This window comes from Giraffa tippelskirchi, chromosome X (assembly GCF_054371585.1).
Source record: "Giraffa tippelskirchi isolate mGirTip1 chromosome X, T2T-mGirTip1v1.2.pri, whole genome shotgun sequence".
Classification (NCBI taxonomy): Eukaryota; Metazoa; Chordata; class Mammalia; order Artiodactyla; family Giraffidae; genus Giraffa; species Giraffa tippelskirchi.
In genome coordinates this window covers 38,763,916-38,835,820 of record NC_137289.1, presented here as the reverse complement: position 1 = coordinate 38,835,820, position 71,905 = coordinate 38,763,916, and the positions used below count along the sequence as shown (strand labels likewise).

Sequence of the window (71,905 nt, the reverse complement as noted above, 5' to 3'; positions counted from 1 at the left end):
ACCAGGCTTCTAGGAGAAATTGCTGATTATAGGGCTCAGAGAAGAAATATAGAAGAGGAGTCTGGGGCATCTTATGGTATCAAAACGGAAGTGAAAAAAAAAAAAAGCCCCACAGTAATGGGGTTATGTCAAAGTAGACAGGAATGAGCTTCCAATGGCCAAAACTAGAACAGGATGAGCAACGGAATAAATTAAGTAAGTCATCCTTTGGGATTATACCCCAAAGTATAAAGCAACTATTCATAAAGCAATTTGGTGAGGTCTATCAAGACAGGCATCCATGATAGGGGACGTGGTACTATAGTGGGCCAGATGAGATGGTAGGGATGAAGAGGATATCCATGAAGACAAAGTAGCCTAGTATGGGGAGTCAGAACCCAAATAGGGTGAAACGCTAAGATCCACAAGAACAGGGAAAAGAGGTGTGTAGTATGAGATGTGATCACACCATTGGACTTATCTGTGTCATTAAGATCTTTTCTGTATAGATCTGTGTATTCTCGCCACCTCTTCTTAATATCTTCTGCTTCTCTTAGGTCCATTCCATTTATGTACTTTATTGTGCCTATCTTTGCATGGAATATTCCCTTGGTATCTCTAATTTTCTTCAAGAGATCTCTAGTCTTTCCCATTCTACTCTTTTCCTCTATTTCTTTTCCTTCATCACTGAGGAGGCTTAAACTCTTTGCTCTTCTTTGGAAGTCTGCATTCAGATGGCTATATCTTTCCTTTTCTCCTTTGCCTTTCATTTCTATTATTTGCCCAGTTATTGGTAGGCCTCCTCAGACAACCATTTTGCCTTTTTGCATTTCTTTCTCTTGGGGATGGTTTTGATCACGGCTTCCTGTGCACTATGACGAACCTCCGTCCATAGTCCTTCAGACACTCTCTCTATCAGATTTAATGCCTTGAATTTATCTGTCACTTCCACTATAAAATCCTAAGGGATTTGATGTAGGGCATACCTGAACCATCTCATGGTTTTCCCTACTTTCTTCAGCTTACGTCTGAATTTGGCAATCAGGAGTTGATGATCTGAGCCAGAGTCAGCTCTCAGTCTTCTTTTTGCTGACTGTATCCAGCTTCTCCATCTTCATCTGCAAGGAACATAATCGATCTGATTTTGGTATTGGCCATCTGGTGAGGTCCATGTGTAGTGTTGTTTCTGGTGTTGTTGGAAGAGGTTGTTTGCTATGACCAGTGCGTTCTCTTGGCAAAACTCTGTTAGCCTTTGCCCTGCTTTTCATTTTTTACTCCAAGGCCAAACTTGCCTGTTATGACAGGTATCTCTTGACTTCGTGCTTTTGCATTCCAGTCCCCTATGATGAACAGGACATCTTTTTTGGTTTTAGATCTAGAAGGTCTTGTAGCCCACCAAAGAACCATTCAACGTCAGCTTCTTCGGCATTATCGTTGGGGCATAGACTTGGAGTACTGTGATATTGAATGGTTTCCTTTGGAAACGAACAGAGATCTTTTTCTCATTTTTGAGATTGCACCCATCCCATCGGAGGCAAGTAGCCTAACCTATCCGTGCTTCTGTATCTCAGCCGTGTGATCTTAGGCAGGTTGCCTGACCGTTCTCTGCTTTCACTCCTGAGCTCTATGATCCTAGGCAAGATGCCTGTATGTGCTGTTCTTTCATATTTCAGCCGTGTGAGCTTAGATAAGTTGCCAAAACTCTCTGTGCTTCTGCATGTGAGCTGTGTGATGTTAGGCAAGATTGCTAACCTCTCTCCTTCCACTTCTGAACTATGTGAACTTAGGTAAGTTGTCTGATCTCTCTGTGTTTCCACTTCTGAGCTGTGTTCTTTGTCAAGTTGTCAGACCTCTCTGTGCTTATGTGCTTATGTCCTTATGAGCTATGTGACCCTAGGTAAGTTGCCCGACTTCACTGTTGTTCCGCATTGAAGCTCTGTGATTTTAGGCACGTTGCCTGACCTCTCTGTGCTTCTTCATATGAGCTGTGTGATCTTAGGCAAGTTGGCTGACCTCCCTGTGCTTCCACTTCTGACCCATGTGATCTCAGCACCCGGCCTGACTTCTCTGGTCTTAACATTAAGAGCTGTGTGATCTTGCACAAGTTGTCTGACCTCTCTGTGCTTCCACGTCTGAGGTCTTTGATCTTAGGGAAGTTGCCTAAACTCTCTGTTGGCTTCCCTGTCTATCAACAACTCCCGGAGCTTGCTCAAACTCCTGTACATCGACTCGTTGGTGCCATCAACCTACTCATCCTCTGTCATCACCTTGGCCTCCTGCAAACAAACGTTCCCAGCATTCACGTCTTTTCCAATGAGTCAGTTCTTCACATCAGGTGGCCAACGTATTGGAGCTTCAGCTCCAGCATCAGTCCTTCAAATGAATATTCAGGACTGATTTCTTTTATGATGGACTGATTTCATGTCCTTGAACTCAAGAGACTGTCAAGAGTCTTCTCCAATATTCCAGTTCAAAAGCATCATTTCTTCAGTGCTCAGCTCTCTTTACTGTCCAACTCTCACATCCATACATGAGCACTGGAAAAACCACAGCTTTGACTAGAGGAAAGTTTGTCAGCAAAGTAATGTCTCTGCTTTTTTCATATGCTGTCTAGATTGGTCAGTGCTTTTCTTCCTGCACGAAGCATCTTTTAATTTCCTGGATGCAGTCTTGTTTCCTTTTATTTTATTTTATTTTTTTGTTAGGTTTTACGTGTGTGTGTAGGGGGCTTCACAGGTGGGGCTAGTGGTAAAAAAAAACCCACCTGCCAGTGCAGGAGACAAGAGATGTGGGTTCGATCCCTGGGTTGCAAAGATCCCCTGGAGGAGGGCATGACAACCCACTCCAGTATTCCTGCCTGGTGAATCCCTGGACAAAGGAGTCTGACAGGCTATGGTCCACAGAGTCTCAAAGAGCTGGTTGTGACTGAAACGACATAGTACGCACAAATGTGTGTATGTATAGCGAGAACACAATTAGATATACTCTTAACAAATTTCGGGGCTTCTCAGGTGGCTCAGTGGTAAAGAATCCACCTGCCGTTGCAGTATATGCGGGTTTGATCCCTGCACCAGGAAGATCTCCTGGAGGAGGAAATGGCCACCCATGTAAACTCTAGAGCCTGGAAATTTTCCAGCTAGCATTCTTGCCTGGAAAAATCCCATGGACAGAGGAGCCTGGCAAGCCACAATCCATAGGGTCACAAAGAGTCCAATACGACTAAACAAGCAACAGATTTTGAATAATACTTTAAAAATCTTCCTTCATTGTGCATTTAATATCTGAAAGCTCTGTATTGATGTCCCCTATGGCATTACTGAAATTGGTAATTAGTGTCACTACTTGCTTTTTCTCTCTCTTTTTTTAATCAACCTGGTTGAAAGTTTATTATTTTGTTAATCTATTCAAGGTATCAACAATTGGTTTCATGGAGTTTTCTGGTACTACTGATTTTCGGGTTTCTATTTAATTGATTTCTGTTCAGATGTTTGTTAATCTTTTTTTTTTTTTTTTTGCTGGTTGTGGATTAAATTTTATTGTACTTTTCTAGCTTCTTCAGTAAGAAGGTTATTGGTCTTTGAACGATCATTGGCCTTTTTCCTTTTCTAATACAACGATTTAATGCTATAAATTTCCCTCTTTGAAGATTTGGTGTCACCTCATAAATTTTGATCTGTTGTATTTCCTATTTCTCCTTTGATCTTGGCATTAATTTGAAGTGGTTTTAATTTACAAATAGTTTGTGATTTTCTAGCTATCTTTCCACAGCTAATTTCTACTTTAATTCTCCTGTGGTCAGGGAATATACTTTGTATGATTTCAGTCCTTTTGAACTCATGACGTTTTTAAAATCGCATATCTCATGAACTTCCATATTCACTTTAGAAGAATATGTATTTGGTTGCTGTTGTTCTGTTGGTCTTTCCAGGTGGTGCAGTGGTAAAGAATCTGCATGCCAACGCAGGAGAGGCAAGAGACGCAGGTTCAGTCTCTGGGTCCGGAAGATCCCCTGGAGTAAGAAACGGCAACCCACGCCAGTATTTTTCCCTGGAAAATTCCACGGACAGAGAAGCCTGACAAGCCACGATCCATAGGGTCACAAAGAGTCCAATACGACTAACCATGCAACAGGCTACAGTCCGTGGGGTCTTAATGAGTTGGACACAAACGAGTGACTGAGCACATTCTATAAATATCAATTAGGTCAAGCTGGTTCATAGTATTATTCAAGTCTTCTATATATTTTCTCATTTTTTTGCTCTCTTATTGTATTAACGACTGGGAGTGAAAAGTTAAAGTTTCCAGCTGCAACTGTGGATTTGTCTGTTTCTCCTTTCCATTCTATCAGCTTTTGGCTCCTATATTTTTAAAATAGCCTACACATTCATGATTGTTACGTCTTCTCAATGAACTGAATTCTCTATCATTATGCACTGTCCTTCTTTATCTTCAGTAAAAGTCCTCATTCTGAAGTATAGCTTAATGGGATTAATTCAGCCTCTCCAGCTTTGATTTGATTTGGAATTTGAAGGTGTAAGTATTTCCACCCATTTAATTTTAAATTATTAACTTTTTTAGGGTGAGATCATTTTTGACCATACATAATGTGATCTGACCAACTAGGTCTTTAAGTATTTATCTGGCTTCATGGGCCTTCGCTGCTGCGTGCAGGCTTCTCTCTAGTTGCAGTGTATGGGCTTCTCTTGTTGCAGCACAAGGGCTTCGTTGCCTCGAGACATGTGGGATCTTTGCTCCTAGACCAGGGATCACACCTGTGTCACCTGCATTGGAAAGCAGATCCTTAACCACTGGACCACCAGAGGAGTCCCCCAAAGTAGGTCTTTTAGTTGACATGTGTAGGCAAGTTACAATTAGTGTGTACACAGTTCAGTTTTAAATCTCCCATCTGGATATGCTTTTCTTTATATCACATATGTTCTTTCAGTGACCAGTTGTCCATTTCTTCTCTTCGTTTAGATGGTTGTTTTCTTTAATTAGTCCATTCTATTGCCTCTATTGGCTTTCTAGCTATACATCTTATGAAAAATCTTTCTAGGGAATTCCCTGGCACTCCAAGGATTAGCTCTTGGTGCTTTCACTGCCATGGCTCCAGGTCCAGTCCTTGGTTAGGGAACTAAGATCCCACGAGCTGAGTGCACAGCCAAAATAATCTTTCTAGCGGTGGCTCTAGAGTTTACAATATGCATTTTATACTTCTTCCAATAAGCCCTCAATTAATACTATACCCAGTTCCTATCGAAGAACCTTAAAACTGTGTGTTTCCCTTTCCTTCCTGCTATTCTTTTCTTACATTTTATTTTTGCATATGTAACAAACACCACGGTACACTTAATATTTTTGCTTTCAATGATTATCATATGAGATTAACTACTTTTAAAATGTATATTTATAAAAAGTATTACTATTTCCAGTATGAGTCAATTCTTTGTACAGACCCACATGTTTTTCTATCCTTTTCCTTCTTCCTTAAGAACTTCATTAAAAGACTTTGTATGGCAGATCTGTTAGCAATGAATATTCTTAGATTTTTAGTTTGATAGTCATTGGTTTAAATATTTCCACTTCATCTTCACGTTTCAAACAGCATTTGCACTGATTAGACAATTCTGGGTGGTATAAATTCTGATGAGAATTCTGCTTTCTCAAATTTGTTCCTGTGTATGAAACGTGTCTTTTTGTTTCTCTTTCTGCCACTGCTGATGTCACATCAGAGTCGCTGCTGATGTTTGAGTCAATCTTTTCAGTAGTTGAGCTGGCCTTCAGTTGTTTTCTGTCTATAGACATTTTCGATGCAATACAGTTTTTTACTATACTCTAGACATGGAGAATTGTACCTTGTTGAGTTCTGGATTTTATGATAATAGTAATAGCAATAATAATAATTCCTTTCAGTAGTTTTGAGACCGAGCCTGTGATGCATTTCAGATGCTTAGAAGGAGATTTATCCTTTTCAGGCTTGCTTTCAATCATTGTTAGATTGGACCAGAGCAGTCACTAATCTAGGGCTAATTTGCCCCGCTACTGAGGTAATATCTTGCTGAGTAATGTGCAAGATACCTGCATATTATGAGTGTTTTCTTCCCTCTGGCAGGTAAGAAGAAGAACTATCTCCATCCCTCTGTGAACTCTGAGATCGCTCCACTCACTCCTTTTCGGTGGTTCTTTTCGTGGCCTTAGGTGCATTCTTCACACATATGAGCTGATCGGAATGGAGCAGGGGGCTCCCAGGGAACCCTGTACGAATATCGGTAGCGCTCGCTCCTGCTCTCTCTCTCTCTCTGCAGTCCTCCCTGCTAGGTGCAGCTCCCCTTTCTCTTGTCCTGTGTTCCAGGATTTCTAGCTGTGTTGGCCTCCCTGAATGCTGTACTCTGTTTCGTCAGATCTGGCAGAGTGCTGGCCTCTGGGTGGGTTCCCTCTTCCTGCACTAATGCTTGGAAACTTCTTCAGGAAGTAAGCCAGGGAAAATTGTAGTTCTCACCTCGTTTTCCCCCTTCTCTCAGGCATCAGCATCTTGCAGGTTCTACTATGTATGAGAACCATCACAAAATTTCAGTTACTTAAAGTGGGAGGATAAATACAAGCCTGTTAATTCCTCATGGGCTGAACCAATTCCTAAGTCAGTCTTGTTGTTTTCTAAAATGTATTTATTTATTTTAATTGGATAATTGTTTTTTTAAAAAGTTTATCTTTAATTGATGTCTTTACAATTTACATTTCTGTATCTATTTTGTAAAAGACATAATTTATTAGCACAATAGTAAACCTGTACCATAAATAGAGTGTCTGTGCACCGCAAGGAAAGATCCGCAACTCAATTTGGGGTGCACGGACTCGCTAGCTGTGCCACAGGCTCAGTGGTTGGAGCGAATTCGCATGCCCTGCACTGCAACGTGAATTCTTAACCATAGGACGACCAGGGAAGTCCCCTCAAGTCCATCTTAGTTAGTTATCGAATTCTGGGTTGAGAGGGTCAGTTATCTTTCCTTATGACGTGTCTGTGTTTGTGTGTCCTGCGATGAAATGGTTGAGGGAAACTCCCAAGGCGTTTACATGAGTGCAAAGACGTAACAACTTTGATGCAGTCCTGAAAATTACCTCTATTTATGATGCGGCGGAGGCTGTCACGAGGGTCTGGAGTCTGCCCCAACCCCATCTTCTCTATTGTACCTACACCAGAAGCGGATCAGCAGGGAACATTTACCGTGGCCATGTGCTGCTCTTCCCTACCCTCACATGAGCTGGGTTCCCTTATGCACACTAACTGCCTGGCCCTGGGCCATGTAAGTTTGAGAACCCTGTTCCTGGACATCTTCCAGAGGCCCTCACATACAAATGCTCTGTGCTACAGGTATTGTTTTCATCATATGACCTTGCTTTATATATTAATAGTTACTCAAATATTATCTGAGTACGGGGCTGGTGAGATTCCATTAGTATATCAGTACATGGACTACACAGGTCATCTCACTCCACGTTCTCTGCTCCCAGGACCTACCACTGGGGTTAGTTATCACTGCCTCCTTGTTCCTTTCAAACAGGTTTCTCTGTATTTAAACCACACACACACACACGGCTTTCACAAACACACACACACACACACACACACACACACAGGGCTTCCCTGGTAGCTCGGCTGGTAAAGAACCAGCCTGCAATGTAGGAGACCCCGGTTCGGACCTGGGTCAGGAAGAACCCTGAGAAGCAATAGGCTACCGACTCTGGTATTCTTGGGTTTCCCTGGTGGCTCAGATGCTAAAGAATTCACCTGCAATGCAGGAGACCTGAGCTTGGTCCCAGTGTTGGGAAGATCCCCTGGAGGGGGGCATGGCAACCCACTCCAGTATTCTTGCCTGAAGAATCCCCATGGACAGAGGAGCCTGGAGGGTTACAGTCCATGGGGTCGCAAAGAGGCAGACACGACTGAGCGACTAAGCACAGCAGAGCACACACACAGACAAATACACACACAGAGCAGGCCCCACTATGAGCATCTCCCATTTGCTTCCCCTCCCCACAACTATTAACAGCATCTCCTGAAGCAGTTCCATAGGATCAGTACACACTGGTCCCCTCATTGTGTTCCACGGCCAGTGCGTGCTGCATGCTCTACCATGAACCCCTCACCGTTAGTTTACCATCCAAAGATCATTGACAATTAATGGACATAAAGAGGTTTTGCACAATTATTTGCTACCACCTTCCTTCTACACACAGGTCTACGAATGTGGGTGTGTTGATTATACATTTTTAAAGTGGAGCTGCTGGATCAAGACTCAGTCGGTCACCAATCACCCAATGAGCACCTACTATGTGCTGGGCACTGGGGTGACTGACAAAACTGGACAGAAAATATCCTTCCTTCAGGGACAGGACAAGGATTTTGAAAGGAGTGTTCACTTTGATAGATGCTGCCACAGCGCTGTCCAATCTACAGTGCAGGAGAAGTCAAGCTTGCTTCCTACCTCCTCACATCATTCTCAGGGCGGACAGAGGGGAATCCCCTTTCTCAGATGTCCAGGAGGCCACTCCAACCCCCATTTTGCCCACGCCCGTCCCCTGCACATTAGCGTACACAGGCAGCAGTTTTTGGTTGTGGGGCTTGGAAGGCAAGGAATACTAGACCACTCTGCACAGCCCACGTGGAAAACGCAGGTTCAGGCTCTCGCGGGGTACAGCGACAGAGACCCCAGATCAGACCAGGGCTCACACAGGCACTGAGGCTGATGAGCAAGAGCTTGCAGTGGGGGCCTGGGGCCTGAGCACCGAAGGGCCAGTGGAACCCAGTTTCCAGGAGTGTTTGCTGCCCAGTCAACAGGCTGGAGAGGCTTCCCCAGTCAGTGGCTGCTTTAGCGAGGTCACTCTAGGAGTCAGCAGGCATCCTTGGGCGGGGCTCTGAGTTTCAGGTAATCATCCTTCTGAGTTGCAGTGTCCTAAGCACTTCTAAGGTGCCATCTCACTTCTTCTTCACTAGGTCCCTTGAAGAAAACCCTGTCACACCTGTGGGACCTTGAGTCTGGCTCTTTCTCTCACAGACCCTCACCCTTTCCCACCAGCCCTGAGGGAAGTGCCCTGGACTCCTGGTCTGGGTCTGGATATTCGCTGGATCTTGGAGAGATTTTCCGTTCCTCCCTCAGCAGGAATTTGTGACAGACCCCTGTGTGTGGGCAGGAGAGAGGTGTCCTGAAGAATGCAGGGAGTAGACAGGGTCCTCACGGGATCCTCTGAGGAAGGGGGGTGCCAGCTGAGAGGCCACAAATGGAGTGAGGGTGTCAATGAGGCCCTGGGAGTCGGGCTGGGGGAGGGGCTAAAGAGGCCCCTGAGGTGGGAGGGGAGGCCTCTTGGAAGATGAGGGGAGGGGTGGGAATTTGCGGAGAGAGAGGAGTTGTGGCAGCTGTCACCAGGAGAGGGACTCTGGAAGATGACAGATGATTAGAGGGATGTAAGGGAGTTGTCATAGGCACAGTGAGGGGAAACCCTCTCCGATCTCCAGAATTCAGTAGCCCACAGTGGGTGCTGAGAGAGACGACCAAGTCCCCGGGGCTTCTTCTCTGGATCTGGGATTCACTCTGAACCTCCCATGGGGCAGGATACAAAGTTACCATGACCAGAGGTGACCGGTGATGGGGGGAGGGTTAGGGCCTAAGTCAGGGACCCAGACATGGGAAATCAGTTTCAGAACCCCTCAGCTCTAAGGCACACCACACCCCTGGAGTGAAACTGCCTTCCTCAGAATGACATGCTGGTGAATGCAGACTGCAGGGGTTGCAAGACTTGCGGCCTCTCTCCCTTGGTGTTGACTTAACAGAGTCTCAGTGCCACTGCCCACACGGAAGTCCAGAGGGAAAGAATTGGGGCTCTGTGTCCCAGGGTGCAGCCTGTCGGCCCTGTGCGGAGGGGTGTGACGCCTCCGAGCTAAAGGGGAGCTGTTAGCTTGAGTAGTGTCTACTTAGAGAAAAACATACGGTGGAAGTGTTGGGAGTCTAAGTTGGATTCAGGGTCTTCTGGGGACTAGAACCCAGGACACAGCTACTCTGTTAGCTCTGAGGAACCTGCTCTGAGGAGGTAGCAGAGAAGTCAGTATGATTTTGGCTAGGAAATACATTCAGTCAAGTATGGATATTGGTGAAAGATTACTGTGAAACACAGAGATCAGATATCACAAGTTACCGCTTTTCATGCTTTTCTGTGTTTGGGAAGATGCAAGAATCTGGCGTCACTGAACCTTTTCCTGAGGTATCCGTGCAACGAAATAAAGGCCAGCTGGTCCAAAGCATAGTGTGCCTCATCCTGTTTTTCACTCTGAATTCCTTCAGGATGCAGTGTCATTCAGCAACCACAGAGGTTACAACCTCACCCGATAGAACTGGCTGTGAGCAACGCTGTTTGTCTTAGGGATCCTAACTCATCTGAGGCCACAGTGGGAATTTCTGAGCTGGTTAGGGTCTGTGTCCTCAGGTGTGACATATTTGAGCTGCTTGGTATTGGTGTCCAGGATGAGCAGGCTCGGAACTATTTGTGGATCTCTGTCCCAGGTATGGAGTCTCTGAACTATGGGGAGGAGGGGTGGTCTTTGTCCAGAGGGATGGGCCTCTGAGCTGTTCATGTATCTGCAAATGAGAGTGTTCTTGAGATGAAGGCTGGATAGACCCCACTCTCACGGGTCTAGAAGTAGACCTGTGATTTCACATTTGCTATGATTTCTACCATGCCTGCCTACAGAGATGAAAGCTTGGGGCCCCATCCTCAGGGAGAGTAAGTGATGTGCAGTTCACAGGAGCCCATGGAAATAACTCTGATAAGAACAAAACTTTCTGACATGATGACCACCCTTGATAGGGGCCCTGTGACCAAATCTGTGTTCACACACTCACTCATTCAATCTGCCCAACCCACAACAAGGAGGGCACTGTTTGTAGATGGGAGCCCAATCCAAAGCCCAGTGCAGATGGAAAGTCTCAGCACCGGAGGAGGGGAGAAACTGGATGTAAGCCTGGGTTCCTTGGAGGAGGCAGGGAAGACTCAGCACAACCCTGGCCAGGTAGTGAGGGAGGGGGGCATTTGCACAGGGCCGCAAGGACCCTGTGACTGACGCACTGTCAGGATATTTCTCTGTGTCTCCCCATCACACACTCAGCTGGTTACCGGATATATGGAATGCAACCTTCTCATCCCCTGGGAGGTGGTGCTGAAAATTACAGAGGTGAGGCTCCAAGCAGGTGGGGAGAAACTTCACACTCAGCAATTTTCATGAGGCTCCACCACAAATGCAGAGACCCCTGCCTCTCTTTCCCCCATTAAAGCATTCATTGGCACTGAGGTCAGCAGGAGTGTAGTCTGGACAGAAGAGGTTGTGAGGGACCCTGTGTACAGCATGAGCCTCCCCATGACTGGAACATGTCCTTGTCTTGATGGGCAGAGGCCCCTGATGTGTGTCAAGGGAGCATGACCGATGCCCTGGCCATGGGTAACTCAATCACTCCCTAGAGGCAGTCCCCGAGGAGGGGCCTCTTTTCTCCTGTAGAGACAGGTACATCATCCAGTAGCAGGGCTGGGCACCCATAGGTGGCTGCTAACTAAGTGGGGACACTTTGCTTCCAGAAAGAGTCTCTCTGCTCCTATCTAATGCTCTAGCTTTGTCTTTCTCCCTGACAACTCCGTGCCTGTTACATCGTCCCTCTTTGCCTCTGCAAGACTGAATGTGACCTCACTCACACCACGAGGGTCCTTGTTCTGGCTCTCCTGAGGGTATCATCCATTGACATGGATGTTCACTGGGAGCAGTAGGGGGCATTCCCCTTGAGAGTGGGGATTCAAGGAAAGGCACGTTCAGCTTCAGAGGGCCTGTGGTTTTCTTGGGGGTAAACCAGGCGTTCCTCAACAATCATTGTCTGACCTGGGCCTCTGAAGGAAGCATGGGGGCTTCTCTTGTAGGAACCCTCCTGGGGCTCAAGTCAAAGTCCTCCCCATGGCCAGTACGCCCTATGGGACCTGCCCCTCGTTACCTCTCTCATCCAATCTCCTGGCTCTGCCTCCATCACGCTGTGACAGTCACATCAGCCTCCTCACTGTTTTCACACACACGACACTGAGTTCCACTCCCCACTTTTTCCACTGGCCATTATCTCTGTCTGGGGTACTCTTCTCCCAGAGAGGCATCTCTTCTAGGCTTTTGCTCAAAAGTCACAATCTTAGAAAGAACTTCCGTGACCACTCTTTCTAGACATGATCCCCTCTCTCTATTTCACTATCCCGATTTAATTTTAATCACGGTAGTTACAAACGCCTGAAAAATTACTTAGAGTTTGGGGGTGTATGATCCCAACAGAATGTACATTCCATGAGGGCAAGGTTGATTTTCTCCTTCCTAACACTCATAGTTGTGCTTCACACATACATGTGCTTCACACATGACTGAATGACAGAATGAATAAATTTAAACTCGTTGAGAGAGGCACAGCTAGACAGGCTGAGGATTCTGCTAGGGAACATATTCAGGGATGACAAGATGATGACAAAGCTGTGGTCTTTATCTCACCTACATGGTGTCCTTGGGTCCCCTTGGAGATGACCCCTTTTCTAACAGAATGGAAAGTCCTGTTGTCCTTTCACATATCACTCGCAGTCAGCGACAGAGGCCGTCCCCACGCCAGGCCTTCGGATTCCATTCTCAGTAGCTTTATCTCTTCTGCCAGTTGGGGGACTGTGGCCGCCTTTCCCCATGAGACCTATTCTGTGTTAAGCAGGAAAGCACAAACAAGCACCAATGCCAATGCTCAGCACAGAGAAAATTCTTTGAATGCTTCCTGTTACAATAGTGGCCACCACAGAGGAGTAATCTTCAGTTTATGAAGACTTTTTTCCGAGTCCAAGAGTGTGGCAATCTGTGGGGTTTTCCTCCTGACTTTGTCTTTCCACCCTTTGCATTATCATCCTGGGAAGGTTGGGGAATCTACGTCTGTTGTTCCCCAATCTCACCACCAAGAGGCGCTCGAGATGAAACAGTTTTGTCCTGGGATGTACCGCTGAGGGGTAGCGGTAGGACCACCCACTCTGGAAGGTACCATTGGGAGAGTGCGTGTGACAACACAGAGGGTCCCCTGACACCGCGTCGGGCATCGACCACAGTTCCCAGCGGAGGCACTCATGGCGCCACTGGGTCCAACCGCATTCGCTCCACTCCGCCTTCCCGCCGCATTTGAATTTGAGTGGACACTGATATTAAGCCGCAACTTTCTTTGTCTCTTTTCCAACTCCACCCCTTCGTTTTGACATGGTCACATCCAAGGTGGGGATGGCTCCAGAGCGAGAGATTGGCTGCCGCTTTGGGGGTAAGGCGACCGGGAGATGGCCGGAATTAGTTCTTCCGGAGCGCGAGTATACGCGGAAGTCCGGCTACTCCCGCCCTCCTTTTTCTCCTGCTCAGTTCCCATTGGCTGCCTGTCTTAGACAGGCACTGAGGTCGCGGAGCTGGACCTCTGGGCGCGAGGCGTGTGTATACCAGTGCGCCTGCGTTCGTTTGCCCGGCTTTTCAGAGTGTGCCATGTTTTCTCCGAGTTTTACCGCTTTTCCCGAAGGGGTTGAATGGCTGCCTTGGTTACTGGCGAGGTTCGGCACAGTCAGTGGCTGTGCAGGGCGACCGTGTTTCAGTCTTACTGAGCTCTCCCTCAGTCTGGATCAGATGGCAACGCGCGGTAAGTCGCACAGATGCATGCAATTCATGACCAGGGAGAGGTCTCAGGGCTTGTTTCGTGTCTCTCCCTGGAGAGTAACCTGGGTCAGGGAGCTTGGGGTTGTGTATGGCTACGTGTGACATCACAGATGCTGTTTTGGGTACGCTTGATCTCTCTGAGCCATTGGCCAGGATTGTGGGTGATGGGGTATTTGATCGGAGTGGATTTTGAGAGCCATAGTCCAAAGCCTCTAGGATGTGTGTGCCTGTGTGCCGGGATGTGCATTTTTGGAGCTTTGGGGCACTTGAGTCCCTGGGTGTGAGATCTCTGTGTAGGCGTCTGCGCCCCAGAATGTGAGATCTCTGAGCTTTTGATTCTGGGTCCCAAGTTGTGCTGTCTCTGAGCTGCTTTGAGGAGGGGTTTGTCTTAAGGTGGAAACTCTCAGCTGCTTGGGGTCTGCGCACAGGGTGCAGGTTTTCCATTTGTCTGGGAACTTTATCTGCAGGTTGTATGATGTTCTTGAGTTACTCAAGGTTATGTCTTTCTGCTTAGCGGTTTCTGTATTAACTTAGTAAGTGTCCGGAGTGGTTCGGAAGTCAGTCTCCGTGATGTGAAGTATCTGTGCGATTCTCATTTGTTTCTGTCTTGACGACCTTGGTCTGTTTGGAGGCTCTTTGTCGCAGTGTGTTTGGTCTCTGTCGTATTTGAGGGTCTGAGGCTCGAGTTGTGAGCTCTCTGTGCAGATACTCAGTGACCTTTTTTTGTGTGTCTGGGTATCTACCTGAGCTGTTTGGAGTCGTTGTGTTAGAAATAAAACCTCTTGAGTTCTTGGCTGTGAGGTCTCTGTCCAGGAGCTGAGGATTTGGAAGCTGGCAGATATGATTCCGAAGCCTGGAACCTGACATGCTGACTGTGTGTCATTGAGCGTGTATGATAATTAATTCAGTGGGGCCAGTGTCGGTCTTGGAGGGTACCTGTGCATGTTAGCGATGTGTGTAAAGGGCCTGGCTCCCGACTGTCCTTCAGCAAATGTTTTCTGAGCACCTGCCATATACCAGAGCGCTATTCGAGGAGTTTGTAACAGGACAAAACGGACCAAGTCTCTCGTTTCAGAGACCTGGTAGTCAGTAAGTAAATCAAGGGTGGGTGGCAGGCACTATGAAGAAAGATAATACTAGATCAGGGGAAAGGGGGTGTGTGGGGTATGATGTTATTATTTTATTCAAGATAATGAGGGAAAATCTCCCTGAAAGATGGCAATTAAGCAGAGATGTGGAGGAAGTGAGGGAGCAGGCCATGGGCTTACCTAAGGGAAGAGCATTCCAGGCTGAAGGAGCAATAAACGCAACAGTCCTGGCAGGGAAATCTACTTGAGGTGCTTCTGAATGTCAAGGAGTCCCGTGATGCTCTGAGTTTGTCACGTTTCATTGGGTTTAGCACTCATTGCAAAGGGTCTGGTGCCGAAATCTCTGTTTCTCCCACAATTTGTGGTCATCCGCATTTCACAGATGAAGGACTCAAGGCTCCAACGTGTGCCCTGCACCTTCTCTCCTAGCTATACCTGAAATTAGGAGTGAAACCTTCTGGTCCATGATGAGACAGAAAGCTTGAGTATACCAGCTGCAGGGATGATAGCATCCAGCTGAATGTCAGTCAGCCAGCGGATATCAGTTACAATATGGGAATCGCGCCTCATAACACTGCTACTCTTGATGCAGGGCAGGACTTAAGAAGGAGAAAGCAACTGGGGCAAAGGAGGGAGGCAGGAAGGAGAAGCTGGAGGACAATGAGAAAATAAAACCAATGGCTTCATCACATTGCTTGGATTTGGCCCATTTTACCTTGAGTAACTGGTTGTGTTAGAATATAGTCACCTTTTCTCTGTCCCTACCCATTTTTTCCCTCCCTTTGTCTGTTGTGCCAGGGATACCACCTGGGCCTGGAGATTTCTGTAAATTTTTCAACTACAAGCTCGATTTTTAAATAGATTATCTATTTCTTTTTGGCTCAACTTTGTTAGTTAGTTCCTTTCGCCGAAATTGCCAGATGTAGTTATTATAATCATTCACAGAATCCTTTTAATTTCTGTGAGATCTGAAATCTATTTTACTTCCGATATTCGTAAGTGTTGTCTTTAGATATCTTGCTTTTTTTGGTCTACATGAGTAGACGTTTATGAATTTGTATTGATCTTTTGAAAGAGCCAGCTTTGGGTTTTGTTGATCATCTCTACTTTTTTTTTTTCTGATATGTGTTCTGATCGCTATTTCCCTTATTTTGCTGACAGTCTCGCTACTAATGAGGTTTACTAAAGTCCCTGAGAGTTTCCCAAGCATAGTGAAAACGGACAGATTCTAGGGCACTATTGTAGCTGCACTAAGTGAGATGCACCGAGTGCGGATCATGAAATCTCCATTTTTCTTTTTTTAGAATTCCTCAGTTCTGATTGACATGGACAACTTGTCTAGGCACTACTAGAGCAGAGGAATGGTCTTATTTTGCCTCCTGCCAGGCTCTGTCTCCACTGGGAGCATGTGTAAGTGACAGGGGTTTGCTGCCTTCTCTGATGCACAAACCCAAGACCTCCAGTCTAGGAGACTCACTGACCTGCTGTCTGCTGTTCTGAGGAGGCTCTCAGACTATCCTTTCTACAAAACATCCTGATGCAGTCTTGCCAAGCCTCTATCTGAAAGATTTCTGAAGAAATCCGATTTCTATTTCGTGTGCATTTCTGAGGTAAGATCAATTTGTGTTATGTGGTAGCTGTTATTCTACATATTTTGCCATAGCCGTTGGATCTTAGCCTTGACTGAATAAATACAGAACACACTGAGGTTTCCACAATGCCTCGAGACCGGTGGTTCCCTGACTGCTGGGCGACTCTGAGCAAGTAACATAGTGTCTCTGTGCCTCATTCTTCCATTAGCCACATAGAAGCACTAGCTTGGAGTAAATTTAACTACTTCATGGGGCAGTGTAGAACACTGACCATGTTAAGACAGGGGAAAGTGTCAGAACAGTATGTGCCATATGGTACGTTCCCGGTCAATTCTAGCTGTTGTCATTACTGTAGTTAATATTATTGCTGTTCCACATTTCCCTGGATAGTGCTCCAGGGACACAGTGTCAAGACCACCTTTGACTCACCGCATGGACCTTGCAGCATCACTTCAGCCCTTCAGGGCCTCAAGAATGGATTGTATGAGGCATGGGGGAAGGATTTTTTTTTTTTTTTAGCATAATGAGTATTCGGCTCTTCCTGTGGGGACATTGTGAAGCCTAAATACAACACTGAGGCTTCATCATGTGCTCGTATGGAAAAATTTAGTGCATATTCTCTATGCAGTTACAAGTCTAATGACCCCTTCCTATGATATGTATAATGACAGGAAGTAAGTGGTCACTGGCCAGTTATAGAACTAGAGTATATAAAGTTTTAAAAACCTTACAGAGGGTCATTTAAAGGCCAAGAAACTTCTTCACATAGGTTTTTTTTTTTATTTTGGCTTTCTTTTTATCAAGTCTAATTCCCCTGTATCAAATTCTGAAAATCTCAATCTAATGAAGATATGAAAATGTTAATAGTCAAACTTTCATCATTAATGCTTTATTTCTTGTTTAGTTTTCACATTGCCAGTTTTAGTGTGTTTCTTATTTCTTCTGCTAATATTCATGATTTTTAATCCAAGGGTAATGGTGTGGATATTTTCATAATTTTCATAATAAAGGAAATTAATTTTCCTTTATTCTAGGAGGTTTGTCATAGAGGATTTTACTATGATTTGTGTCATACAGTATTCTGCCTATGTTTTCTTCCTAGAGTTATATAGGTTCTGGTCTTACATTTAGGTAAATCTGAGGAGATCGTCAGCCATGATTTTGGATGGAGAGTCTGAGGATGGGACACGGGTGCTAGAGAGCGGAGTTGGGGTGGGAGGGGAAAAGGGTGGGGGCAGGGACGGGGGTGTGAGTACAAGCAGAAACGGAAGTGAAGAGAGGCAGGAAGATAAGCTCACCCTTCTGAACCGTGGTTAGCTCTCCATGTGTGCACGTATAATGAAGTCTTTGAGTACTCATCACAACACTATGAGGTAGCATTTTTAATGCTGTCATCCCTTTCGGCAGCTGAGGAAGCAGAAACACGTAGCGGTTAACGGGTGAATGAATTTACCCAAAGTCACCTCCCTGGCAAGAGCTGAGTCAGATTGGTGCCAGGTGGAGAGGAACAGAGACGTGTTGTATCTGACCCCCAATCTGGAACACATTGCGGTGTCTAGTGTACTCTGGATCAAAAGGCAGATCCACATGTCCATCCGCAGGAAACTTTACCGTGTACGGATTGAACACAGTGTCTCCTAAGTGCATGAAAGACCATGGGATGTCAGGTCAGCATGCACATATCACAGAGAACAGTTCCTGGTCCAAATAATAGATACAGTATCATGAAGACATTAACTCCCCTATCTCATACTTTTTAAAAATGAAGAGAACGGAACCTGGAAGGCAATAGATCACATATTAAGGGGTTTTTTCCCTCTCAATTGTGACATTCTAGGTAATTTCCAAATTACCTATTTCTAGCTTTTAACAAATATTTATTTTTCATTGATTGATTATTATTTACAGTATTGGTTTGATTTCTGTCACACCTCAACCTGAATTAACCATAGTTTTCGGTGTACATATGTCCCCTCCCTCTTGAATCCCTCCCACTTCCCGCTCATTCCCACCCCTCTAGGTTATTACAGAGCCCCCGTTTGTGTTCCCTGAGTCATACAGCAAATTCCCATTGGCTATCTATTTACATATGTTAATGTATATTCATCCATGCTACTCTCTCCATTTATCTCACCCACTCCCTCTCCTCCCCTACCCTTGTGCACAAGTCTGTTCTCTATGTCTGCGTCTCTATTGCTGCTCTGGGATCAGGTTTATCAGTACCATCCTTCTAGATTCCATATGTATGCGTTAATATACGGTATTTGTTTTTCTCGTTCTAACTTACTTCCCTCTGTATAATAGGCTCTGGGTTCATCCACCTCCTTAGAACTGACCCAGATGCATTCCTTTTTTTCTATGGCTGAGTAGCATTCCATTGTATATACGCACCTCAGCTTCTTTATCCATTCCTCTGTCGATGGACATCTAGCTTGCTTCCATGTCTTGGCTACCGTAAATAGTGCTGGAGTGAACACTGGGGTACGCGTGTCTTTTTCAGCTTTGGTTTTTGGAAGGTCATATGCCTAATAGTGGGATTGCTGGGTCACATGGTGGTTTTATTCCTAGTTTTTTAAGGCATTTCCACACTGTCTTCCATAGTGACTGTATCAATTTACATTCCCACCATCTCTAGCACTTGTTGCTTGTGGACTTTTTGATGATGCCCATTCTGTCTGGTGTGAGGTGATATCACGTTGTAGTTTTGATTTGCATTTCTCTAATAATGAGCTTCTCTGGTGCCTCAGATGGTAGAGAGTCTTCCTGCAGTGCAGGAGCCCCAGGTTCAATCCCTGGGTCAGGAAGATCCCCTGGAGGAAGAAATGGCAACCCACTCCAGTATGCTTGCCTGGAAAATTCCATGGACAGAGGAGCCTGGTGGGCTACAGTCCGTGAGCTTGCAAAGAGTTGGACACGACTGAGCGACTAACACTCTAATCATGAGTGATGGAGAGCATCTCTTCATGTGTTTCTTAGCCATCTCTATGTCTTCTTTGGAGAAATATCTGTTTAGGACTTTTGCCCACTTTTTGACTGGGTTGTTTGTTTCTCTGGTATTGACTTGTATGAGCTGTGTGTATGTTTTGGAAATTAATAGTTTGTCAGTTGTTTCAGTTGCTATTATTTTCTCCCATTCTGAGGGTGGTCTTTTCACTGTGTGTATAGTTTCCTTTGCTATGCAAAAACTTTTAAATTAAATTAGCACCTAGTTATTTATTTTTGTTTTTATTTCCTTTATTCTAGGAGGTTTGTCATAGAGGATTTTACTATGATTTGTGTCATACAGTATTCTGCCTATGTTTTCTTCCTAGAGTTATATAGGTTCTGGTCTTACATTTAGGTCTTTAGTCCATTTTCAGTTTATCTTTGTGTGCGGTGTTAGGAAAGTTATGACCAACCTAGACAGCATGTTAAAAAGCAGAGACATTACTTTGCCAACAAAGGGCCGTCTCGTCAAGGCTATGGTTTTTCCAGTGGTCATGTATGGATGTGAGAATTGGACTATAAAGAAAGCTGAGCGCAGAAGAATTGATGCTTTTGAACTGTGGTGTTGGAGAAGACTCTTGAGAGTCCCTCGGTTTGCAAGGAGATCCAACCAGTCCATCCTAAAGGAGATCAGTCCGGGGTTTTCATTAGAAGGACTGATGTTGAAGCTGAAACTCCAATACTTCGGCCACCTGATGGGAAGAGCTGACTCATTGGAAAAGACCCTGATGCTGGGAAAGTTTGAGGTCAGGAGAAGGGGATGACAGAGGATGAGATGGTTGGATGGCATCACCGACTCAATGGACGTGGGTTTGGGTGGACTCCGGCAGTTAGTGATGGACAGGGAGGCCTGGCATGCTGCGGTTCATGGGGTCGCAAAGAGTCGCACACAACTGAGCGACTGAACTGAACTGAACTGATGGTGTTAGGAAGTGTTCTAATTTCATTCTTTGCACTGAGTTGTCCAGTTCTTCCAGCACCACTTACTGAAACTGCTGTCTTGTTCCCATTGTATATTCTTGCCTCCTAAGTCAAAGATAAGGTGCCCACATGTGTGTGGGTTTTTCTCTGGGCTTTCTATCTTGTTCCCTTGGCCTTTATTTCTGTTTTTGTGTACTGTCTTGATGACTGTGACTTTGTAGTATAATTTGAAAGCAGGTAAGTTGATTCCTCCCGCTCCATTCTTCTTTCTCAAGATGACTTTGGCTATTCAGGGTCTTTTGTGTTTCCGTACGAACTGTGGCTTTTTTTTTTCTAGTTCTGTGAAAAATGCCATTAGTACTTTGATAGGGATCACATTGAATCTGTAGATTGCATTTGGTAGTATAGTCATTTTCACAATATTGATTCTTTCTACCCAGGAACCTGGATTATCTCTCCATCTGTTTATATCATCTTTGATTTCTTTCATCAAATTATAATTTTCTGTATATAGTTCTTTTGTCTCCTTAGGTAAGTTTATTCCTAGATGTTTTATTCTTTTTGTTGCAGTGGTGAATGGAATTGATTCCTTAATTTCTCTTTCTGATTTTTCATTGTTAGTATGTAGGAATGCAAATGATTTCTGTGTATTGATTTTGTATCCTCCGACTTTGCTAAATTCACTGGTTAGCTCTAGTAATTTTCTGATAGTATCATGGTATTCTATGTACAGCATCACGTCATCTGCAAACAGTGAGTGTTATACTTTCTTCTCTTCCGATCTGGATTCCTTTTATTTCTTTTTCATCTCTGATTGTTGTAGCTAGGACTTCCAAAACTATGCTGAATAATAGTGGTGAAAGTGGACACCCTTGTCTTGTTCCTGATCTTAGGGGGAATGCTTTCAGTTTTTCACCATTGAGAATAATATTTGCTGTGGGCTTATCATATGTGGCCTTTACTATGTTGAGGTAGGTTCCTTCTATGCCCATTTCTTGAAGAGTTTTAATCAGAGCCAATGCCCCCACAGACTGAGGGGTCCACAGGTCATGATTTTAGAGCCCCTACCACTTGATTTACACTGGGTGACTCTGCAAACCCTCCAACCCCTCTTGCGGATACAAACACACACAACAGCACAGCAGAAATTGTGAGCCTGTCTTTGTCTCCTGAGGTAATTGCAGATTTGTGGACTCACTACCCAGAGTTGTCACTGGCCATCCTTTGCTCATTCTTGTCCTGAACAGGGTCACCGCAGAGATGCGTGGACCAGTCTCCCCTAGACTGTGGACGTCTCCTGCCTCCTCTTCTCGTTGTTAGACATCTCATGTTCTTTCGCCTTCATCTCCCATGTCAGCAGGGGGCTGGGCCCATGCACATACACGCAAACACAGGTGACACAAGCACACACCTGTACACACGCATGTGCAAGGCACAGGGACACAAACAGGGAACAAATGTGTCAGTACCTGAAGAACCAGTGGTTCACACGAAATGCAGTGATTTCATATTTCTCATAGGAAAATCCATTCTGATCTTCAAATGTGAAATATACAGAAGTCCAACTTCCATGAAAGAGTGTTCAAGCCTAGATTTTGATAGAAGAAATACAAAGAATTCCATATTTTGCGAAGAAGCAGTGGTGCACATATTTTCATTTGTGAAACAGAGAGAACTCCAATACCATATAGGTTCTCCATATCTTAAGAAAACCAACGCCATGATTTTCGTCTGTGAAATATAGAGATTTCCATATTTAATGTAAGGAAGTCACCACCCAGATTGTCATATATGAGGTATAGAAAATACCATATTTCATGTAAGAAACTCAGCATCCAGATTTTCCTAAAGTGAAATACAAAAAGTTCAATATTTCATGATGTAAATTCAGCACTGACATTTTCATATGTAAAATATAGAGAATTCCATTTTTAACTGAGTAAAATTTCACCCTGATTTTCATATGTGAAATATACCGAATTCCATAGTTTAGGTAGTAATATTGGTGCACAGATTTTGATATCCAGAATATACACAATTCCGGATTGTACATGGGTAAATTAGCACCCAGTTTTTCATGTGTGACATACATAATGTTAAGTACTGCCTAGAGGAAAATTTGAGCAGAGATTTTCCTATATGATATATAGAAGATTTCATATTTTGTGGTAAATGGGTGTCCAGGTTTCACATGTGATTCTATAGAGAGAACTCCACATTTCATGTGGGAAAATTGGCAACTGTATTTTCATATATGAAATATAGACTTCAGGGTTTTTTTGTATGAATGTCTGGGATGGGATTTCCTTATATGAAAGATGAAAAATTTCTTATGTCATGTGTGAAAATCTGTTCACTGATTAATATATGTGAAAAGTAGAGATTTCATATTTCATGTAGGTAAAGTTTTTCCCAGTGTTGTATAATGTGAAATATAGACAGTTACATATTTATGTAATAAAATCATAAGATTTTCATATATGAAAAATACAGAATCCCATGTATCAATATAGCAGAAAAACCCTTCCTCCAATTATCACCTGTAAAATATACAGAAGTCCATATTTCATTTAGGAAAACTTCTAATGTGATGTCCACATGCAAAACACAAAATTCCACATTCACATTTGAGAAACTATGCCTACAAAACCCATGCTAATATTTTAATATGTGAAGTTTAGGGAATTTAATATTTAGTGTAGGAAAATGAAAGTCTATATTTTCAAATGCTAAACACAGAGAATTCCATATACCATGTAGGAAAATGTGCAGCCAATATTTATAAATGCGATACGAAGAATTGAACATTTCATTTGTGAAATGTAGAGAAATACATATATTGTAGAACACACAACGCCAATATTTTCATATGTGAAATACAGATTAGTCTATATTTAAATCAAGGAAATCTGTGCTCAGATCTTTTATATGGAATGTAAAGAGTACCACACCTCATGTAAGACAAGCTCTATCTAGATTTTCATTTGTGAAATGTACACATTTCGTATTTCTGGAATGAATATTTGCTACTGGAATTTCATATTTGAATGATAGAGAATTGTACATCTCTTGTCAGAAAATTTAATTGAGAAATTCATTTATGAAAGTAGAATTCCATGATTCAGCAGGAAAATGGATACTCAAATTTTCCTATGTGAATAATACAGAATTCCCTATGCATGCAGGAAAATACGTGCACATATATCCATATGTGAAGCATGCAATATTTCATATATCATGACCAAACATATACAGCTAGATTTTCAGACATGAAATACAGATTTCATACTTCCTGGAGAAAATTCTGTACCCATATTTTCGTGTATGAAATATAGAAAGTTACATATTTCCTTTTGGAAAGTCATCTTTCAGGCTTTCCTATATGAAATATAGAGAATTCCATATTTGAAGTGGGAAAATCTGCACTAATACTTTAATACAAGAAATGTACAGAATTTCATATTTCATGTAGAAAATCTGCACCTAGATTTTCAAATGTGAAATATAAAGAATTCCATTGTTCGTCAAGTTAACCTGCCCCTCATGTTTTGCAAGGGACATACAGAGAATTCCATATTTCATGTGGGAGAATCTAAACCAAGATATTCATATATGACATGTAGTGAATTGCACATATTATGGAGCAAAATCAGGGTCCACATGTCATATAGGAAATATAGGGATTCTATATTTCATAGAAGCATATCTAAGGTAAGTTTTCCATATTTGAAACATAGAAAATTCCATAATTCATGTAAAAAATATGAACTCAAATTTTCGTATCTAAAATATACACGTTTCATATGTCATGTAAGAAAATCTGTACCCTGGTTTTCATATGAGAAATGAACAAACGTCCATATTTCATCTCAAAACTTCCTCATCTTGTTTTTACTTGGGAAATATAGAGAGTTCCATATATTTTCTAAAATATCTGGCCTGAGAGTCCCACATACGAAACGTGGAAAATTTCATATGTGATGCGTGAATATCTGTACACTGATTTCTATATGTGAAATATAGAGATGTCATAGTTCAAGTAGGAAAATCTGTTCCCAGATATCTATATGTGAAATTAGAATTACATATTCTATGTCAAAAAATCATAATTAAGGTTTTCTTATATGAAATATGCAGAATCCCATATAGCAATATAGCAGAAAATCTACACTTAACTTATCATCTGTAAGATATACATGATTTCATACTTCATTTAGGAAAATCTGCACTCAGATTTCCACACGTGAATCATACAGAATTATATAATTTCACAGTTGAAAACCTAGGCCCACAACACCTGTGCCAATATTTTAATATGAGTTCTAAGGAGAATTTAATATTTAATGTAGGTTCCTGAATGTCTATATTTTCCAAAGAGAAACACAAGAGAATTCCATATGTCATGTGCAGAATGTGCACACAGATTTTAATAAGTGTAAAATAAAACATTCAGTATTTAAGCAGGAAAACCTTTTTCCAGATTTTCATATAGCATATTGCATGTTTCATGCAGGAAAACCTGTGTCTAGATTTTCAAATGGGAAATATAGAGAGTTACATATTTAGTGTAGAAACATCAGCACCCATGTTTTCATATGTGAAATACAGAGTATCCCCAAACAAGGAGATCTGTGTCCATATTTCTTTATGTGAAATATGAAATATACCAACTTTCATGTAGGAAAATCTTTACCTAGATGATCATTTATGAGATGTACAAATTTCCTAGTTCAGTAATGAAAATTTGCCTCGGTGTTTCATATTTGGACTATGGAGAATTATATACTTCATGTCCGAAAATCTTAAGTGAGATTTTCATTAGAAAACTGCAAAATATTCCATACTTTATTCAGGAAAACATGTGCTCAAATTTTCCTATGTGAAGAATACAGCATTCCATATTTATGTAGGGAAAAGAGTGCAGAGATATCCAGATGTGAAACATACAATAGTCCATCTATCATGACCAAAAATATACAGCTAGATTTCCAAACATAAATACAGATATCAAATTTAATGTAGAAAAAACTACACCCATAACTCATATGTGATATAGAGAAAATTGCATATTTCATCATTCAGGAAAATCATCATTCAGGTTTATATATGCATAAAGCAGGGCATTCAAAACCAGTGCTCTGGAACAACCCATAGGAATAGGGTGGGGAGGGAGGTGAGTGGGGCTTAAGGATGTGTGGGACACATGTATACCTATGGCTCATTAATGTTGATATATGGCAAAAAGCATCACAATATTGTACAGTAATTATCCTCCAGTTAATACAAATAACTTAATTTGAATTCAAAAACGAAAAAAGTGGAAGGAACTCTACTCAGTGCTCTGTGGTGACCTAAATGGGAAGACAATCCAAAAATGAAGGGATCTATGTATGCCTATAATAGATTGACTTAGATGTACAACGGAAACTAATATAAGATGGTAAAGCAACTCCATTCCAATAAAAATTGTTTTCAAAATATAACAATTCAACTATAGCTCCAGCAGTGAATGAATAAATGGTTCCCCCATTTGCAATATATATGTCTGAGGGGACATTATGCTTTTTAAGTATAATATTTCAGTTAGAGGAAGATAAAAACTATATCATCACATGATATTGTTAGTTAATTTACCTGAGTTATAGAAACAGAGTAGAATGTGATTATCTTGGGCTAGTGGAAATAGACCATGATGGTCTAAGTTACCCACTTTCAGTCAAAGTTTGTATAATCTCACCAAGGAAGATACTGTAATAGGGGCAAGATGGGCATGGAGCTGCCGTCCTTAGCTAAAGACCATAGAGGTTAGAAGACCAGGTCCACCAATAGTCAGCCTCTCAGCAGAGTGTAGTAAAAGGTATATTTCAGCCTTCGTCCATGGCCCTCCAGGTCCTCTGGCCTTGGTCTGGGTAGCAAGGGGTGGAGCCTGGGGACAGGCCAAAGGCCGAGTCTTGCAGAGGTCCAGAGACCTTGCTAGAGACACTCACTGGCCTGGCCCAGGGTTCAGAGCACTAGGCAACCTACCTCTGCCATCCCCACCTCCATGACTCAACGCTTGCAATAATCTGATTGGGTCAGAGTCTACAAGACCCAGCTTCCCCCCCAAAGTTAGGGTAGACTGAGAAGACTGAGGGCAACTGTGGGCTGGGCACCTGGCTCCCTCCTTTAAGGTGGCTGGGCAGGGTATGGGGACCTTGGTAAGAGGAGGGCCCAGAGACTGAGAGCTGCATCTTCAGCTGTGACTGGCCACTGGTGGGAGGACCAAGACTGGGTGCTGGATGAATGCTCTCAGGCAGGATAATCAGCTTGCCCAGGAAGCCCCTCCTCCTAAACAGGACCTTGGAGTGTGAAAGTCAAGCTTGGAATCTTACCTTTCAGCATTGAGACTAATATTTGTTTTGCTAGAGGTTTACAGGAACACAGTTACCTCACTATGACTTTTCTTCAAGAATAGAATATCTGACAGCAAGAAGGTTGTCAGAGCTAATCACATTCCTCCCTCAAGTTTTGTATAAGTGGGCATTCTTGAAAGTGTTTGGAAAGTTCAGGATTGTTAAAGGCATAAGCCACCCATCTCCTTGCATGGCCCTGCAAGAAAATGCTCTCTTCCTTAAACTGCAATGTTCTGATGTTGTTTGTCTAACTAACCCATGGGTACATCAGTTCAGTTCAGTTTATTCAGTCAGTCAATGTCAGTCGTGTCCGACTCTTTGCGACCCCTTGGACGGCAGCACGCCAGGCCTCCCTGTCCATCACCAACTCCCGGAGTTTCCCCAAACTCATGTCCATTGAGTTGGTGATACCATCCAACCATCTCATCCTCTGCCGTCCCCTTCTCCTCCCACCTTCAATCTTTCCCAGCATCAGGGTCTTTTCAAATGAGTCAGATCTTCGCATCAGGTGGCCAAAGTACTGGAGTTCCAGCTTCAACATCACTCCTTCCAATGAACACCCAGGGCTGATCTCCTTTAGGATGGACTGGTTGGATCTTCTTGCTGTCCAAGGGTCTCTCAAGAGTCTTCCCCAACACCACAGTTCAAAAGCATCAATTCTTCCACGCTCAGCTTTCGTTATAGTCCAACTCTCACATCCATACATGACTCCTGGAGAAACCAAAGCCTTGACTAGATGGACCTTTGTTGGCAAAGTAATGTCTCTGCTTTTTAATATGCTGTCTAGGTTGGTCATAGCTTTTCTTCCAAGGAGTAAGCATCTTTTAATTTCCTGGCTGAAGTCACAATCTGCAGTGATTTTGGAGCCCAAAAATATAAAGTCTGCCACTGTTTCCACTCTTTCCCCATCTATTTGCCATGAAGTGATGGTACCAGACGGCATGAGTTCTCTGAATGTTTAAGCAAACTTTTTCACTCTCCTCTTTCACTTTCATTAAGAGGCTCTTTAGTTCTTCTTCACTTTGTGCCATAAGGGTGGTGTCATCTTTATATCTGAGGTTATTGATATTTCTCCCGGTAATCTTGATTCCAGCATGTGCTTCATCCAGCCCAGCGTTTCTCATGATGTACTCTGCATATAAGTTAAATAAGCAGGGTGACAATATACAGCCTTGATATACTCCTTTTCCTATTTGGAACCAGTCTGTTGTTCCATGTCCGGTTCTAACTGTTGCTCCCTGATCTGCATACCGATTTCTCAAGAGGCAGATCAGGTGGGCTGGGGTTCCCTTCTCTTTCAGAATTTTACACAGTTTCTTGAGATGCACACAGTCAAAGGCTTTGGCATACTCAATAAAGCAGAAATAGATGCTCTTCTCGAACTCTCTTGCTTTTTCGATGATCCGGCGGATGTTGGCAATTTGATCCCTGGTTCCTCTGCCTTTTCGAAAACCAGCTTGAACATCTGGAAGTTCATGGTTCACATATTGTTGAAGCCTGGTTTGGAGAATTTTGAGCATTACTTTACTAGCGTGTGAGATGAGTGCATTGTTCAGTAGTTTGACCATTCTTTGGCATTGCCTTTCTTAGCAACTGGAATGAAAACTGACCTTTTCCAGTTGTGTGGCCGCTGCCGAGTTTTCCAATTTTGAAGGCGTATTGAGTCCACTGGTTTCACAGCATCATCTTTTCGGATTTGAAATAGCTCAACTGGAATTCCATCACCTCCACTAGCTTTGTTCATAGTGATGCTTCCTAAGGCCCACTTGACTTCACATTCCAGGATGTCTGGCTCTAGGTGAGTGATCATGGCATCGTGATTATCTAGGTCATGAAGATCCTTTTTGTATAGTGCTTCTGTGTATTTTTGCCACCTCTTCTTACTATCGTCTGCTTCTGTTAGGTCTATACCATTTTTGTCCTTTACTGTGCCCATCTTCGCATGAAATGTTCCCTTGGTATCTCTAATTTTCTTGAAGAGATCTCTCGTCTTTCCCATTCTATCGTTTTCCTCTCTTTCTTTGCACTGATCACTAAAGAAGGCTTTCTTAACTCTCCTTGCTATTCTTTGGAACTCTGCATTCAAATGGGTATATCTTTCTTTGTCTCCTTTGCTTTTCACTTCTCTTCTTTACACAGCCCTTTGTAAAGCCTCTTCAGACAGCCATTTTACTTTTTTTGCATTTCTTTTTCTTGGAGATGGTCTTGATCCCTGTCTCCTGTACAAGTTCGGGAACCTCCGTCCATAGTTCTTCAGGCACTCTGTCTGTCAGGTCTAATCCCTCGAAGCTATTTGTCACTTCCACTGTATACTCGTAAGGGATTTGATTTAGGTCATACCTGAATAGTCTAGTGGTTTTCCCTACTTTCTTCAATTCAAGTGGGAATTTTTCAATAAAGACTTCACGATCTGAGCCACAGTCAGCTCCCAGTCTTGTTTTTGCTGACTGTATAAAGCTTCTCCATTTTGGCTGCAAAGAATATAACCAATCTGATTTCGGTGTTGACCATCTGGTGAAGTCCATGTGTAGAGTCTGCTCTTGTGTTGTTCGAACAGGGTGTTTGCTATGACCAGTGCGTTCTCTTGGCAAAACTCTATGAGTCTTTGCGCTGCTTCATTCTGTACTTCAAGGCCAAATGTTCCTGTTACTTCAGGTATCTCTTGACTTCCTACTATTGCATTCCAGTCCCCTGTAATGAAAAGGACATATTTTGGGTGTGTTAGTTCTAGACGGTCTTGTAGGTCTCATAGAACCGTTCAACTTCAGTTTCTTCAGCATTACTGGTCAGGGCATAGACTTGGGTTACTCTGATATTGAATGGTTGCCTTGGAAACAAACAGAGATCATTCTGTCGTTTTTGGGATTTCATCCAAGTACTGCATTTCAGACTCTTTTGTTGACTATGATGGCTACTCCCTTTCTTCTAAGGGATTCTTGCCCACAGTAGTAGATATAATGGTCATCTGAGTTAAATTCAACCATTCCAGTCTGCTTTAGTTCTCTGATTCCTAAAATGTCGACATTCACACTTGCCATCTCCTGTTTGACCACTTCCAATTTACCTTGATTCATGGACCTAACATTCCAGGTTCCTGTGCAATATAGCTCTTTACAGCATCGGACTTTCTTTCCATCACCAGTCACATCCACAACTGGGTGTTGTTTTTGCGTTGGCTCCATCTCTTCATTCTTTCTGGAGTTATTTCTCCACTGATCTCCAGGGGGCACCTACCCGCTGGGGAGTTCATCTTTCAGTGTCCTATGCTTTTGCCTTTTCCTACTGTTCCTGGGGTTCTCAAGGCAAGAATACTGAGGTAGTTTGCCATTCCCTTCTCCAGTGGACCACATTTTGGCTGAACTCTCCACGATGACCTGTCCTTCTTGGGTGGCCCTACACGGCATGTCTCATAGTTTCACTGAGTTGGACAAGGCTGTGGTCCATGTGATCAGGTTGGTTAGTTTTCTGTGATTGTGGTTTCAGTCTGTCTGCCCTCTGATGGAGAAGCATAAGAGGCTTATGGAAGCTTCCTGATGGGAGAGACTGACTGAGGGGGAAACTGGGTCTTGTTCTGATGGGCAGAGGCATGCTCAGTAAATCTTTAATCCACCTTTCTGTTGATGGGTGGAGCTGTGCTCGCTCTTTCTTATTTACCTGGGGCCAAACTATGGTGGAGGTAATGAAGATAATGGCGACCTCCTTCAAAAGGCCCCATGCATGTACTGCTACACTCAGTGCCCCCAACCCTGCAGCAGGCCACCACCAACCCACATCTCCACTGGAGACTCCTGCACACTCCCAGGCAAGTCTGGGTCAGTCTCTTGTGGGGTCAGTGCTCCTTTCTCCTGGGTCCTGGTGTGCACAAGGTTCTGTTTGTGCCCTTCAAGAGTCTATTTCCCAGTCCTGTGTAAGATCTGGCGGCTCTGTGGTCAGGCTAATGGCGACCCCCTCCAAGAGGGCTTATGCCATAGCCAAGTCTGCTGCACCCAGGGCCCCTGCCCCTGCGGCAGTCCACTGCTGACCCGTACCTACACAGGAGACACTCAAACGCAGTTCTGTCTCAGTCTCTGTGGGGGCTCTGGGTCCTGGCGTGCACAAGGTTTGTTTGAGCCCTCTGAGCATCTCTGGCGGGGATGAGGTTTGATTCTAAATGTGAATTTGCCCCTCCTACCGTCTTGCTAGGGCTTCTCTGCCCTTGGACGTGGGGTATCTCTTCAAAGTCGCTCCAGCGCCTACCATCTTGCTGGGGCTTCTCTGACCTTGGACATGGGGTATCTCCTCAGGGCCGCTCCATGCCACGCAACCGCGAAACCAGTATTAGCCAACACACTCCAGTATTCTTGTCTGGAGAACGCCGCTCCTTGACAGAGAAGCCTGGCAGGCCACAGTCTCCAGGGTTGCAAAGAGTAGGACACTACTGAAGCGACCCCGCATGCAGAGGCACAAGACTGTTTTTGCCCGTGGCAGCTCTGCCCCAGTAAGAGTTGACCGTGAAGGTGGCACAGCTGCTTGGCTTGCAGGGACCATGGCAGCGCCAAGTGTGCAGGGACACGGACTGCCTCCACCGCAAGACTTATGGCCCTATCAGTCTTTTCTCAAGCCTCTTGTAGCTGGCGATCAGAAGGCCTCTTTGGCCAGTCTTTCTCCGTAACTCCACCCGTTCAGGCACTTAGAGGGCTTCGTTGCCTGGGGACCTTCTCTGTTGTTTGGCACATCGGGCACACAGAGGGGCCCCCCTGGCTGGGTCCTACTCCGTAGACTGGCGCATCAGGCACTTAAAGGGGCACCCTGGATGGGGTCCTCCTCTGTAATTCAGTGCGTCAGGTGCTTGCTGGGCCAGCCTCTCTATTGTTCAGCTGCCAATGCTGGCAGTGTGGGAAGAGAGAGGCTATGGTGATGGCTCCACCGCCAAACGTGACTCAGCAGTATCGCCTAGCTTCCGTGGCTGCCCGACTTTCCTCCACAGGCATTTGCCACCACAGTCTCCTCCCTCATATCCCCTTGATCAGTCTCTCCACAGTCAAGAGCAGCCCTCGCTTTAGGATTGCTCCACAATCCCTAAACTCCAGCTACCAGCCGCTGCACCTTCCAGGGGATCTGCATCCCCGTCTTGGGTATGTATGGCTGCAAGGACTGTCTGATTCTCATCCCACTTAGGCTGCCACAGATCAGCTGTTTCACTCTCATCCTTAAATGTTTCTCCTCTGACTCCGACAATTGCCCCGACGTGGGGATCGGACCCTTGCTTCAGTTCCCCCACCTGCTGAAGGCAGGTCCAGTCCTACTAACACTTCTGTTTTTCCCTAGTCCCTTCATCCTACCAAGGTTTGGGTGGGTCTATATATTATTTTCCACTAGTCAGGGACTCCTGTCCACTCTCAGCTGGTGTTCTGCATGCACCTCTGTGTCTGAAGGTATATTCCTGATGTATCTGTGGAGAGAGATGTACTCCGCGTCCACCTATTCCTCTGCCATCTTGTTCTTCTGTATGAATTTTAAAAATAATTTCAAAAAACCAGGGAATTAGAAAATTGAAATGTGTGTGAAATGTTTGTTTTGCCATTTCTATACTATATATCAGTCCCCATTTATATATTTAAATGTTTCATTAACTAGGATATGTGGAAAATATGTAAATAAACTGGGATATGTGGGATAAGTGTGATAGAGGTAGTGGATGCGTATATCAGTTTCTTCACTTTATCTACTGCATATCACACATAAACTGCTTCTGAAGAACTCCATAGTACACTTTGGGAGAATGAGAATAAACTGGGAAATGAAATTGCTAGGAAAATAATTTAGAACTTACCGAACTCTATCATGACTGACCTCGAGAAAACACTACAGCTGGGATCAAGAGGTTGGAATTTTGTAGATCCTCCTAGTTTTTCTCTCATTGTTTTGCTGAGAATCACATCCTTCACAGATTTCTACATCCAATAACAGTGGTACTGATAAATTGTTTTTAACTTTAATTTCTTTTTTTGTGGATGTATTCATGAGTTGCAATATTATATTTGTTCAGATTTACAACATAGCAATTCAGTTGTTTTATATATTATACTCTGTTTACATTTATTATTAGATAGTTGGTATATTCCTCTGTACTGTATAGCATATCCTTGTTGCTTAAAGTTCAAAGTGAATAGTTTAAAATGAAATATTAAGTTCTAATGAAAACCATTGTAAATTACAAAGGACTGAAATCACAGTGTGCTTTCTCTCTCTCCAAGGATGTAGTAAGCTTGAAATCAATCTTTTAAAAAAGAAATAGGAGAATAGAATTATGGACATGGGGAAAGGGGAGGAGAGGGTGAGATGTATGGAAAGAGTAACATGGAAACTTACATTACCATGTGTAAAAGAGATAGCCAAGGGGAATTTGCTGTATGGCTCAGGAAACTCAACCAGGGGCTCTGTATCAACCCAGAGGGGTGGGATGGGGAGGGAGATGGGAGAGAGTTCCAAAAGGGAGGGGATATATGTATCCCCTAGGCTGATTTATGTTGATGTTTGACAGAAAACAGCAAAATTCTGTAAAGCAATAATCCTTCAATAAAAAATTAATTAACTAAAATCACAAAAAGTATCTCAAACAAAAATAAAAGGAATAGGGAAATCACCAACTACTTTGAAATGCAGCAATATACTTATAGAAATAAAAATGTCAATGCACCAAGAAGGAATCACAATGGACATTAATTTCAGTAAATATTATCATAAGCATTAGCAGTCAAATACTTGAGGTAGAAGAAGGAGTCATCTTATTTCTCTTAATTGCTGAACATCGTCCTCCTTCTTACTTTGATGCAAGGTGCTAGAGACATGTCCCACAACAAGAAATGGATGCATGCATGTGTGCTAAATCTCTTCAGTTGTGTCCGACTCTTTGTGACCCTATGAACTGTGGCCCACCAGGCTCCTCTGTCCCTGGGAATTATCCAGGAAAGAGTACTGGAGTGGGTTTCCATGCCCTCCTCCAGGGAACCTTCTCCACTTAGGGATAGAACCTGGGTCTCCTGTGTCTCCTGCATTGCAGGCAGGTTCTTTACTACCGGCGCCACTTGGGAAGACCCAAGAAATGGATGGCGTGTATGCTAAGCCGCTTCAGTCGTGTCCGACTCTTTGAGACCCTATGGATTGAAGCCCGCTAGGCTCCTCTGTCCATGGGATTTTCCAGCAAGAATACTGGAGTGGGTTGCCATGCCTTTTTCCAGGGCATCTTCCCAATCCAGGGATTGAATCCGTGGCTCTTAACGTTTCCCACATAAGAAGGCAGTTTCTTTACCACTAGCGCCACCTGGGAAGCCCCAAGAAATGGATACCTGTACTTACATCGCCATGGTTAAAAGCAGGTGCTTGAATGGAAAAACATCAGGGAAACTATCACCCCACCTTCCCGCTCCATCTCTAGGCTGAGTGCCACAGGAAGGTTGTTATTTGTTCAGCCCTCCTCACTCCACCATACGTTTGGCCAATTGCTTTGGCTCATGGGCTACCAGTCCCTCATTGGCTGCTACTGTGGAGACTGTCGCTGCATTCACTGTCACTGGACTATCCCATCATCCCTGCAAGTTTGCAATTCAGTCCGGATTTTTTTTTTTTTTTAAAGCCAAATGTTCTAGTTTGCAAACAAAAAAATAGGATAAGAGAAATCTAGATAAGGTAATTTCATAAGATATGGTGCTTGATTCCAGAAATTTAGAATTTTCTCATTTTACACTGTGTTTGAGTCCTATTTTACACATGGAAGTGAACTGGGATTGAAGAGATAGAATGGGTAAGTGTGATTTTTATATCTGCTACTGCTGGTGCAGTGGTAAAGAATCCACCTGCCAATGCACGAGACGAAAGAGACATGGTTTCTATCCCATGGTCAGAAAGATCCCCTGGAGTAGGAAATGGCAACCAGTTCAGTATTCTTGCTTGGAAAATTGCACGGAGAGAGGAGCCTGGCGGGCTCCTGGCCATGAGGTCAGAAAGAGTCAGATATGACTGAGTGACTGAACACACACACACACACACACACACACACACACACACACACACACACTGCTCTTTGTGTCCATGCGTGCTACCTCGCGACAGTGGTGCCCGACTCTTTGCAGACCCTGTGGACTATAGCCCACCAGGCTCCTCTGTCCATGGGATTCTCTAGGAAAGCATACTGGAGAGGGTTGCCATGCCCTCCTCCCGGGGATCTTTATGACCCAGGGATCGAACCTGCCTCTCCTGCGACTCCTGCATTGCAGGCGCATTCTTTACTGCTGAGCCACCCGGGAAGACCACACTGTTCTTTATCGGTTGCTATACACCACATAAAAATCTCTGGATGGTACCTAAGTATAGGTGGGAGAATGAAAATGAAAAAGGCCGATGAAACTTTTCGGGAAACCATTTTGACCATAAAGATCCCTAAAATCGCTGAGAAACCACAAATAGATATAACCATTTAGGAAAGTGACGAGTTGCAATACGCTAAGAAAAAAGTACACGATTTTCCATCGAACGAATGACACATCCGACACACATTGAAGCAAAGTTAATGAAGTTTTTAATGTTTTCGTTGGGGTGGAAATGTGCCTCTTCATCGCTACAGGTCTTTTCTCTCCAAGTGAGAGAAGAAAAGTCTGGTTTGCGATGTTCAGGCGGTCCTGAGGCAGTTTATCTGCAGCTGTTGTATCTGATGATCGCTTTAGTGGCCTCGGACATGGCATGCTTGCCGATCTCTCCAGGCAAGAGAAGACGAACAGCTGTCTGGATGTCATGATTTGTGATGGTGCGGTGCTTGTTGGAGCGGGCCAGGCGCCAGGCCTCTTCGGCGATCCGCTCAAACATATCCTTCACGAACGAATCCATGATGTTCACGGCCTCACGGGAGAGACTCAGGCCCGGATGGACTTGCCTCAGCAGCCTGCGGAAATAGATGGCGAAGCTCAAGAAGTCGTCCGGACGGGAGCGGCGGCGACGGCGGCTCTTAGCCGTCTTCCGCTTTGCCTTCTTTGGCTCGGCATCAGACGACTCTGGTCTGGAGGGCTCTGTTTCCGAGGGCTCAATTTCGGAGGTGCCAGTTTCTCTGGTGCTCAGATCTTCCTGAGAGTTGTCAGAGGCTGGTTCAGCCTTGTGGGAGACACCACCCCCCATGGCTCAGAGGGAAGACCAGTGCGGGCGTTGAAGGCCGTTGGCCGAGTTTATAGGCCCTGCGTTCCCTGACGTCACAGACACTGTCCATATCTGATTGGATAAAATGCAAAGCAGGGAGGCCTGTTACTATGGCAGCCCATGTCACTTCTCACTGGATGTCCCACCTCCCAACTCCTGCCACGCCCCTCCCCCACGCTTAACCCCCAGTCAGCCAAAATCAGTGGTATCTTCAAACTTTCCGTGACCTCCACCAGAAAAATCTTTGAACTCTGCCCCATGTAGGAAACAGGCATCCATTCACCTCAGCTGACTTATGTCTACTATTGATGCATGAGAAGTTTGAAAGATGTCACCAAAGTCACTGAAGTTGAAAAATGAAATAATCAGTTAGAGCTTCCTGAGAGAGTCTGACTGACCTCCATAACTCAAGCTCTTTCAGGCATCAGAGAGACTCAGGTCACTTGGTGGATATTTTACTCCAACACAGAATCTTCTCCTGATTGACCTGCAGTGGCATGAGCAGAATGTCCTGGCTTCCTCAGCAGAGTGCTCCTGAAAATCCTAAGAATTAATTGACCAGCTATTATCTCCGAAACTTACCAAAACCAATGATCAATTTGAAGAGACTGACAAAATCCCATTCTCCAAATACAGAACACAAACAGAAATAGGAATACTTACACATACACAGTGAAAATATTTAACATTTTTCAAATTTTAAATTGTTTTCTTAAACATTATATAGGTCCCCCAAGTACCACACATACTGGAATTGATTAATGATTTATAGCGGTTATTTCTCAAAAAATGATCACTCTTATTGCTGAAAAGCCACCAGGGTGAGATAAAATGAATAAAATGATAAATAAAGCAGCTAGGAGTAAACGTATCTAAGGTGGTGAAAGACCTGTACGTAGAAAAAGTAAAACCCTGATCAAAGAAAGTGAAGATAATACAAACAGAGGGAAAGGTTTACCTTGTTTATGGATGGGAAGAATTGATATTGTTAAAATAAACATGCTATCCAAGGCAATCCACATACTCAGTGCAATTGCTGTGAAAATACCGGGGCATTTTCCACAAAACTAGAACAGACCATTTTAAATTTTGTATGGAAAGACGAAAGACCCTGAATCGCCAAAACAGTCTTAAGGAAGAAGAGCAGAACTGGAGGAATCAGGTTCCCTGACTTCGAACTATATCAGAAAACTACATTAATCCAGTCAGTGTAGTATCGGCACAAAAACAGACACGTGGAACAGAAGAGAGAGCCCAGAAATAAACCTATGTGCTATGGTCAACTAATCTATAATAAAAAAACAGAAGAATATACAGTGGAGAGAAGACAGTCTCTTCAATAGGTGCTGCAGGGATAATTGGATAGCTACATGCAATAAAGTAAAATTAGAACATTCCCTAACAGCATATACAAAAATAAACTCAAAATGGACTAAAGACCTAAATCTAATACATATATTGTGTATGAAGTCATTTTAAGAAATAGAATCCATTAGATATCTTAATGACCTGTGTTCCTTTCACATTTGTAAATTCAGAAATTAAATGAATACATCAGTTATTAAAAAAACATTAAAAATACAAAACAATTGGGTTTTGAAGAGATAATTGGGACCTCAAAGGACTCTGATACACAGAAAATCTAGGATGGAGAAGGGAAAAGCAGTTTGATGTTGAAGATTGGAAGGGGGAGTAACACTAGTAATTATTCACTTCAGTTGATGATTGAGGAAATAAGAGAACCTAGTGAGGAATCACCTTGCAATGTTGTGGTTCACTGTAAAGGCAAAATAAGGGAAATGGCTTCATAGCTGAATTAACAATTGCAAGTCTCAACTCGTGGATGGTGGTGTTGATGGGATAGGCATACCCCATTCAGAAACCTTTTCAACATTACCATTGTTTATGGATTCCCTTAAAAAGAGGACCCCAACACAGCATAGAAGTTAAGTGCAACAAAAAATTTCAGGAGAAAAACCTCATTTCACACTGCCTAGAATCAGAAGTTTCTACCCTAACTCGTTCAGATGATCTAATGTCATTCTTTTCTAGCCCTTATTCTGTTGTTTTTGAAGTGGAAAATCTTGATGATTTTCAGCTTAACATCATAGGGATGCTGAGGGCATTCAGTCAGAGAAGCTAAAAAGTTCATGTTGACTCCATGTCAGCCAAGGAGGGAGTCAAACTGGTAGCCACGGTCACTGAGCCACTCTACAGCGAGGTTATCCTGACTAAACCAATAATGGTCTTCCTGGTGTGTTCGGGTCTAGTGACAGTAGTGTAACAAGTATGATTATTTATCTACTGTATTGTTCATTTTATAAAACTAGTTAAGATCATTTAAATATCATATGAGTATTAGAAAATGGCCAAATAGTAAAGAATCCACTTGCAATGCAGGAGACTCAGGTTCAATCCCTGGGTCCAGAAGATCCCGTGGAGTAGGAAATGGAATCCCACTCCAGCGTTCTTGACTAGAAAATTCCATGGACAGAAGGGCGAGGCAGGCTACAGTCCATGGAGTCACAAAGAGTTGGACACAACTGAGCGACTAATACTTTCAACACTTTCAAGTATTCTAGAGCTCCTGTACAAAATGCTAGTGATTGGGTCACTTAAACAACATTCATGTATTGTCTCATACTTGTGGAGGCTCTAAGCCCAAATCAAGGTTTCATCTGAGTTGGATTTTATGCAAGGTGTGAATGCATAACGGGCCTCCGTTCCTGGCCACTTTTCTTGGCTTGTAGATAGCTGAAGTCTCCCTATGCCTCCCCACGTTTTCTTCCCTATATGTATGTATCTATGTCTGATTTTCCCTTATTATATAGATATAAGTCATTTGGATTAAAACCTACTCTAATGAATGCATTTTAACTTGATCACTTGGTAAATACTCTATCTCCAATTATGATCACATATGAGTATGAGTGTTTATGGCACAGATACATTAATTTTAGAGGCAGAAAATCAACCCTTAGGAGATATGTATTTTGAATTAATTGTGGGCATATCTCCTGCCTCTTCCATCTTATTTAGAGAACACTGGTGACCACTTATGAGAAACAAGGTGGCCCCACCACAGTCATTTTCACAGTTCTGTGATTGTTCAGTAATTTTGTTTTCGTATTTTATTTCTTTTTCTCTGTGTGAGCGAGAAGATAGTGTATCATTTTCAATTGCTGCAAAGTATTCTTTACACCTACAGTTGTAATTATTTCCTGTTGTGTAGGATATAAGAATCTGTAAGTACACCACTGTCAGCCAAACATTGAGATGAAATCCTGATAATCCACGAAATCAAACTTTTCCTGAGCCCTTCAGGAGAGGGACAGGGCTCTACAGGACAAAAAAAACAAAACACTTTCTTGAAACTGGCAGAACCTCATGAGATAAAGGAAAAGAATTGAGGTCCTTGGGCAAGATACTAGAGAGAGCCTCCCTGAGTAGTACAGGTATGAAGTGGACAGTGCCTTTTCAAGAATGGGCAATGAAGGTCTGTATCTTTTGGTCCAAAATAGAAGAATTCTGATGGGCTATTATACCTCCAGGGCTCTCCTTGGTCACTGCAGTAAATATTTAGGAAATGTGAGTCCAATTATCAAGAACATTATTTGGTGTTTTGTGGAAAGTTAGAGAAATCTTATGAGAGAACATTTACAACAACTACAATGGGAGGGGGGGAAGGGGAGAAAAAAGAAAAAAAAATCCAAAAGAATCTACAGAACAAGTCAAAACAAAAATAATCAATGTTTTTCTTGAGTCACTGCTGTCAGAATCCTTTCCCTCGCTGGGAGTCACAGTTCACCTCACCTCCCTAGAAACCCCTCTAACACTGTGCTGCTGTCTGGACCTGCTGTGGGGGCAGCTCAGATTCTAATCTGGTCCTAATCTTCTGTGTTCTTGTCTCCAATGTCCACAGCTATCAGAACTAGTGCGTTTTCTTTTGTGGGAGCTCTCGATGACCTTTTATATATTCCATAGGCACAGAATCTGCGGATTGAATCTTCAGCTTGTACAGCTGGTGGGAAGGTCTGGGGTCTTCTTCCTTAGCCGCACTGCCCCTGGGTTTCTATTGTGGTTTCATTTCCACCTCTGCATGTGGGTCGTCCACTGGGGTTTGCACCTGAGGCTGCCCTGGAGGAGTTGGGTTTCCCCTGTGAGGGCCAGGTGTGGAGGTGGTGCACTTGCTTGGGTTGCAGGGGTTCTGGCAGCACCAGGTACTCAGGGGAGTTGGCGGCTATGGTAACAGGAAACAAAGTGCTCTAGAAGGGTATCAGTTCAGTTCAGTTCAGTCGCTGAGTCATGTCCGACTCTGCGATCCCATGGACTGCAGCACGCCAGGCCTCCCTGTCCATCACCCACTCCCAGAGTTTACACAAACTCATGTCCATTGAGTCGGTGATGCCATCCAACCATCTCATCCTCTGTCATCCCCTTCTCCTCCCACCTTCAATCTTTCCCAGCATCAGGGTCTTTTCAAATGAGTCAGTTCTTTGCATCAGGTGGCCAAAGTATTGGAGTTTCAGCTTCAACATCAGTCCTTTCAATGAATATTCAGGACTGATTTCCTTTAGGATGGACTGGTTGGATCTCCTCAGTATCGAAGGGACTCTGAGGACTCTTCTTCAACACTACAGTTCAAAAGCATCAATTCTTCAGTGCGCAGCATTCTTGATAGTTCAACTCTCAGATCCATACATGACTACTGGGAAAACCATAGCTTTGACTAGACAGACCTTTGTTGGCAAAGTAATGTCTCTGCTTTTTAGTATGCTGTCCAGGTTGGTCATAGCTTTTCTTCCAAGGAACAAGCATCTTTTAATTTCATGGCTGCAGTCACCATCTACAGTGATTTTGGAGCCCCCCCCCACCAGAAAACTCTCTCATTGTTCCCACTATTTCCCCATCTATTTGCCGTGAATTCATGGGACCGCATGCCATGATCTTACTTTTCTGAATGTTGAGTTTTAAACCAACGTTTTCACTCTCCTCTGTCACTTTGATCAAGAGGCTCTTTAGTTCCTCTTTGCTTTCTGCCATAAGGGTGGTGTAATCTGCATATCTGAGGTTATTGATCTTTCTCCCAACAATCTTGATTCCAGCTTGTGCTTCATCATCACGTGTTTCTCATTATGTACTCTGCATAAAAGTTAAATAAGTGGAGTGAGAATATACAGTCTTGACATACTCCTTTCCTGATTTGGAACCAGTCTGTTGTTTCGTGTCCAATTCTAACTGTTGCTTGTTGGCCTGCATACAGATTTCTCAGGAGGCAGGTCAGGTGTTCTGGTATTCCCATCTCTTTCAGAATTTTCCACAGGTTGTTGTGATCCACACAGTCAAAGGCTTTGGCATAGTCGATAAAGCAGAAATAAATGTTTTTCTGGAACTCACTTGCTTTTTCAGTGATCCAACAGATGTTGGCAATTTGATCTTTGGTTCCTCTGCCTTTTCTAAATCCAACTTGAACATCTGGAAATTCACGGCCCACGAACTGTTGAAGCCCGGATTGGAGAATTTTGAGCATCACTTTGCTAGCGTGTGAGATGAGTGGAATTGTGCGGTAGTTTGAGCATTCTTTGGCATTGCCTTGCCTTGGGATTGGAATGAAAACTGACCTTTTCCAGTCCTGTGGCCACTGGTGAGCTTTCCCAATTTGCTAGCATATTGAGAGCAGCACTTTCACAGCATCATCTTTAAGGATTTGAAATAGCTCAATTGGAATTCCATCACCTCCCCTAGCGTTGTTCATAGTGATGCTTCCTAAGGCCCACTTGACTTCACATTCCAGGATGTCTGGCTCTAGGTGAGTGATCATGCCATCGTGATTATCTAAGCCATGAAGATCCTTTTTGTGTAGTGTTTCTGTGTATTCTTGCCACCTCTTCTTTATATCTTCTGCTTCTGTTAGGTCTATACCATTTTTGTCCTTTACTGTGCCCATCTTTGCATGAAATGTACCCTTGGTATCTCTAATTTTCTTGAAGAGATCTCTAGTCTTTCCCATTCTATTGTTTTCCTCTCTTTCTTTGCACTGATCACTAAGGAAGGCTTTCTTAACTCTCCTTGCTATTCTTTGGAACTCTGCATTCAAATGGGTATGTCTTTCTTTGTCTCCTTTGCTTTTCACTTCTCTTCTTTACACAGCCATTTGTAAGGCCTCCTCAGACAGCCATTTTGCTTTTCTCCCATTTCTTTTTCTTGGGGATGGTCTTAATCCCTGTCACCTGTACAACGTCATGAACCTCCGTCCATAGTTCTTCAGGCACTCTGTCTATCAGATCTAATCCCTTGAATCTATTTGTCACTTCCACTATATAATCGTAAGGGATTTGATTTAGGTCACACCTGAATAGTCTAGTGGTTTCCCCTACTTTCTTCAATTTAAGTCTGAATTTGTCAATAAAGAGTTCATGATCTGAGCCACAAAATCTGCCAACAAGGTCTCCCGACAAGATCTCTCAACTTCCTTCTTAGCCAAGACTAAAAGACAGACTCTGTAGTGCAGCACATCAGGCCAAATACCGGATAAACTGAGAATATTTGTATGTAAGAGTACCAGGTACGGGATATTGTGCAGAAGATGTGCACTGCGAGTGAAGTCACGTAAAAGTCTTTTGTGCCACTTTCAGAGGGAAACTATTCGTCTTCCAGACGATCCAGTCGACAGGATTCAAATCACTAATAATAGTCAACTCAGCCACAAGGCAGGGCAGGGTCCCTTTGTGGAACTTAATAAAGAAGTTCCCATGCAAGCCTGTCTGCACCCTCTAATTTTCATTACTCAAATGTTTTCATTCCATCAACAGAGAGTTCAAATACAGACCATGGGCAGGCACTCGTGGAGATGATGAAGACTGCAAGAACACAGCATCCTTCCGGGGCGGTGAACACAGAATGCTGCAGGTTGGTGAGAAGATGGAGGAAAAATGGACCAGAGAATGAAGGGGAGAGTTCAGAGCAAAGATCTGGCTTTTTGGGGTGGTGGGAGCTGCTCCAGACCTGCCTGCAAGCCTTGGGGACATATTTCAAAATGTAATAAACAATGTAGTCTCTGGCCTCAATGAGCTTTGACAATCTTAATGCCTCAGCATACTAGACTAGACCAACTGCAGTGCAACAGGTTAGAAATTCAGGAGATATTATTTGGGGAAAGGGGGACAGTGACTTAAAGGAGACTTGCTCGGTCACACTTTTTCAAACAGTGTGAATACTTAATAGAGCTGGAGCCAGGATTCACCTATATATAGACTGTTCTCTTAAGCATATTTCAATTTCGTGATCATCACGAGATAACCACGTTTATGTGGGATTTCATTTTCTTTCTGTTTGAATACTTCTCTACTTATACAACCGGAAGTTAGCACTACCTTGGAAGTTACATTTTTGTATTAGGACTTTTCTCTCACTTCTCCAACTGTACCAGTTGTGCTAGATGACTTCCTACCACTAAAGATGGCCCAGTTCATAGTAATTCCTCCTGCCATACAAGAGTCTCTCAAAAAAACGAAAAGGCAGATAGAATGCAAAAGCACAGACAAGCCAAGCTTCTGAGGACTGTTTGAAAAAAAGGCCATGGGAAAGTAGGCCATGAGTTGGCTGATTGACATAGTAGTGTGGTTATAGAATCCGTGGCATCAGAAAGAGACAAGCGGCACTCAAAGATGCAGAACAGCCGAGTTTATTCAGCACCGGTGTGGGCTCAGTGGAGTTGCCGCCAAAGACTGAGTGCCTCGGCTTTGTTCTGGGTATCTTTTAATACACCGTAGATTTCCTGCTTGAACAGCTCAGATCCCTCCCTTCCCCAGGTAGCCCTAGTTCCCGAGAAGAGGAGGTGACCACCAAGCAAGAGATCAGATGTGGAAGCGGTGATTGATGAGCAGCAGCTGTTAACACAAGATAAAGGAAGGGAAAGCAAAAGGTTGTTACTTTAATTGGGGGCTTTGATCTGGTTTCTATTTCATTCCCCGCTCTTGATATTTAGGGTGCATCTGCGGCTGTCAGAGAACATCATCATCCAGACCTGGTTGGTAACCCCTTAAAAGCAACAACTAGGTGGCTGTTCTCCGTTTGACAACTCTTTCTATGAATGAACCCTGTTACGTGTTTGATTAGGACCGGTATGAAGCAGGGAATAAGCAGTCATCGGTGAGTATGACTACGACAATCCCAATCATTGTTTTAACCAGAAACATTGTCTGAACTAGAAGATGGGCAGTCTTCCTGATATTTTTAGCTATGTCTGTCACAACTCTTCGATTGTCTCCTATTTGGATGCAACAGTCAGTTTGGTAGAATTTCCCACAAGCTCCTCCTTCCTCCACTATTCGATTTGGATAGATGGCAGTCCTCATCTGGGATTGTTGCTGTGCCAACAGTTCCAACGCAGTTGCAATTTCATTAGTTATACTCTCAAGTACCGCCCGCAGTCGGATTATTCCGTTGAGCATGTAAATGTGGGTCCTGTACCCCCAACTGCCGTCTTGTGGCTACGTGGCCAGACCATAATACGGGATTATCTGTTGGGGGCGCTCAGCTTTGCCCCAACTTTGTTTTCCCCCTAGCTCGAGGAATCATTTTTCTCTATGTCTCAGGTTGTCGCAAATTGGGAACACCAGCGTGTCCCCTGGTGAGTCGGGAAGAGGAAGAAACCTGACTGAATTATTCCTATGGTGCAGGTTCCTCCGCATCTGGATGGGAATCATGAGTAGGCCCTTCTCCCGCAAATCCAAAAAGTCCCTCTCGGGGCTGCCATAAGTCTGGGTTTGTGGAGTTAAAATGCTTCCAATATGGGCTAATGCCTGGGATTGCAAGAAAAGGATTAGTATCAGGTTGACTTCCCGTACAGTTTCGCTTTGGAATCCCAGAAGTGGAGTTGAAGGGAGTGCAAGTGTGATTTCCATTCCCTCCCTTTTGGGGATCCCGATACCAGGTTGGGGCCCCTGACCACCACAGACGTTTGTTACAGGTACCATTATAGACCAGGGCTCTTCTACATTTTGTTTCTCTGACCCAGGTATAATGTGTCCCTTCCTGGCTTAGGCATTCTTTGCCTTCTGTTTCCTTGGACAGGGTCCAACTCTGAATAGAACCCCCTGCCCGCCTGCTAGTTGTTCGATTCCATTGGAATAGCAGAGAGGCATCCAGTGCAGTACACTTCCAGGGCCATGTTTTATGCATCAGAGCTCCTCCACAAACACAGCAGCTAGTGACATTTAGTTCCAGGGCTACCTCCTCGGCTAGATGGATAAAAGGATTATTTCCAATAGTGGTCATTTCTAACTTATCTTTGAGGGAAACTCAAAGCTGGTTATAAAGTCCAGAGGACCCCATCTTTGGACCTGATGCCAATGGGTCTGGCTTGGTTACTTGGGCCTTTAACCATTTGACCACCTCCTGGGCTCGTTCTTTCCTAGCCTGGTCTTCCCCCCCACAATCTATCATCCCAAAATGAGTCTGTCGAGTCCAGCAAGCCATCTGTCTTGGGGTACCATAGCATGTTAGGCCATTCACACTGTGGGCTCTAATTGTCCCTCGCAATGATGCTTCCTTTCTCTAGTTCATGGGAAAGCTGAACTATAACATGCGGCTGGTTTGTATGTGCAGTCAGTGAATCCTTGGGCCCATTTACCCTCATGGTAGAAAGACTCCGTACATTCAGAACAATTATCCTGGCTCTCAGATGAGGAGGCGACTTTACAACTTAACAGAACTATAAGGCAAAAATACACTGTTTTCATATTTAAGTTGATCACAGTCGGAGGAGACTCCTAAAAAAGAAGAAGTATGAAGAAGTAGGGAAAGCAGAGAGAGAGTTTTTGGATACAAGTCCACTCTGTGGGAGAGAGGAAAGCCCTATTCCAAATAAGATGAATAGGGGGAGTCCCAGACCAATTAATAACCAATACATCTGCCTTTTGTAGGTCCTATTGGTTCCTCCAGCTTCAGCCGTGTGTTTCTTAACCAGCTCCCGGTGTGGCCCCCAGCAGGGCTTTGGGGTGCTTGTTTCCTTCTTTGCAAGGTCAGGCACAGGAGTTTCTCCAGACTAAGGGTCATTTCCCACTTTTCCTGGCTATCAGTGGGACTTGCAGGTTTGACTCTGGAGTAATGGGTCCAAGCATCTGTTCATGCCACCTTGAGATCAGTGGGGGTAGTTAAGATTACAAAATAGGGCCCTTTCCACATGGGTTTTACAGGCTGTTGTTTGCAATCCTTACCCATACTCGGTCCCCTGGTTGGTGAGGATGTGCTGTTATACCTAAGGAAATGGGTATTCTATCAATTATCCACGTATGTATTTGAGAGATTGTGTGTCCTAACCCTTTTAGCTGCCTATATAAGTCCAAGTTCCCCAGTTCTCTGGTGTCTCCCCTTAAGTTGACTAGCGAGGGTGGTCGTGCATACAGGATTTCAAATGGCAAAAACCCTGTCCGTGCCCCGGGTGAACACCTCACCTTTAAGAGGGCCGCAGGCAACATGCCTACCCAAGATAAGCTGGTCTCCTGGCATAGTTTTGCTAGGGTTTGTTTGAGGGTTCCACTCACGTGTTCCACTTTCCCTGAGCTCTGGGGATGGCAGGCAGTATGCAATTTCCACTGGGTTTTCAAAGCCTTTGCCACCTGTTGTTCTGCATCGGCTACAAATGCCGGTCCATTGTCCAACCCTATGGTCAGACACATTCAATATCTGGGGACAATGTCTTTCAGGAGTGCCTTGGTTACTTGTCTTGCTTTTTCAGTTTGGGTAGGAAAGGCTTCCACCCAGCCTGAAAAGGTGCAGATCAAATCTACAAGGTATCTAAATCCTTGATTTGGAGTGATTTCAGTGAAACCTGCTTCCATATCCTCAAAGGGGGATAGTCCAAAATGTTGTGTCCCTGCTGACCTACTAGGCCCCTGGCGAGCATTATTTTGTAAACAGGTTACACATCACTGGGAGACCGAAGAACAGAGTGCGGGGAGGTGAGCAACGAGATAGTATGGGCCTAGCAACGTCTCTAAGGCAGTCTTGCCCATATGGGTCAGTTCATTTCGCTGGTGCACCAGCTTGTAGGCAAGGTGTTCCGGAACATAGACTCGTGGTCTTGTGTGAGCCACCATCCCATCTTGGCCTTGGTTCCTCCTTCCGTTTTCATCCATTTCCTCCGCAGGCCGGCCGGATTTCCCAGGCTAACAGGGCCCCTGGGCTGCTGGAGCTGTGAACCACTCCCAGGCTGCTTGGCCCAATCTCAGCCATTGGCAGAGAGGGTAGTGGGCGTCACGCTCCACGGACAGGCCCCTAGCCCAAAGGGAGTCGCCTCGGGCCCACCTCACCCCCTTGCCCCGGCTTCCGGGGCTCCAGCGAGCCACGTGATGCCTCTGATTCGCTGAGTGCCCACCTCCAGGCATATTGCCTGTCTTCCATCTGGCAAAACCCAGGTGCGAGCTGCCATTTCCTTGGCCTGTAGAAATTCAAACCATGAATTCCCACTTCCATATCCGAAAAAGACACTCCTGCGTCCCACAGGACCTTAGACATCTGGGTGCTCTCCCAAGGTGTCCCATGAAAGGCAGGGGGGCAATGTGGCTGGAGAGTTTCCTCCATAAAGCAGAGAGCCCGATGTGGTCTGGATGATAGGAGAGTGGGTACAAACCCAGTTTGATACAATTGAGCTCTTTTGCTCAGGAGCCACAGGGTACAGAGCTCTCTGTGTCTCTGTCTCTGCTTCTGGCACGCACTGTTTCTCTGTCCATCTTTCTCCGTGTGTAGTAGGGGCTTGTGTCTGTGTGTCTCTGTCTCCCTGACTGGTGCTGTTGCCCTCTGCCACTCTCCGGACACCGGCACTCATAAAAGACACTTAACCTAGGCATAAAGCCAAAGCTCTCCTCCTGTGTGAGTTGCACCCACGGGAGATCTGACTTTGTCAGTTCACAAAGCTGGGGAATGCTTTCTCAAACTTAGAGGCAAACACAGGCGATCTCTGCTGAACCACAGAAGGAGACAGGCGTCCCTCCCTCCCTCACATGGTGGACATGAACACTGCACAGGACTACGGTGGCTTGGCCACACTTTGGACAGGGGGAGAAACGGGGCATGCTCTAGCTGGCATGAGGGAGCTCCATGAAATGTGCTTAAATGCCAGTCAGTGAGAATGCTAAGGACAGCTCTCCATTGAGGACCATGACTCACCGATGCCAGAGGCATTGAAGTCTGCCCATTTAGTGTATACAGGCCCTTTCAAAATGGGGCTGTTCTCGTTCAGCCTCCAGGTTGAGAACACACCGCAGCCTACCCTGTCTCCCCAGCCCTGTGGGGTCGGGAGCAGCGAAGAATCAACTGACACCATCCTTTGCATAGTCCTGATAGCCAAGCTTTCTGCGAAGAGAATAAAGAGTGATGTTTCCAACTGGAAAACTCTGCAGGTAGCAGCTGCTTATGCTGGAGTCCCGTCAGTCAACCAAAGCTTACATACAAAGCAAGGTGTGCTCATGCCCCTGGTCATTTTGGGGCATGAATGCTGCTACACTTGAGAAGGACAGAAAGATCCAAGGGACTGTAGCCCCGCCCCCTCTTCTGTGCCTGGGAATCCACCCCATTCTGTTTCTTGGCTCCTTTCCATCCTCACCGACTTCCCACTGGTGCTTTCTGCCTGCCTATCCTTTCGGCAAGGGATCCAGGGTGCAGCAGCACACTCGGAAAAAGGAAGGAATTCACGTCAGGACATTTTTAAACGAGCAATGTGGTGTCTTCCTCATGACTGCTATTCAGTAATGCCTGGAGCCTAAATACAGCAGGCTCTGCACTGGAACCTGTCTCTCACTGTCCCAGGGTCCCTGCATGCAAACAGCCTGCCGTCCTTGCTTCATCCCTGTTCCCTCCCTCACAGGCAGACACTGGCAGAGGGGCACTCACACACACCGCCCACCTGCGCTTTCCTCACCCTTCTGCACTGCCAGGTAGCTGGAAGTGCCCGGACGGATTGCACGCTCACACCCAGGCTCTCCTAGGATGCCTGGGGATTCACTCTGAGAGCCTACATTAGCATGTCATTTGTCTCGCATGGTGCCAATATGGAACACACTTGGAGAGGGAGTGTGCTGGCTGACAGGCTGATCCTAGGCAGCACTAGCCTAGGACTTGCCCAGATCGCCTTCTCACAAGTGTGGAACAATCTTCAGTGAAGCCGGCTCTCATTCCAATCCTCCTCCTTCCAGTCTCTTCCTTTATCCGAAGCACCCTGGCCTCTTCAAAATCGGGGGTCCTGCCCTAGCCTCGTCCAGCATTTCCACAGGGTAGCCAATGCACCACAGACTGAGGGGTCCACAGACGGTGGTTTTAAATCCCCACATCACTTGATTTATTTCCTCTGGGTGACTCCTCAAACCCCCCACCACTGCTTACGGATACAAACACACATCACAGCAGGAATTGTGAGCTTGTTTATGCCTCTTGATGTAACTGCAGATTTGCAGAGTCACTGTCCACAGTTGTCATCTGTCATCCTTCCCTCATTCCTGTCCCGGACAGGGGCATCACAGAGATGCATGGACCCGTCTCCCCTAGTCTGTGAGCGCCTCGTGCCTCCTCTTCTGGTTGCTCCACATCTCATGTTCTGTCACCTTCATCTCTGTGTCTGCAGAGGCCAGTACCCATGCACACACACATGCAACACAAGCAGACACGTGTCAGGGACAGGGACCCAAATGCAAACAGGGAACACGTGGCAGTACGTGGAGAACCACTGGTTCATTCAAAATATAGAGATTTCCATATTTCTTATAAGAAAATCTCCATTCTGATCTTCAAATGTGAACCATACCAAAGTCCAACTTCCATGAAGGAGCATTAGCACCTAGATTTTGGTATAGGAAATATAAGGAATTCCATATTTCATGGTGGATAATGGTTGTCTTGATATATGTATGAGAAATGCAAAGAATTTCATATTTCATGAAGAAACAGTGGTGCTGACATTTTCCCTTGTGAAATAGGGGAATACCAATACTATATTGGATCTCCGTGTCTTAAGAAAACCAATGCCTAGATTTTCATGTGTGAAATGTAGAGTATCCCATATTTAATGTAAGAAAATCACCACCCAGATTTTCATATAGGAAGTATAGAGAATTCCATAGTTCATGTAAAAAACTCTGGATACAGATTTTAATCAAGTGAAATACAAAAAAATTCAACATTTCATGTAGTAAAACCATCGTTGAGATTATCATATGTAACATACAGAAAATCTATTTTTAAGAGAGTAAAAATGTCACAGTGATTTCCATATCTGAATTATGCAGGGTTCCATATTTTATGTAGTAAAATTGGTATGCAGAATTTGAAAGATATCTTAAATATACAGAATTCCTGATTGCATGAGGGGAAATTGGCACCCAGGTTTTCCTATGTGATACACATAATGTTCAATACTTCCTCTAGGAAAGTTTGAGCAGAGGTGTTCATATGTGATACATAGATATTTCATATTTATGTAGAAAATGGATGGCCCTAGTTCAAATCTGATATATAGAGAATTCCGTATTTCATACGGGAATATTGTCACTCATATTTTCATATATGAAGCATAAAGATTTCTGTATTTTTTGTGCAAATATCTGGGCCGAGATTTTCTTATACTAAATGTGAAAAATCTCATATGACAAGTATGAAAATCTGTTCACAAATTTCTATTTGTGAAATGTAGAGGTGTCCTAATTAATGTAGGAAAATTGGTTCCCTGATTTCTATAACATGAAATATAGAAAATTACATACTTATGTCAGAAAATCTTAATTAAGATTTTCATATATGAAATATACAGAATCCCATATGTCAATATAGCAAAAGTCTTTGTTCCAATTATCATCTGCAAAATGTATGTGATTCCATATTTTATTTAAGCAAATCTGCACACTGATTGCCACGCGTGAAACATACAGAATTTGGTATTCCACATTTGAAAATCTATGCCCACCAAAGCCAGGCTAATATTTTCATATGTGTTGTGGAGAGAATTGAATATTTAATGTAGGAAAATGAATGTCCATATATTCAAAGGTTTACCATGGAGAATTCCATATATTGTGTAGGAAAATGTGCTCACAGATATTCATAAATGTAACATAAAGAAGTCAATATTTCCATTGGGAAAACTTTTTCCAGATTTTCTTAGAGCGTATTCCATATATCATGCAGGACAATCTGTGCCTAGATTTTCAAATGTGAGCTATAGAGAATTATATATATTTAGTGCAGAAATAACAGCATCCTAACCCTTACCTGACACCCTAACCCGACACTCTAACCTGACACCCGACACCCTAACCTTAGCCCAACACCCTAACCCGACTGCCTAACCCGACACCCTAACCCGACACCCTATCCCACACCCTAACCCAAATCCCTATCCCACACCCTAAACCTAACCCACACCCTAACTTACACCCTACTCAACCCCTCACCCCTAGACTTACCTTTTGAAGACCTCTGTCTGTCTGTGTGGATTTATGTATGTCTCAGTGTGAGTCTTCTGTTTTTTGATAATATTGCTGAAGTTGTAAGTGAGTTCTTATTTAAATAATCTAAAGAAAAGGAAGCCCTTACAAATCAAACAGTTCTAAATACAAGAAAAAATTGACCTAAATGAATTTTAGATTCATGTGAACTGGGAAATAGTCAATATTAAATACCTGGTATTTATTTTTTTTCACTACTCTAGACATGTCTGAGTCATTAACAGTAAGCATAAAATTTTTATAGTGCCTAGGTTTATTATAAGTTAAATATTGCTATATTGTTACATCTGTCACAAGCTTGTCAACAAAGAAAGTACCTCTAAAAACAAACAAACAGAAAAACTCCTAAAGAATGTAAATGCGATATGAGCTTTTAGATAAACTGTTAAAAATAATTATACTTTAAAATATCTATCTACAATAGTCTCAATTGAAGGCAGAGGAGAAGGGGACGACAGAGGATAAGATGGTTGGATGGCATCACTGACTCGATGGACATGAGTTTGAGCAAGCCCCGGGAGTTGGTGATGGACAGGGAAGCCTGGCATCCTGCAGTCCATGGGGTCGCAAAGAGTCAGACACGACTGAGCAACTGAACTGAACTGAATTTACAATAGTTTCTCCAGATTTTGGTTACCTGAATTTCTATCGTTGTGCTAAACTAAGTGATGACAGTGTATTGAATAGCTAGGTCATTTCCAAATAAATAAGGTTCTGAGACATTCACTACTTGACAGGACCTTCCTCTTACACAGACACTAAAGAGGTTTTTGACCATCCATGAATAGTGTCTGGTGCCATCCTAAGATGTTCACTATAAGAAAGCAAAAATGTTTTTTAGATAGTATCACTGATACGTATGTTCACCAATCTATAGAATGCCAATGTAAAAGTCAGTTCTTTGTTGCTTAAGGAAAATGTATGTCTTGTTATTAAAGAAGGTATGAGTAATGAAATCACATTTTATGAAGGAAAAAGAAATAGTTCTGACTTCGGGTGGCAGTTTCAGGATGGGAGAAGCAAAGGAATGGGTACGGAAAGGGATAAGGAGGTTTTATGGGAAGTGGACCTCCAGAAAAGTGTTTTGTGCCTAGTACAAGTTTTCTTGAGAGGTTGAACTGCCTTTGCTAATGGATTTTAAGTTTCTTTACCTCTTGAGTGATCTGTTCTAGGTTGACCTTTGAAATCCTTTGTTAACTTTGGCTAAGTGGATAAGTATTGTTTCACAGTGACTTATGTCATCCTACTTGACTGTTATAAACCCTTTTGATATTTATAAACAAACCTTCCTAAATAATTGACGTCTAGCTACCTTTGGGATGCTTCAGAGGGCCCCTGAGACCTCCCAAAGAGAGATATTAAACAGCCCGAGTTCATTTGGCATGTTAAACTACATGGGAAGTGTTGTCAGAAGAAGTGATGGATCTTCTCAAGTTATATTGTATGGTTGATGATACTAATATAGATATCCTAGAAATTATGTGACATTCATGAAAATCTGATATGTTTTGGTAAAATGCTGTCAGTTATAATTCTAGTTATCATATTCAAGTGTTTCAAGTCACAGCAATGGCCAGATTACTTTGTCAATTTCAATTTAATCAGGTTTTAAACATGCCTTCTATGGTTTCACACTGATGCCTTTGCAAAAATACTGCTACTTCAAGATATATGGAAAAGACTTTTCTAAGCTTACCCATAAACAATTTTTTTTTCTGTTATCTGGTAAGCTGGTACCAGACTGGAATTTGGTCTAGTCTCTAGGATCATCGAAAAAGCAAGACAGTTCCAGAAAAACAGCTATTTCTGCTTTATTTACTATGCCAAAGCCTTTGACTGTGTGGGTCACAATAAACTGTGGAAAATTCTGAAAGAGATGGGAATACCAGACCATCTGACCTGTCTCTTGAGAAACCTGTATGCGGGTCAGGAAGCAACACTTAGAACTGGACATGGAACAACAGACTGGTTCCAAATAAGAAAAGGAGTACGTCAAGGCTGTATATTGTCACCCTGCTTATTTAACTTATATGCAGCGTACATCATGAGAAACGCTGGGCTGGAAGAAGCACAAGCTGGAATCAAGATTGCCGGGAGAAATATCAATAACCTCAGATATGCAGATGACACCACGCTTATGGCAGAAAGTGAAGAAGAACTAAAGAGCCTCTTGATGAACGCAGTTGAATCCATGCAGGCTGAAGAGCACCAATGACAGCAGAGAGAAATCGTTCTTCTATTGCTTCCTACACAAAAAAATAAATAAAAGAGAGAAGAAAGCTTGTAACTCTTTTTCTGACACTCAGATCACCAAAGGGAGAAACTGCTATGAATATGTGGATAGAAAGGACACGTCTTTGGCCAACTGGATGAGGTGAGTGCAGTGAGTCTGCAGTTTGTAGACGTCGCTCTTCCCTCAAGCCCACACCCCTTTCCTTCTCAACCTGTCTCCCTCAATAGCTTTCACATCTTCTTTCCTCTTTTCCTTCCATATCATGCTCTTTCATTTCAAAAGACATTGGAAAGAAAGAAATACAAATATAGCATGTGCCCTCAAAATACAAGTCTATGTGCTAAACAAAACTGGGGGACTTGAAAACAACTTGAGGAGTCTAGATTCACCAGGGACACTGTAACTCACTTAATTGACACTTACCAAGCACTTCATGTTTCAGTTTAGACAGTGAACTTCATTACTGAAGCAGGTCACACAACCCATGTCCTTTTGGAGAACATACTGCAGACAGACATTAGCCAATTGGTTTTAGAAATAGTAACTTTAATTTTTCCATTTTTGAGTAACTGCACAGTGCCAGGATAACCTAACACGAGAGACCTTGAGTCCATGTGGGCAACAACCTCCCCAGGCTCGGTTCCAGTGAGAAGTGAGCCCTGAGGCCTGGGAAGGAATGCGGGGCAGGATGGCCGTGAGCATGGCCATTCTCTAAGGGCCTCTCCTTTCATCAGGGCAGGCAGAAAGTGAATAAACTATTACTGTTCTGGGTCTCAAGCTATGTCAGAGCACTCTCCAAGTTTCCATGGGAGGGGGTGGGCAAGTGAACAGGACCCTGGATACACATGGGGAGATTGAAGAAAAGCCTCGGGAGAGAAGGCAGGCTGGGGTGAGTGCTGAGGGGTGTGTGCTAGCCTAGGAGCACCAAGTCCTGTGGAATGAAAGAGAACTTAATTTAGAACTTAGGGGAGCTGGAGGTCACCAGCCTCATGGACAGTCCAGGTGGAGACGCGGCTGGGACTGGGCTCCGGAAAATGGCTAATTAGGTAAGGAGAGAAAAGCATTCCAGCCAGGAAGAGGACCAGAGACAGGATCTGGAAATAGGAATTCGCACGGCCTGGTCGAAGGTGTGAACAGAAGGTCCCCATGAGGGGCGGTGGGAGCCACAGCGGCCTCAGAGTCTGAAGGCAAGGAGCTGGGCATGGTCCGACAGTGGGGGGCGCTCGTCACCTGAGGTTTCTTTTCCTTTCCCTGCCTCGACCCCAGGTATGTGAACTGTGCCCGGGACGATGAGGAGCAGAACCTGGTGGCCTTCCAGTATCACCGGCAGATCTTCTACCGAACCTGCCAAGTGGTCGGGCTGGGCTGTGAGCTGCTGGTCTGGTACGGGGACGAGTATGGCCAGGACCTCGGCATCAACGGGACAGCAGGGGGAAGAGCGAGCTCGCGGCCGGGAGAGGTGAGCGCCACCCCTCTTCCAGCGCCCCAGCCCACCCCGGGGAGCCTCCCTGGTCCGATTCCAAAGCAGAGTACAATCCAGTCTAAAGTCAGTCAAGTCGCAATTAAAATGCCTCAGAATTAGATTCATTTCATATGACTGTTAGGAAAGATTTTTATGTGAAAAATGTTAGTTCTAATTTTCAACATTTTATGCAAAAAATATGTAACATCACCTTCTGCTGAAAGGCTCAGAAGCAAAAAGCAAGTTTTCTAGCACCTACCAGCTCTCTCACCTTTCCCTGTTTCTTCCTCATTTCCTCCCATTTCTAAGCGACAGGAGTCCAGTGATTTGCATTCAGTCACTGTTTCAGTTTGTTGTCCTGTGAGTTCATACTCTGTGCCAGACAGGGCTCCACCCACCAAAACAGACAGAACCACTGCCCTGGGGCAGCACGGGCTTCATACCAGACAGGGGCTGGTGCTCTGAGGAAAACAGTGCAGGAAAAGTGCCTTGGATCAGTGTGAGCAGAAGGCGGGGTGTGGTGCAGGATGGTGGGGCAGGGTCTCTGCAGAGATAACACCCGTGGGAAAGGATTCCAGGCAGGGGAGCAGCCAGTGCCGCAGCCCCAGGGCCGGGACGAGAGGCCATGCCGGTGGGTGGTCGCAGGAGGAAGCACAGAGGGACAGGAAGGAGGCTGGACGGGACACGGAAGCCTCAGGGCCTGTGTCCACGTACAGGCCCCAGGGGTCTTTCTGGGTGACACAGAACAACCGTGAGGTTTTCAGCTGCAAGCGGCATGTTCTCTGTTCTGTGACAATGCTTTGGTTCATTTTTGGGAAGAGACAGCAGCGGAGAGTCCCCTCAGAGGTCAGTTCATTGCCGGACACGAGGGGAGAGTGGGCTGGCTGAAGATGCACGGGAGTGAGGGTGTGAGGAGTCTGGCTGGAGATGTATTTTTAAACAGGACTTCCTAGTGCATGTTAAATGGACTAAGACTGAATGAAATAAATGAGGTATGAATACTGGTGAGGCTTGAGAAAGGACATGCCTTTATTTTCGGATTTATGGAAAACTGAGAGAGGAGCAATTTGTGAAGCAGTTGGGGCAGCAGGAGCCAGAGACCTGTAGTCAGTGGGACCTGGGCCACTCGGTCTCGTCCAGTCTGAAACCCACTTCCTGCAGAGATCGGCACAAAGGCTGCTCTTTGAACCAGGAGCCGCAAAGTCAGCTTTACTCACACCTGCTCTAACTACCCCCTGTGCTACCTCCCATAGGCAGAGAGCTCCAGGCCAGGCGCCCCTAACTTAATAGACCCTTTCCCCTCACAGGGAGCCACTCAGGAAGATTCTACCTAAGTCATCAAGAGTCTTATCTCTCAGTAGGGTAAAATACCTGTGGCCACTGTGACATGACTTTTCAGATACTGACACACAGGGAAAGGTCCCTGCAGATCCACCTCTATCAGGAGAGACGCTGCTCTGATGCTGCTGGAAGGTCCCTAGTCCGGGTGATACGTAGAAAAGGCCCTTGACACAAGCTTCCCGGATTTCTGTAGATGTAGAGAATAAGGATGGAATGGAAAAGTGGACTGTAGAGACACACTTGATGGGAGACAAATCGTGTGCTGTCAACACCAAGATGATTAGTGGGCAGGCCTTACGACGGCAAACCAGCTACCTGACCAAAAGCTTTCTCTTTCAGCAGAACCGAAGCCCAAGATCCACCCATGTGCCTCCTGCTCTCTGGCCTTCTCTAGTCAGAAATTCCTCAGCGAACATGTCCAACGCAATCACCCCTCTCAGACCCTCCTGAGACCATCTGCAAGAGACCACCTCCAAGCAGAGGATCACTGCCCAGGCAATCAAAATCAGCAGCAGCGATATTCTGATCCGCACAGCCCGAGTGACAAACCTGAGGGTCGCGAGGCCAAGGAAAGGCCCCAACCTTTGCTGAAAAGCAAAAGGCTGAAGAGGATTTCAAGGGCCTCTTCCTACTCGTCCTAGGGACAAATGGGGGGCTCTGGGATGCATGAGAGAATGACGGAAGAGCCCACCACAAGCCAGAAACTGAATCCAGAGGACACAGGCAAATTATTCATGGGGGCAGGGGTCTCGGGGATTATAAAAGCCAAGTGCGGAGAGTGTGGGCAAGTCTCCAAGGATAGGTCAAGTCTCATCACAAACCAGAGGACACACACAGGGGAGAAGCCCTATGTGTGCAGGGAGTGTGAGTGAGTCATGACCAACAAACCACATCTTAGCCACAGGAGGATTACTGCAGCCGCCCCATGCCTCAGCTCTAAGGGGGCCTCAGAGGAGGTCTATGACCCTTTACTGTCCCCAAGAGTATGAGAAGAGACTTCCCAGGTGGTCTAGTGGCCAAGACTCCAATGCAGAGACCCATGTTCAATACCTCATTAGGGAACTAGCTCCCACATGCTGCAACTAAGACACAGTGCAGCCGAATAAATTAATACATAAATAAATATTTTAAAGAAAAAGTGTGATAAGCCCAGAATTAATTGATTAAACAGACCTTCCACTTTCATGACAGGAGAGGAGGTAGATAAACAGCAGAGGGTTTCTTAAGTGTTCTGGAGATGTTCATGCCAATTGCCTTTGTGGGTTTTTTGTACTCCTAATAAATTTTGTCTCCAAACAAATCTGAAGCCCAGACTACGTACTTATTCCCCGCTTATTACTGAGAGCAGTGGGGTCCAGTGGTAGCTGAACCCCTGGGAAGGCATAATTCTGGAGCCAACTCAGTTAGGTCATGGAACAGTCAGTTCCTGGGTCCAGGGAGAGGAATCTAGGGTTTGAGACAGACTCACCAGGGAAGAGAATTTCCCGGCCTCCTGGGAAGTGTGGCCTCTCCTCCTTATAGACCACGACTCTCCTTTGGCCTCTCCTGGTTGCCCTCTGGTTTCCTCTGGCTTCTGTGGCCTCAGAGGTGAAGGCCTCGTGCACGTGTGTGTGCGCATGTGCGTGTGCCTTGCTCAGCCTGGGCCATCTGGTCTTTGCTGCTCCCCCAGGGTCATCACAGCATCTGGACTCCAGATTCGACCACAGGGGTCCAGTTTTCAGCCCTGCCCTCAGCAGCTGTGCGACCTGGGGCAAGATGCTCAACCTCTCTGTGTCTCTATTCTCATCTGTGATACACGGTGGAGGCAGCAGCATTTTAGTCTTATGCATAAGCACAGGGAGAATCTGGCAGAGGCTGGCTGAGAATGCAAGCCCCACCTTTGCTGTTCCTTGTGATGTTTTCTTTAACCTTTTATTATTTTTTAATTGAAGAATAATTGCTTTACAGAATTTTGTTTTCTGCATGTCCTTCAGCCCCCACACCTTCCAGCTCTTCAGAGCTAGACGAGGAAGGGGCCGTTTAGGCACTCGGCTGCCCTGATGAGTGGGTGTGAGGTCAGGGGTGCTAAGGGAGGGCGACCTCCCTTCCCACCACTGCCATTCCTGCTGAGCTGGGCAGCCCCAGAGCCCCTCCACAGACAGGCAGTGCCGACAGTAGTCCGCCCTGCCGAGAACAGAGCCTGGAGCCGCGTGTGCAGGAAGTCCCTGTCCAGCCCCCATCCCACCCCCACACGCAGGGTCCTCGAAGCCCACACAGCGGCTTCTCTGTGCACGGGCCTCGTACCTGTGTCCACGTGCTCTGGTCAACGCTGTCGCGACCTTGAAATTCTTAACTATGGAACAGTTCATCCTTACACGTCCCTTTTATGAGTAAAGTCTGATGGACCCTGGGGTGTGCTGTGAGCAGAGCAGATACGCACAGCACGGGTCCCAGGGGTGACCAGGCTGCACGAGGGGACAAGGTGGACACAAAGGCCCCCCGGTGAGTGAAGGTGGTGACGGCATCAGGAAGCCACACTTGCTTAGACCCAGAACTGAGCTCTGACACAGAGTGGAGGCAATGGCGTTCTAAAGAGTCGACCACACCCTCCCCTCTGTGAAGGACCTCTGCCCTGGCCTGATCCTTCCAGGATGTGTTCAGGAGGCTGAAGTTCACCCGGTCACCAGAAGACACCAAGGGGACAGTGGGCTGCGGGACGGGGAGTGGAGGGTGCAAACTCCAGGACTGGGGGCAACAGCCCTCAGTTCCCTCCCTGTGCCAGGCTTCCGAAGTGTCTCTACACGAACCGTGTCAGTAATAACCAGCCACTATTATTTTCTCATTTCTTTCACGCTTTCTTAAAGGATCACGTTTGTCTGTGGCTTGGTTTCCCTACAGGAAGCGAAGCCGTATAGACTCCCCATCTTCTGTGGCTTTAGGCAGGGGCCACGGGAGGGAGAGTTAGGGGTGGTGCAGGCAGAGGGGCTTCAACTGAAATACGGTGGGGACCGAGAAACTTGCAGGGGCTTCTCACCTGCACCTCCCGCCGGAGCTGGGCCTGGAATCCCCTGGAAGCCTGAGCAATTCAAAGCTTCTCCCTCCCCTCTGCTCCCCTCTCTTCCCCTCAAAAAGCTGACTCCTGGGCCAGCCCACAACACCCCCAAATCCCCCATCACCCACAGCCCCTCACAGCCCCTCCCTCACAACAGTGGGACAACCTGCATGGTGGCAGGGATGGTGTGTGACCCCAGAGCTTGGGGTCTCAGCTGATCTTGAGCAAGGGGGCTGGTGCTTTACACAGCCTCCCAGCCCTAGGGAGCTGCCAGCAGCCACAAGCCACGATCTGAAGCGGGGTGGGGGGGGGGTGGGATGTGAGCTGCCTGAGGTCCCATCCTGTCCCCATGACAGCGGCCAGGCCTCATCTGATACCGTGACTGCTCTGCACGAGCACACAGGACTGTAGCAGTCACGGGGACAGGACAGCCAGCTGCCTCCACCGCAGGCTCCACTCTGACTGCAGCGGTCCCACGGCTGTACCAGCCCCGCCTGCACGCCGCTCTGCTTGTCTGCCAGAGCTCGGGGACCCTGCGTGAGTCGGTGAGGGCAGAGCTCCAGAGGCCAAGCCTGTCTTCAGCCGCCAGACCCACCCTGGTTGCCAGACTCATGAGCCCAACCGGAATCTGAAGCCTTTGGGAGAATGACACCGCAGATGCTGACCTCAGAGCTCAGACTCCTGAAAACTTACTAGACAGGTTGCTTTTAGTCTTTTTTTTAAGTAGGAGGTTGGCAGGAAGGAGAGAGGAGAATGACTTCCTTGGTGGTGCAGTGGTTAAGAATCCAGCTACCAATGCAGGAGACATGGGTTCAATCCCCGATCTGGGAAGATCCCACCTGCCATGGAGCAACTAAGCCCATGCACAACTACTGCAGCCATGAAATTAAAAGACGCTTCCTCCTTAGAAGAAAAGTTATGACCAACCTAGCATATTAAAAAGCAGAGACGTTACTTTGCCAACAAAGGTCCATCAGTCAAGGCCATGGTTTTTCCACTAGTCATGTATGGATGTGAGCGTTGGACTATAAAGAAAGCTGAGCGCCGAAGAATTGATGCTTTTGAACTGTGGTGTTGGAGAAGACTCTTGAGAGTCCCGTGGTCTTCAAGGTGATCGAACCAGTCCATCCAAAAGGAAATCAGTCCTGAATATTTATTGGAAGGACTGATGCTGAAGCTGAAACTCCAGTCCTTTGGCCACCTGATGCGAAGAGCTGACTCATTTGAAAAGACCCTGATGCTGGGAAAGATTGGAGGAGGGAGGAGAAGGGGACGACAGAGGATGACATGGTTGGATGGCATCACTGACTCAATGGACATGAGTTTGAGTAAACTCCGGGAGTTGGTGATGGACAGGGAGGCCTGGTGTGCTGCAGTCCATGGGGTCGCAAAGAGTCGGACACGGTTGAGCGACTGAACTGAACTGATTCTTAAAGATCTTATTCAGAAAATCAAAAGACAAGCCACAATCTGAGAGAGAAGTATTTGCAAAGCTCACATCCGATGAAGGATTTGGACTCAAAATAGACAAAGACCTCTTGAACAACCCCATAAAAAATGAGTAAAGATCTGAACAGACACCCAGCCAAAAAAAAAAAAAAAAAATACAGATAGTCAAAAACAAAAGCATGCTCAACATCATACACCATTAGGGAATTACAAATTAAAATCATGAGATATCACATCACACATGTTATTAGGACCCCGTCATACCAATTACTGGAGGCTGAGGAACAGCAGGAATGCCCCCTCACTGCTGGTAGGACACATGCACAGCCACTTTGTAACACAGTTGGGCAGTTTTCTCTGAAGCTAAACAAACCTCACCTTGGGATCCAACAATTGCTATTTCCAGTATTTAAGAAACTGCTTTGAAAAATCCATGCCCAAATGCAAACAAAGATGAACTTATGCACAGCAGCACTATTCATAGTAGTTAAAAACTTGAGGGCAAGTAGAGTAGGCCACCCCAAAATAAGCCTATCTGGTGTGAGGATTATTTACGTTGGCTTAGAGGAAAAAAAAAAAAAAAAAAGAGGACTCTCAGTAAACTAAGTAGCAATTGCCTTTTGTGAAGGACATTTACAACAGAGAAATCTCTGCATTTAAGGCTTGCCCCTGTTTGCACCAGAAATAGAAGGATAATTAACTCAAGTAACTCATCAATGGGAAGGTCCCATCTTAAATCTACCAACAATCATCCTTCTTTACTGTGTCTTGCATGATAACTTTCCATAAGTGGCTTCTCCCATTCCCCAAGGTCTTACTTCTGTCTTCAGCTGAAGAAGGTATTTAAGGTGATGGCTTAGGACATTTCAGGGACTGACTCAGTTTTCTTGGGTAGCTCCCCTGTATACAGTAGGCATTTGTTGTTTTAGTCACTAAGTCATGTTCAACTCCGGGATCCCATGGGCTGTAACCCCCCAGGCTCCTCTGTCTATGGGATCCCTAGGGCAAGAATACTGGAGTGGGCTGCCAACTCCTTCTCCAGGGGATCTTCACAACCCAGGGATCAAACCTGTCTCTCCTGTTTTGCAGGCGGATTCTTTACCACTAAGCCACCAAGGAAGCATAGAGGAGGTATGCTTCTGTTTTTTCTCCTGGTGATTTGTCTTTATTATGTAAGGGCAGAATGAAAATTGTTTTTCCTCCCATACACATGCAATGGAGTATTACTCAGCAGTAGAAAGGAATGAACCACCAACCCTCAAAAGGCATGGTTAATGTCACTTGCATATTACTCAGTGAAAGAACGCAGTCTGAAGAGACAGCGTGCAGCATGACCTCATTTATGAGGGATGGGCTCGGTTTGGTGGGTCCTCCCGTTTCCTGGATCTCAGAGGGAGCAGGCTCCAGGGGGCCGTGGAGCAGGTATGTGGAGTTCTGCTGCAGATAAGAAATCCAAACTGAAATAGAGGTGAATATCTTATGATTTCTCCAAAATAGTTACAGAACAATCAACTGGAAACCACATAAAATGAAATGACTGCAAACACAAACTGTAAAACTTACACCAAATTCACTCAGATTTATTTAAACTGCAAAACAATCAAAATTACATGTATACATAAGAAAATATACATGACCTTGGCGTTGGTCTGCAGATCATGAGCTCTGAGTTTTAACACAGAAAACGCCAATATACAAAAGAAAAAAATATTGTGGACTTTATAAAATTAAAGATTTCTCCCCTGAAAGACCTTATTCAGAAAGTCTAAAGACAAGCCACAAACTGGGAGAAAAATATTTGCAAACACATATCTAATAAAGGATTTGGACCTAAAATAGACAAAGACCTCTAAAACAGCCCCAGTTAAAAAAAAAAAAAAAGAAAGAAAGGGTAAGGATCTAAACAGAAACACCTGGCCAAAGGAGATATGCAGATGCTACATATCATACAAAAATTATACAAAAAGTATCATACTACTAGGGAATAACAATGAAAATCATGAGATAACACACCGCACCTATTAGCACTGCTGTGCTCTGAATATATGACAGTAGCGATTGCTGGAGGGTGAGGAACAACAGAAGCTCTCCTTCAGTGCTGGTGGTGTTGCAGGAAGGGGGACCCCTTCCAGGCCCTGAAACTGGGCTCTTGTCTAACACTCGGAAATGAATTGTCCGAGGAGACACACGTGCTGACAAAGAAAGAGATTTTATTGGGAAGGGCGCCCAGTTGGAGAGCAGTAGGGGAGGGGAACCCAGATTTTATGGTGATGGGATTCGTTTCTGGATTGTCTTTAGCCAGTCATTCTGACTCAGAGTCCTGCCTGGTGGTGCTGAAGGAGGAAAGTAGGCCGAACAGATTCCATCTTGAAAATCAGTCTCCATCTTGAAGCCACTGTGAACTTTGGACTATATGCCTGGGTGCTCACCTGATGGACACTAAATTATGTGCCCACTACCCATGCAACGACATAACAATTGGAAAACCGACCCCCGGATAAAAGGCCTTCAGGATTCGTACCGAGACATCCCGTCACCAAGGGAGTGTACTAATTTACCCCAAAGCAAAACAAATTCTCTGTACAATACGTATTGATATCTGTTACCCTGTTTATCCAACTAAGACTTACTGCATATAAATCATAGCTAGCAGTAGCAGCAGTAGCCTTGATTGTATCTCTCCTTTACACTATCCAGACTAGTTTCAAGGGATCTGGGGATGTGGGTTTGGGCACGTACACTTATGGTATATACGGTTGTCACCAAAACTGGTCGGGGTCCTTGGCTAAGAGGAGACTGTGCCTTGAACCCACCAGGGTAATAAATTGCACTCCACTATTTGCGTTGTCCTTCTGAGTGAGTTTGCTTCCCGGAGAGCGTGGCTACAACAGTGCACACCCTGTTCTGCCAAGATGGATGCCAGCGTGGATTCTGGGAGGTGGTCGGACACGTGGTGTCTCCTTTTGACCTTTCCCGAACTCTTTCGGTTGGTGGTGGCTTATGAGTTCCGTGTTCCTTACCAGGACCTCCAGTCGTAAAACAACTCATGCATATGGTTACCATGGTGCCTGGGCAGGGTGGACGGTTTCAGTCAGGGTGCCTCCCCTAACAGTGGGATGCATGAACAGCCACTTTGTAAGACAGCCGGGCAGTTTTTTCCAAAGCTAAACAAGTCTCACCTTGGGATGCTCAGTATTTCGTCAACCGCTCTGAAAACCTCTCTCCAAATTCAAACAAGGATGAAATTATGCACAGCAGCACTATTCATAATAGCTAAAAACTTGCACAAATAGGGATATCCTTCAATAGATGAATGCACAAGCAAAGTGGGATACATCCATGTCAAGGCAAATAGAATATGCCACCCCAAAATATGCCTTTCTGGCATAAGGAATATTTCAGTCTCATTAAAAACAAACAAACAAACAAAACCCAGGAATCTCAGAAAACTGTATGGAGATTCCTTGGCTGTGAAGGACATTTACAATAGAGAAATTTCCATATTTAGGGGCTGTCCCTCTTTGCACCAGAAATAGAAGGACGATTAAACCTCAAGTAGCTCTTTTCGAAGGGAGGAGCCCTGACTTAAATCTGCAAACAGTCATACCCTTCTTTACTGTGTTTTGCCTGATAACCTGCCAAAACTGGCTCCCCCTCCCCCAAGGACTTTCTCCTATTATTTTTATCTGAAGATAGTATTTTAAATAATGGCCTTGGACGTTGCAGGGAGTACCTCACTTTTTCTGGGTAGCTCCTGTATATATAGGAGGTGTGTGCTTAGTCGCTCAGTCATGTCTGACTCTTTGCGACTCCATGGACTGTATAACCTGCCAGGCTCCTCTGTCCAGGGGGTTCTCCAGGCAAGAACACTGGAGTGCGTTGCTGTGCCCTCCTCCATGGGAATCTTCCCAACCCAGGGATCGAACCCAGGTCTTCCGCATTGCAGGTGGATTCTTTACCATCGGAGCCGCCAGGAAAACCCATACAGGAGGTATACAGGTTATTAAACTTCTGGTTTTCTCCTGGGAATCGGTTTCTTCTTTTTTACAGGGGAAGTCTCTACCAAGAATCTGGAACGGTAGAAGGAAAATTGTTTTTCTTTACAAGCATATGCAATGGAACACTGCTCAGCAATAGAAAGGAATGAACCATCAACTCATACATTGTTAGTGACAGAATCCAGCCTAAAGAAGCTGCACACACTATTGAACTCAACGAGGCAGCAGTTGTAACCAGGGAGGGTTAATTTTAAATTTACACTGGATCTACGACTTTAACCCTTTTTTATTATACTAAATATACATAATGGCCTGCCTCTGGGAGATAATCTGAGCCCCCTATGAAGGACTGTAAGGAAGTGAGACTAACACATCCCCCTGCCTGAGGCTTGCCATTCTAGGAGACATCTGCAAGGATTGAAAAGTCTTTTTGCTTTGTTTTCTCACCTCCCTCATTTCTGATCCATAAAAGAGCCTGGGCATCCGGCCCTGACAAGATGGATATTTTGAGGCACTAGCCTGCCGTCTTCTCTGTCAGCTGGCTCCCCAATTAAAGTCTCTTCCTTGCCTCAACACCTCGTCTCTTGGATTCACTGGCCTGTTGTGCGACGAGCCGAGTGAGCTTGGACTTGGTAACACGGTGAGCAGGGCATGAAGCAGGATCTTAACTCCCTGCCCAGGAACTGAACCTGGCCAGCCTGGATGAAAACCAGGAATCCTAGACACCAGAGCAGCAAGGGCTACAGGCTAGAAGATATTTTCCCTTGACTCTTTGTCCCAGGGAAAAATGCATTTATCCCGGAGGCAGAAACTGTAAATGCAAGTATGAAATTCATTATTACAGACATAGACAAGTGGGAGAGCACATAGAGAAACAATTTGTTTAGTTGAGACAGAAGCAAAGCAGAGATGCACATCTGGAGAGAAAGTGTGTGGGCAGCCCCCCTGGTGAGGAGGAGCACAGTAAAGAGGCGGTTAAGTCATTAATACGGGTCAGTTTTTCCGGGTCTTTGTCTTCCTTCAGCCAGTTATCTGGTTTCTTTTTCAACCTGATCTATGCTGGGACCCTCCCCTTGGTATGCACACACCCCTCAGGCAAGATGGATCTCGAAGTGAAGGCTTCTGGGAGGCGCAAGACTCATTATGGCCTGGCATTGTCCCCAGACTTTTAACCCACAGAGAGCCTTCCTGTGCATGTGTAGTGTCTCCTTTGTCCCAAAAGAGGGGGAGCAGCGATTCCTGAATCCTTTTCTCACACAGGGTTTTGCCCCTCTTTGTCCTTGCCTTGACTATTACCTTGACTATTGCCATGACTGTTACTTTAAGGTGTTTCCAAGAGACAAACCCTGGCTATTTACCCTGTTTCTCTTGTTACTTACATTTCAGAGGGCAAACAGGAGGCTGATTGTAAATGCCTTAACCGGAGTCCAGCTATCTCTTGTCTCAGGAAATGCTAACAGTTGTGAGTATCCAGCTGAAGCCCACTTCTTCATGCCCCGTGAAATGCAAACAGGAGGCCAGTTGCTAGTGTCTAACCTGGAGCCCAGCTATCTCCTACATCATTATGACCCCATTTATGACATGCTGGATGAGGCAAAGCTACACAGATAATAAGCAGATCATGGGGTGGGGGTTTAAAGGATTCCATGTGATACTTTAGAATGGATACCTGTCATATGCATTTGTCTAAGCCTGCAGATTTGTATCGGAGAAGGCAATGGCAACCCACTGCAGTCTTCTTGCCCGGAGAATCCCGGGGACGACGGAGCCTGGTGGGCTGCCGTCTATGGGGTCGCACAGAGCCGGACACGACTGAAGCGACTTAGCAGCAGCCGCAGCAGCAGATTTGTATAGCCCAAGGGGTCGATTATAATCCATTTGATTTTAGTTATTTGGGGTGTAGGAGTGGAACACACAACGTGACATCGCATCTAACTGTAATAGAACTACATAAAAAAACCTCACTGCACAGGATGAGGCAGAAGGTGCTGACAACTTTGGAAATGAGCAGAATCTGTAGACTAAAGGCAAAATGGAGCTTTCATAAGCAGTGGGCTTTATTTTACAGAGGTCTTTCCAGGGTGTGGTAGCTAAGACTGCTCAAACCTCTGAACATGTCATCTGGAAAGGAGCAACACACAGAGACACGGCGGCTGGTGGGCATCGGGTTCCTCACTGTGGGACTGACAGTGACACAGAAAGGAAGAGAGGGCCTCTGCCCTGGTGACCCTGGATCTGGGCTTCCTGGGAGGATGACGTGGGGAGCTGACTGGCTGGGGAAACGCACAGACCTCTGCACTGGGAAGGCCCTGCACAAGTGGGAACCTCACGCCCCATGTTTCCCCCATACCCGCTGGAAACACTCAGCCCTCCATGATCTGCGAGGTGCAGATTTTAAGACATTCTTGACCCCAGGCAGGTACAGGAGTGTGAGGGTCTTACTTACCCCTAAGCTGTCCCAGAAGCCAGGCCCTGGAGCCTGGAGCCAGGATGGGGATGCCTGGGCCTCTAGCCAGCAGCTGGTTGGAAGGAGGAGCCAGTCCTGAGGGTAAGAGCTCCCTGTCGTCTGTGAGCCCCGGTGCCCTGACGGGACTCATCCCCAGTGGGGACACGGGCGGGGCCTGCAGTGGTTCTGTTTTCCCCAGGGACTCTTTGATGAAAAGGCTCCCCAGGTGGTTCAGTGGTAAAGAACCCACCTGCCAATGCAGGAGACGTGGGAGAAGGGGATTCGATCCCTGGGTTGGGAAGATTCTCTGGAGGAGGAAATGGCAGCCCACTGCAGTATTCTTGCCTGGAAAATCCTATGGACAGAGGAGCCTGGTGGGCTACAGTCTATGGGGTCGCGAAGAGTCGGACACAACTGAGTGACTTCACTTCACTTTTCACTTCACATTCTGTCCCTAAATAGCAAGTTCCAATCTCCATATTAGGCAAGGTGGGCAATCAAAAGACCCCCAACCAATGAGAACACCATCCCATCTCATAGGAACTTTCTTTGTCCTGAGACTATAACCATTGGGTGCAAGCCCAGGAAAGAGATCAGCTCTTCCTGGTCAGTCAGGAAGTCTGCCCGCTGGCTCATCAGTGGCCCTCCCTACCTCAGTCCTCTGTTCTCAGCAAATTCTCTCTTCTAAAATACCGTCTGCTCTGCCTGTGTGTCTCTCTGTCTCTCTCCCTGCCATGTAAGGACACAGTGTTGCACATATTATCCTTTGCTTACCCTCACAACGCTCCCTTGCCCTTGTAGTTACATATCAGAAAGGCCGCAGAGTAACTGAACTGCTAGACTCAATTACTGGGCTATTAACACCAGCCTAGGACTGTTTTTGACAAGATCCTAGCACCTCTGTTCCTCATCACTGAGTCCTGACTGCAAGCCCTCGTCTTATATAGGCCCCTGGACTCCTCATGGGAGGGGGTGCAGTTCTCGAAGCATGACCCTACGGGGTTCCCCTCTCCACTGACTGGAAATTTCTTTTAGGAAGTTCTATGTTCTGTAACTTCAGAGTTAAATTGTTATGCCTTCAAAATTTGTATAAGGCATCCAGCACAAACCTTTTTCAATTTATAAATCGAGCCAAAGTAAAATTCCTATTTTTAAGTAAGAGGTTCTGGGATCACCAGAGTAAAGCTGAGGAAGTCAGGCCCTTTTTGCCTCAGTTCAGTTCAGTCACTCAGTCGTGTCCGGCTCTTTCCGACCCCATGGACCGCAGCACACCAGGCCTCCCCGTCCATCACCGACTCCCGGAGCTTACTCAAACTCATGTCCATTGAGTCAGTGATGCCATCCAACCATCTCATCCTCTGTCATCCCCTTCTCCTCCTGCCTTCAATCCTTCCCAGCATCAGGGACTTTCTCAGTGAGTCAGTATTCCCATCAGGCGGCCAAAGTATTGGAGCTTCAACGTCAGCATCAATCCGACCAATGAATATTCAGGACTGATTTCCTTTAGGATGGACTGGTTGGATCTCCTTGCAGTCCAAGGGACTCTCAAGAGTCTTCTCCAACACCACAGTTCAAAACCACCAATTCCACGGCGCTCAGTTTTTTTATGGTCCAACTCTCACGTCCATACACGACTACTGAAAAAACCATAGCTTTGACTAGACAGACTTTTGTCAGCAAAGTATGTCTCTTCTTTTTAATGTGCTGTCTAGGTTGGTCATAGCTTTTCTTCCAAGGAGGGAGTGTCTTTTAATTTCATGGCTGCAATCACCAACTACAGTGATTTGGGAGCTCAAGGTGGGGGTGGGGGGGGAAGCACACTCCCTGCTTCCATCAGTTCCTCATCTATTTGCCATGAAGTGATGGGACCGAATGCCACGTTCTTCGTTTTTGAATGTTGAGTTTTAAGCTAGCTTTTTCAGTCTCCTCTTTCACTTTCATCAAGATGCTATTTAGTTCTTCACTTTCTGCCATAAGGGTGCTGTCATCTGCGTAACTGAGGTTATTCAGGCAGCCTCTCCCTCTCCTGGTGCTGGGAATCCCAGTTCCAGCCTCCTGCCTGAGGATGCAGCCTTCTAACGCCTAAGAACTCCCAGCAGTGCACTGTGGACCCTGAAGGGACTCATCTGGAAGGGAGGTTTGTGAGATGCTGTAGGGGGAAAGGAGTGAGACTCAGGGCCTGTCTTCTTTGCTCAGGCACATTCCGCTCATTTATTGCACAGCCCAGGAAGCCAGCTGGCCCTAAGGCTCCGCTTGCCCCTGGAATCCAAAGGTGGGCCTGGGAAAGTGCTGCCACCTTGTGGCCATTGTCTGTAACTACAACATGACCACAGGCACCTCAGCTCAATCCACAAGGCCTGGGCTTCCCTTCCAGCCAGCTGCCCCCAGGGAATGGCAGCTGATGTTCAGGAAGCCAACTGCCAAAGGAAAATCGCCCTCACACCCTTAAAGGAGAGGAAAGAAAGAAAAAAACAGAAAGCACAGATGCACCCAACCTCCCCCACCAAACAAGGCGCTCAGCATCCCTAATTACCGCAGGAATGCCAATCCAAAGAACAATGGGAAATCACATTGCAACGCTCACAAATGCCAACATGGCAAGGCTATAGGCAATCAACGTGGCAGAGAGTCTGGAGGAAGAAGAACCGCCCTGGACTGCGGGTGGGAGCGCCCATTGACAGCAGCCGCTAGAAGGGAGACGGCAGACTCTGAACGCCTGAAAGAAACACTCTCAAGTCAGGCCTTGTGTCATTCCCGCACCTTGGCCTGTATCCTGAGAGCTCCATCGATCAAAAGGCACATGCACCCCAACAGACCGCCAGCACTGCTTCCTTCAGGAGCCTAGATGCACAACCTGCAAAATCCCCAACGAGAGACTGAAGCTTAAAGAAAATGTTGTGCACAGATCCGGTAGACGGTGTCTCACTCACAGAAAAAATGATACGGGAAGTAGGGAGCTCTAACCCTGGGAGACACGGATGGATGGCCCACGAAGGATCACAGGCCAAGAGTAGTCAGGCAGGCAGAGGAAGAACTGGGTATATGAGGTCTAGTCTAGGCCAAGTGAGGACAGACATAGAAGGCAACAAATTGACATCCCAGAAAGAGACGCTGAGAATTCAAAGTCAAAAAAAGGGTTTTGGAAAGAAAGAAAGAGCACGGCCTGGAACAAATTAGCAGGTAAGTACCCAAAGCGAAAGCAGATCTGTACCTGTAATGAATCACCCACGTGGACTGTACCCTTTCCTCCTCCCTTCCATCCACACAGACATACAACTCTGTAGCTCTAAGAGATGATCCAGTTATCTGTTATCTTCCTGCTTTCCATTGGCAAAAATAAAGTACCTGAGGTAGAAAAGGCATGAAGACCTGATGCTCACCACTCTGCCCGACCTCCTAAGGCAGATAGTCCCCCCAACACCATAGAGAAAACCCACAGATGACTTCATACCTGAATCAGGCGACTGTGCAGTGACAACCGTCACAGCAGGTCAATTAGACTATGCTGCGGGTAGTATTGGCAAGATGTTAAAGAAAAGGGAAGGAAAGCAGTGTCTACTGTATGACGTTCGACCTCCCTAACTTGGGATGCTACCGCATCCCTGGAGGCTGAGCAGGCTTGAGTCCCACTGCTGAACTGGGGTGGGGTCAGAACAGTCTGGCAGTGAACAATTTTTAAAGGTTTAGTGTGTGCTGTGTCAGGCTGGGACAAGATTACATTGTGGGATTGAGGCCGCTAGGAATTTCAAGGCAAAATTAAACCAGTCTTCACCTCTGCTGGTCCTGGGATCTTAGCTCAAGCCTCCTTCCTGACAACGCTGCCTCCTGGAATATAAGCACCCTCAGTAGTGTACTGTGGACCCTGAAAAGATTAGTCTGGATTGGGTGTTTTTATGATGCTTTATGGGGAAATAGTAGTGAGACTCAAGGCCTTTTCTATTTGTTCAGGTAGAATCCAGACAGATAGTTCAGGTAGAATCCAAAAACACAGAAAACTAATTAAACTGGTCACAACAACCACAGCCTTGTCTAACTCAAAGAAACTATGAGCCATGCCATGTAGGGCCACCCGAGACAGACGGGTCATGGTGGAGAGTTCTGACAAAATGTAGTCCACTGGAGATGGGAAAGGCAAACCACTTCAGTATTCTTGCCTTGAGAATTCCATGAACAGTATGAAAAGGCAAAAATATATGACACTGAAAGATAAACTCCCCAGGTCAGTAGGTGCCCAACATGCTACTGGAGAAGAGGAGAGAAATAGCTCCAGGAAGAACGAAGAGACAGAGTCAAAGTGGAAACAATGCCCAGTTGTGGATGTGACTGGTGATGGAAGTAACATCCCATGCTATAAAGAGCAATATTGCATAGGAACCTGGAATGTTAGGTCCATGAATCAAGGTAAATTAGAAGTGGTCAAACAGGGGATGGCAAGAGTGAACATCAACATTTTAGGAATCAGTGAACTGAAATGGACTGGAATGGGCAAATTTAACTCAGATGACCATTATATCTACTACTGTGGCCAAGAATCCCTTAGAAGAATGGAGTAGCCCTCACAGTCAACAGAAGAGTTGGAAATGCAGTACTTGGGTAC

The 71,905-nt window shown here is 45.1% G+C and overlaps 2 protein-coding genes across 21 annotated transcripts; one reads left to right on the top strand and one right to left on the bottom strand.

Moving 5' to 3' along the window:
- Nucleotides 1-13,522: 13,522 nt before the first annotated feature.
- Nucleotides 13,523-63,702, top strand: LOC145536791 (histone-lysine N-methyltransferase PRDM7-like). Of its 20 annotated transcripts, XM_081566652.1 has the most exons (8): nt 13,523-13,691; nt 16,101-16,406; nt 42,664-42,760; nt 43,839-44,002; nt 52,954-53,722; nt 54,848-55,040; nt 61,954-61,995; nt 63,163-63,702. In XM_081566652.1, exons 5-8 carry the CDS (start codon nt 53,718-53,720, stop codon nt 63,199-63,201), a joined length of 279 nt encoding a protein of 92 aa, XP_081422778.1. In that variant the 5' UTR covers nt 13,523-13,691; nt 16,101-16,406; nt 42,664-42,760; nt 43,839-44,002; nt 52,954-53,717; the 3' UTR covers nt 63,202-63,702. The 20 variants fall into 20 exon arrangements, with proteins under 20 accessions (XP_081422778.1, XP_081422771.1, XP_081422761.1 ...); XM_081566645.1 differs by lacking the exons at nt 61,954-61,995; nt 63,163-63,702 and adding an exon at nt 56,727-57,684 and having other exon boundaries at nt 53,079-53,722; XM_081566635.1 differs by lacking the exons at nt 61,954-61,995; nt 63,163-63,702 and adding an exon at nt 56,724-57,684 and having other exon boundaries at nt 53,079-53,722.
- LOC145536790 (histone H2B 1.1-like) lies at nt 35,221-37,147 on the bottom strand. The gene has a single exon (XM_081566631.1). It carries the CDS (start codon nt 35,831-35,833, stop codon nt 35,354-35,356), a length of 480 nt encoding a protein of 159 aa, XP_081422757.1. The 5' UTR covers nt 35,834-37,147; the 3' UTR covers nt 35,221-35,353.
- Nucleotides 63,703-71,905: the final 8,203 nt, after the last annotated feature.

What these genes read in the sequence shown, in the direction of transcription:
- LOC145536790 (XM_081566631.1), bottom strand. Translation starts at nt 35,833, where the DNA reads ATGGGGGGTGGTGTCTCCCACAAGGCTGAACCAGCCTCTGACAACTCT.
- LOC145536791 (XM_081566634.1), top strand. An exon ending in CGAGCTCGCGGCCGGGAGAG is followed by an intron (nt 55,041 to 56,723) that starts GTGAGCGCCACC and finishes TTTCTCTTTCAG; the next exon opens with CAGAACCGAAGCCCAAGATC.